We start from the raw sequence: 70290 nt of genomic DNA, 5'->3' as shown, positions 1-70290 counted from the left end.
TTTCTTTTTTTTTTTTCAGTAGAATTTCTAAAGTCACAGGAAAAGAAGACTTTTCTGTTAATCCTTGAGAAAAATTCAATAATATACATAGAGCTTTTCAATGCTAAATATTTTTAATTTTGTGATCTCCATTTTTCTTGAGACCCTCAATCAACTAATCTTAAGTTTCTTACATCATGAAGCAGAGCTTGCCCCAGCAAAAGTCATAAAAGAATGTTTTGCTTGCTTTTTCTAGAACTTCTCTCTCAGGTGCCTACTGCTCAGAGTTAGTTTTATCTTCTTACACAATAGAAGATGATTGCTCTGAGTTTTTGTTTTGCTATTAAGGTGGAGCCTAAAAGACTAGGACTCTTATTATGCAATGGCTGTTGAGTTTTCTCTTTGAATGTGTGGCAATCATTAAAGGCATTCATATTCATAGTGTTGAACAATCTCTTATCAAGCAGAAGGAAGGGGATGTCATCTGAAATATATGTTCCTTAAAACCTTTGTGGATTTTGATTTTTCAGTATTTATCACGTGTGTTTCAGAACCAAAGATGTGGCTTTTTGGCTGTAAAATGTGTTAAGTATGTAATATAAGCATGTTTCTACTATATTGTTAGCTTTCTGATCATCCACCACACACTCACCTATGGACTCAAGTTCTTAGAAAATTTCTAAGAGAAGAGCGATTTTGATAAATAAAATAATTAATAATTAACCTTTTGAAGAGCAACTTAATGTTTTGACAGCTGTGCTTTGATATCTCTGCTTTGGACTATTTAATGGTAAAGGCGAGGAAGGCTGGATAATTGAGGGATAAAAGGTAGCAGCATCAGATGCGTTTTCTGCTTAGTTTTCTTGTAGTCCAAATATTAGGAATGTGTGATTTCCATATTTTTAAATTATAGTGGGGACTAAGGTAAAAAAAAATGCTATAGGGTCATAGAATACGAACTTTATAATTAATTAGTAAGCCTGGTTCCTCCACTTGGTAGCAGATTTCTTTGGGATTTTATTTCCTTAAGTGTAAAGTGAGATTGTATCAGCCTTGCTTATTTCACAATGTTTTGTGAAGGTAAAATCAGATAATCGATCTGAAAATGATCTGTAAAAGCATGACACTCTCCAAATACAAAGTTTGGTAGTTTTTTTTTTTTTTTTTACCTTGTTTGAGTTATAATATTTATTAGCTCAATTTTCACATATCAATTTAAACATGATTCACCTCTCGTTTGTACCAGAAGTGGCCTCCTCACATTTTTCATGATTTCTAGTGAGGGAAAACTGCTGCAGCATCTCCAGAGATATTCCATTCTCTGCTAGATTTCTTCCAGCAGCTGTGACTCCACTGGAGAAAGATTGTTTTGTAGTAATGACAGAATGTGGACAAAGGGAAATAATGCCTGGGGCAAAATAGTAAAAAAAATACCTACTTTTCTGAGCTAAAACTGCAGATTGGTGAAATTATTTGGGATGGTACTGGTATATAATTCTTGCAAATAAGTGCTAGAATGTACCCTGTCACACAAACAACCAACTTATTTCTGTTTTAGAATTTGTGTTGCAGTGGTTTAAAGACCAAATGGCTGGAGATTCAGATCCTTGGGCAAGTTTCTTAATTTCTCCAAGAATAATTTTTCTCTTCTAAAATGTGAAATAGTCGCTAACTCGGGTGTGTGATGGAGGTTAAATGAGAATTCCTGATAGGCACTCATTAGATGTGGCTTGGGTGTTGTTAATGTTCATCAAGTAACTTACAGGGTTTATTTGCACACTTTTTAATGTTGAAAATTTAGAAGACTCTTCTTTTGAGGAAGTAGAATCTCCTGTAGTAGAAGTCAGCTCCATTCACTGTTTCCAGGAAAAGCCATGACTAATGTTTCTTTTTCTTGGTCATGCTTTTTTGCTCCTGACTGGCAAAACTTCATAGTTTGGCATTAATTTGAATTTTAAACACAAGATTCCAATGCAGAGTTGTTGTAGAGTTTAGATTTTCAGAAAAGAGTCTATTTTGTTAAAAATTAAAGAGAATTTTAAGAACTTGAGGGATTTTAATGATGTATTTTATTCAGGACAGAGCTTTATAAAGCTTATCTCAAAGCTTCATTCCCTTTCATTCCACACTGTTTAAATGAAGGTTTTTAGAAGGTCTGTGTTTTTGCATTTTTTAAAAAATTGGGTTTCAAGAAGACATGTTTCTGATGAAGCTCACTTCCCGTTTCTTTATAGTAATTTTAGAAATTCATTGAAAAACAATGTTTGGAGTCTTTTAAATGAGAACAATAAGGAAGGTTTTCCTAAAAGTGATAGAAAATGCCACAAAAGGAATCTTTCTAATAATTATAAGGGAAATGAGTGATCCTCTTACGTTCTCATTCATTCAGGTATCTATTTTTCAACTTGTGATATGCAAGTTGAAAAAAACAAACAAAAATACCTCAATCAGGTTGGGGGCCTCTGTTGAGACCATTATGGTTACTGATCATTTGTAACACGGTGGAGGAATTGTGTTTGTAAATTTTAAAGCCCCTTGAGTGGACAGACTGGTTATAAAATGGTTTCCTCATTCTTGGGAGTTCATATTTGTGCCAGGAATCTCTGTCCAAGTTCATTTGAAGACCTCAAATCAAGCAAGTGAAAAAATTCCTAATTGCTTAACAGCTTCATATAAATTGTTTCAGACTTTGTAATAATTTTCTTCTAAAATTTATGTCATGTATTTTTTAACTGTTTTGATTATGAAACTTAGTGAATTCTGAAGATTTCTGTTTGAGTTCCCTTGTCCTAAACGTTCCTTTTTTTTTTTCCCCTTTGGTGCTGGGGATTGAACCCAGGGACTTGAGCATGCGAGGCAAGCAAGCTGCCAACTGAGCTATATTCCCAGCTCTCTAAATGTTCTTTTTTATACCTAATCTCTTTTGCTAGGAAGAATGACTATCTTCTTTCTAAAAATGAAGGATATGGGTAATACCTTACAGAGTAACAGTTTATTTTTAGGGAATACTTGGCTGTGAATTATCAGTCTCCAACCTGGTAGTAATATTTGACTTTTTTTTTTTTTTTTAAGATTACTTATCTTAATTGACCCCTAGCATTTTATCCCATTGCTCATTATCTGTTTCTCAGGCTCTTTTCAATATTTTTTATGATTTTACTTTACGGAATACATTTTCTTGCTTTTGTGAATTTTGTTGCTTCTGCTTTAGGTTAAGATTCCTTTTCCTTCCTGACCTACTTAGTTAAGTGCCACCTCCTCTATAAAGCTTTTCCTTTTCTCTCTAAGATAGGAACTTTATTATTCTGTTTTTGCTGTGCTCCCAGGAATCCTCTGCAAGCCTCAGTTAGTACCCTTATCTCAGAACCTTATCTCATCACATTGAAATTCCCCTCCCTGCATGAAAACTCAACTTCTAAAGGCAGGCAGCCTCTGTACCTGTTTTTGTATGGGATGCTTAGAACAGTGGCTCAGCCAGTAAGATTCAAAATATTTTTGATGAGGGTATATTATGAAAAATAGTAAGGCATATTTTACAAATTCATTTTGTTAAAAAAATTGTGTAGCTGTTCAGTGTTCCATATTATAATAGATGGAATAAAGTAGAAGTTTTTTTGGTAGTAATAGAGAAGGTAATTTAGGCTCTTGTGCTCTTGACTAAAGTTGACTCTTCTGTGTTTCTTTTCAGCATACAAGACAGTTTCAGGAGTCAATGGTCCACTGGTGATCTTAGATCAAGTTAAGGTAATCCACTGTCTGTTATGATCAAGTCATTTATGTATTTAAAAGTGTGGTGTTAAGTACTATTCCATATACTTTAGATTTTGTTATGATTTTAAAGCTATCCTGTGGTTTGAATGTCAGTATTATATAGGAAACAAATTAGAGACCAAAAGTCAGAACACTGGATTTCAGTACTAGTTAGTATAGGTTCTGTTTGTTTCTGTGAGTTCATCATCTGCAAATTGCGGGGAGGAATCCCCAATCCTACTCAATAGTTTTATTAGATAGAAAGAAAACCAGCAATAGTATTTATGAGTATGTTTTATAACCTTTAGGATATTATACAGTTACATGGTATCTTATATTTTATAGTTATTTTAATAATATTTATCTTATTTCTACTAAATTTTAAGCTGTTGAGTAAGCTTTGCTACTTTTAGAGCCTGATATTGGTTTTGAAGTAATGAATATATAAGAACAGATTACTCAATAGTGACTATAACCTAAAACAAAGAATAGGGTATACTTATTCAGTTTGTTGTAAAAATCTTTGGGTATGTTGGATTTTTACCTATAAGTAAAAATTATAAACACTGTTAGCTTAGAAAGTGAGGCATAGACTACAGTTTAGTTGGATGTCTCAGGCTATGCTTCCTGCCTGACCTCTGTGATCAGAATGTTCTCAGAAAGTAATTTATATACCTGTTGTTTAGAAGAGTAATTCTACATTAGTTGTTCTTGGGGTGGGTCAGGGGAGAACACATGATTACCACTTTATTGACAGGCTAATGATGGTTGTATGTTTGGCCTGTGGTCCCCATGGAAGCAGAAAATAAAGTGAGAAGCATTTCTTATAAAAAAGGGCAAAGTTTGTGGTTTCTTAAGCTTATCATTAAAATAATATTTTTGTGTATGGCAAGATATCTTTACAAATAAATCTTGAAATTAACCCTAGCAAGTTCACCTTCTGGCCACGGTTTCATACTAGTCTACAAATTAGGCAAAGTCTCGACATATTGATCTCAGGATGTATAAGACTTACAAGTGCCTGTTAATGTTTTATTTAAAAAAAAATAAGAGATTACACTTTCATTTTTGAGGAAAACATTAAGAAGCTTTATTTCTGTATCTCTTTTCGTACATTATTTGCTAAATAAATTTTGGCTAATATTTTTAATATATGCATTTTTATATTAGTTTATTATTGAAAAGCAGCTCATCAAATATTTAGGTTTCAATTGTGTTAAGATCTGAGCTCAGCCTTCCCCTGGTGGAAAATAAGAATAGTGTAGAAGAGAAGCAGATGTAGCAGAAATACTAAGAGTGTGTTGGTAAGTGCTGTCAAGGGTGATTGAGGAGGATGTGAGAATCAGTAATAGAAAGGACTTAGAAAACATCTCTGTGAAGTAATTTTAAGAGAACTAAAAAGTTTGTTACTCTGAAGTATAGCTCTTATTGAGGAAAAACTGGTAAAGAAATTTTTTTGTTTTAAAAGATAGTTCCATACCATAAAATTTGGAATGATTTTTTTTTTCCTCTTGATTTGGTTTGGTTTTTAGTTTTTGGCTTTAATTGCATACACATATGCTTAAGGAGCAGATAATTATATGGATTCTGTCTGGATAGAAGATGGAGAGCTACTCTCCAATTTATTGTAGCATATATTAAATTCTAAAACCAGAGAATGGGTAGTGTTAGCACAGATTCCAGAATTCTTGATAAAATGTACTCCTGTCAGATAGTAGCAAAAATACCTATGTTAAAAAAGCAGTAAAATTATGACAAAGTAGTGTTGATCCCAGTAAACCAGGTTGATTTCATATTAGAAAATATATCAGTTTAAAAGCAAACATTTGACAAAACTAGAAAAAAGTTATATTCTTCAATAAATACAGAAAAAGTATCTGGTAAAGTTAACTCATTTTATTATAAAAGGAAGCCTCTTAATAAGGAATAGAACAAATTAGCCTCTTTCCAGGTATCCACCACCTAGCAGACAGCATCCTTAAGGAGACTCTAGAAACATTGCCAGTTAAATCAGTGAAAGGAACTCTACTCTAACCCTGTTCTCGGTACTTCACTTCTGACACCAAATGTGTGGGTTTTTACCCCACAACAGTTCATGTCAGTTTTCCAACGACACCTACTGGGTGTCCTATAATTTAACTCAGTTCTGACTCTAACTGCAGACCCACAAGTTAAGGGCTTAGTTTTATAAGACTGCCTCTCTTCAGATGCCAGTCACAAATATTGGGTACCTAGATTATCCACAGCTACCTTCTGATTTGACTGTAAATTAGAGGTTCTCTTGTCACATCTCAAAACAGTTTACTGTTACTGAGCTATACAAAGGATACAAATGAACAACCAGATGAAGAGATACATAGGGTGAGGTCCCGAAGGGTCCTGAGCACAAGAACTTCTGTCCCTATGAAGCCGGGGTTGCCACCCTCTCGGCACATACATGCATTCTCCACCAACTCTGTGAAGCTCTTTAAACCCCTTCAGTTAGGATTTTTGTGGAGACTATTACATAGTGTGATTAATTGCATGGTGATTACATCAGTCTCCAGTCTCTCTCCCCTGCTCAAAGGACAGAGGATGAGGTGAAAGTTAAAATCCTCTAATGATGAGCTTGGTTCTCCTGACAACCACCTCATCCCCTCATCCTTAGGGGCTTTCCAAAAGTCTTCACCCTAAGGTGCACTTGGGTATGATTGAAAGAGGTGCCTTATGCCTTCCTCATAGAAATAGAAAAAGCAGTCATGAAATTCATCTGGAAAAATATGAGACCCAGAATAGCTAAAGCAGTCATTAGCAGGAAGAGTGAAGCAGGTGGCATCACAATACCAGACCTTAAACTATCCTACAGAGCAATAGTAACAAAAACAGCATGGTATTGGCACCAAAACAGACTGCTAGACCAATGGTACAAAATAAAGGACACAAACACTAACCCACAAAATTACAATTATCTTATATTAGACAAAGGTGCCAAAAACATGCATTGGAGAAAAGATAGCCTTTTCAATAAATGGTGCTGGGAAAACTGGAAATCCATGTGCAACAAAATGAAATTAAACCACTATCTCTCACCATGACAAAACTCAACTCAAAGTGGATCAAAGACCTAGGAATTAAACTGATAGAAGAAAAAAAGTAGACCCTAATCTTCATCATGTGGGATTAGGGCCCAATTTCCTTAATAAGAATGGGATGGATTCAAACTAAAAAGTTAAAACAAAAGAAACAATCTGTGAGGTGAACAGAGAGCCTACATCTTGGGAGCAAATTTTTACCCCTCACACATCAGATAGAGCACTAATCTCTAGGGTATATAAAGAACTCAAAAAGCTAAGCACCGAAAAAACAAATAACCCAATCAACAAATGGGCCAAGGACCTGAACAGACACTTAACAGAAGAGGATATACAGTCAATCAACAAATATATGAAAAAACGCTCATCATCTCTAGCAATCGGAGAAATGCAAATCAGAACTACACTAAGATATCATCTCACTCCAGTCAGAATGGCAGCTATTATGAAGACAAACAACAATAAGTGTTGGCAAAGATATGGGGAAAAAGGTACACTCATACATTGTTGGTGGGACTGCAAATTGGTGTAGCCAATATGGAAAGCAGTATGGAGATTCTTTGGAAATCTGGGAATGGAACCACCATTTGACCCAGCTATCCCTCTCCTTGGTCTATACCCAAAGGACTTAAAAACAGGATAGTACAGGAACACAGCCACATCAATGTTTATAGAAGCACATTTCACAATAGCTAAACTGTGGTGCCAAACTAGATTCCCTTCAGTAGATGAATGGATAAAAACAAATGTGGCATATATACACAATGGAATATTACTCAGCAATAAAAGAGAATAAAATCATGGCATTTGCAGGTAAATGGATGGAGTTGGAGAAGATAATGCTAAGTGGAGTTAGCCAATCCCAAAAGAACAAATGCTGAATGTTTTCTCTGATATAAGGAGGCTGACTCATAGTGGGGTAGGGAGAGGGATCATGGGAGGAAAAGACGAACTCTAGATAGGGCAGAGGGGTGGGAGGGGAAGGGATGGGGCAGGGGATTAGCAATGATGGTGGAATGTGATGGACATCATTATCCAAAGTACATGTATGAAGACATGAATTGATGTGAACATACTTTATATACAAACAAAGATATGAAAAATTGTGTTCTGTATGTGTAATAAGAATTGTGATGCATTCCACTGTCATATATTTAAAAAAAGTAAAAGCAATTATAAAGGGGGGTGCCAAATGAAAGATGCTCCTTTTACCTTTATTGCTCCTATCACTTAGGAAATTACAAGGGTTTTAGTAGCTCTGGCCAGGAATAGTACTAAGACCATACATATATTTCTTTTTATATCACAATATCAGAGTCAGGAGCTAGGTGAGGATGCATTGTCTCTATCACCATCCATCTTTTGTGCTTGACACTTAGTAATGCTGCAGGGCAGAGAAATTAGAATATAATAGGATTGGAAAGGCAACAACTATAGCTATTTCTTGAAGTGATTAAACAGAAACCCCAAGTCATTAAGTGGCAAATGATTAGAAATGATGGTATAGAATAGCTTTTGGGTTCAGGAGCAGTCTTCACAAGTCTGTAGTGTCCTGTAACTAATTATTTAGAGAAAATTATAAAGCAGTTGAAAGACCATGAAAGTATGCAGAATGGAATATTACTCATCCTTAAAGAAGAATGAAATTATGGCATTTGCAGGTAAATGGATGAAGCTGGAGAAAATTATGCTAAGCAAAATAAGCCAAACCCCAAAAAACAAAAGGTTGAATATTTTCTCAGATAAGCGGATGCTGATCCATGATGAGGGCTGGGGGTGCGAAGGAACTTTGGATTGTGCAGAGGGGAATGAGAGGAGGGGAGGATGTGTGGGGATGGAAGGATGATGGAGTGAGATGGACATATTCACCCTATGTAAATATACCAGTGTGACTCCACACCATGTTCAACCAGAGGAAGGAGAAATTGTGCTCCCATTTGTGTACCATGTGTCAAAATGCATTCAACTGTCGTGTATAACTAACTAGAACAAATTAAAAAAATGGGGGGGGGAAAGAACTCAGAATGCAAAGATGATGTTTTCTCTGTCCAACAACTGTAAGTTTTGAGGATTTCCTAAGGGGGAAGGGAGACCAGGAAAGAAATTAATATTCTGCTTATTTTGAATGATTCCATGTATTTTGAGTGAATGAACTCAAAATACTAAAGGTGTTGATGCTACCCAGGTTGCACAATCAGAAGTAAACTATTGAGTGTAGGATTTGAAACAGGTATAAGCAATCAGTGGGGGAAAAATAAAGAGCCCCCAAACCAGCTGTCTTCACAGCTGAGATGTCAGCTTGGTAGCTGAGACGTTGAGAAGCCATGGGAGACAACTTGTGCTAGTTATAATATTGTTGAAACATTCATTTCCCATATGAAAAATAAGAAAAATAAAGTAAAAATTGATGCCGAAAATAAACCTGGATCAATTAAAGGCATAAAAATGAAACAAGCCTATTAGAAGACAACATTGAGGCTGGGGATGTGGCTCAAGTGGTAGCATGCCCACCTAGCAGGCGTGAGGAACTGGGTTCGATTCTCAGCACCACATAAAAATAAAATGAAGACATTGTGACTACCTAAAACTAAAAAATAAATATTTTTAAAAAATCTTTAAAAAAAAAAAAGATAACATTGAGGACCTTTTTTTTTTTTAATAGTTGTAGATGGACAGCATGCCTTTCTATACTCTCAAACATGTGTACAGAAGAAAAGCAATACATTTAACTTGCATGTTTTCATGGGTATAAAACTGTTCTTTACCCTAAATTGTATTTGCTGGCATTTTTCAATGGTGTGTGTTATAAGGACTTAAACTCTGGAGGATGCTATGAATTCTTACAAAGCTAAGTGTTGGAGGATGGAAGGGTTGCACATGCTATGGTAGAGATGACATACAGAGTTATTTAGGGAGCTTTTAAAATGTTGGTTATTGGTCCTTTGTTTATTCCCATTTAGTTTCCCAGATATGCTGAGATTGTCCACTTGACATTACCCGATGGCACGAAGAGAAGTGGGCAGGTTCTAGAAGTTAGTGGTTCCAAAGCAGTGGTTCAGGTAAGCATCCTAATCAAAAACACATAGGGGTCAGGGGTGGATGTGCATGCCTGTAATCATAGCAGTTTGGGAGGCTGAGGTAGGAGGATAGTAAGTTCTAGATCAACCTCAACGATTTAGCAAAACTCTGTCTCAAAAAGAGCTCTGGGGTGTAGTTCCGCATTAGAGTGCCCCTGGTTTAGTCTCCAGTACCAAAAACAGAAAACACAAAGGAAATACAACTTGTTTTTTTCTTCAGAGAGTATCTTTAGAGATTGATTACTGGCGGCTGCAGGAGAAGAATATTCATGTTTTATTGATTTTTAAATGGAAAAAATAAAAATCGTCACACCAAAGGAGAGAAAAAGTAGGATTCACTGATGATGATATGAAATCAAATGATGTCTGAGTCAGTTTTAAATTATCTCTAGTTTTAGTATTATCTGATAATAAAGATAAACAGTTTTCTCAAATAAAATACTCCCCTAAAATATGTAGGGGTTGGCAAAATTTCTGTAAGGAGTACAGAGAAATTTTTTGAGGCTTTATGGACACCGGAAGTTCTTTAATTTTCTTTCTTTTGTTCTTTTATTCCTTCTTTCAATAATTCTTTTTTTTTTTTTTAATGTTACAAATAAACAAACAATACTAGCTTGCTTGTGGCATTTGATTTGCAAGACTCTTGGTCTAGTAAGTACCCGTGATCCAAATTGCTTTTACCCTTCTGATTAATTCTCTTTCTTGATAGGTATTTGAAGGGACTTCAGGTATAGATGCCAAGAAAACGTCCTGTGAGTTTACTGGAGATATTCTCCGAACACCAGTGTCTGAGGATATGCTTGGTAAATGGACATCGTTATTCATTCTGAGCAGAGATCTGTTTCTCTGAAAAATATTTCCTAAAACTCTTAAAAAATACTATTTGGAAGTCAAGGTGTTCTCTGCATTGCCTCACTATGTTTTACAGGCCGGGTGTTCAATGGGTCAGGAAAACCCATCGACAGAGGTCCTTCTGTACTGGCTGAAGACTTCCTCGACATCATGGGTAGGGGCACTAAATGGATTTCTTGTTTGGGGGAAATAACCTCTGTCTGTCTGGTACCTGAGAGTGGTTTTGGTGTATTTTGAGGGAGTAACCAATGTTGTAAATTATGCAGATATTTTATTTATTAATAAATTGATTTTTCCTAGAAATTGTCTTCAAATTTTTAATGTAGTATCAGTATCATAAGATATTATAAAAATCTTATTAGGGCAGGTCTGAATGTTCATAATAAAATCATGGCTGTGAAATTAGGACTTCTCTCTTGTTTGCTATACTTTTATTTCACTTTAGGAACCTCACTATTGCTGTATGTTTTGTGAGTGTCTACAGAGGACTAAAGGAAAAAAAATATTTCAGATTTCAAAAATAACATTGTTTTAAGAGTAGGAGTAAATGTTTTCTGGGTTTTTTGAGCTTTTTATTTTAGTTCAATTTGATATATGCTTCCATTTATGAATAATTTGTAGACATACTAAAATTTCCCCTTTTGGAATACATTAGGTCAGCCCATCAATCCTCAGTGTCGAATCTACCCAGAAGAGATGATTCAGACTGGTATTTCTGCCATAGATGGCATGAACAGTATAGCTCGGGGCCAGAAAATTCCAATCTTCTCTGCTGCTGGGTTACCACACAATGAGGTGAGAATTAGGGTCTGTTTGGTGTGAAATTTATAGGGAAGAATTTCCAAATGTATCATTTATTGAGAAACCTAATAAATACACAATACTGTTGTTTATGTAGTCCATTTACATCAACTGATCCACTTGTGGATCTTTGCAACAATTACAAAATAGTTTTGTTGAGTAAAGCCACTAAAATATTTCCAGTTTCATTAATAACACAGTTGTTAGGATAATAATTATTTTGCTGTAGAAATTTTATTTTAGAATTCAACTTGGTTCTTTTAATCTTCATCAGATTGCAGCTCAAATCTGTCGCCAGGCTGGTTTGGTAAAGAAATCCAAAGATGTGGTGGATTACTGTGAGGAAAATTTTGCCATTGTATTTGCTGCTATGGGTGTAAGTATGAAGTTTTTCTGCGTTAGTATAATATGTGGAGTTAACTGCTTGTGTTGCTAGATCAATGTTGTAAACTACACATAAAGCTGACTTTATCTCTGAGTAGAGAACTTAAACAGCTTGTCACTGTGACCAAATTGAGAATTAAAGTTTAGTATTTGACTTGAAACTTAAAAGACTATTTTTCCTGCACAAAGCTGCTCTTGGTTGACTTTTGGGAAAATTTTTTGGGTACCTTAAATTTCAAGAGAAGAAACAATTCAGATCTATAGCTTGGCCTTCATCAGTAATAAATGTTGAGAGTGTTTATCTTCCCAGCACTGATGAAGTCATTGCTATTTAGGTAAACATGGAAACTGCCCGGTTCTTCAAATCTGACTTTGAAGAAAATGGCTCAATGGACAATGTCTGCCTCTTTTTGAACTTGGCTAATGACCCAACGTAAGTAAATGGAGCTATTTCTTTCTGTTTGCCCAGACTGAGGGTCAGAATGTTACCAGGAAAGCCTATGAATATAGGAATGAAGTAACCCTATATTCAGATACCAGCCCTGCTTCTTGGGAGTTATTTGGCTTTGGGCAAATTACCTAGACTCTGAAGTTCATAAAAATGTGATAAATAATACTACTCTCACAGTGTGTACATGTTAAATGGGGTCATATTTTTTTATATTATCTAGCACATAATTGATACTCAAGTGACTTGTTCTTGGGAAATTTGTCTTCCATTTTTTTCCTTTGTTTCTTTTCTTACCACTCCCTCTTAATTTTGAGAATCCATGTAGCTCTGAGAAATTATGGGGCATTTATAAAATGATCAACTTAACTTTGTAGCACTAAGTAGTTCTTATATTTTAAATACACAGAACAGCCTTAATAATTTTTAAAGTCACAATTGCTTTATTGCCCTTGATTTATTGAACACTTTAGAAGGGAAACATACTGTTGTCTAGAATTGTTTTGGTTTTTCTGGCCTTTTATTTTGAGTGACCTGTGGATTATTTTTCCTTTTAGTATTGAACGAATAATCACTCCTCGCCTGGCCCTGACCACAGCTGAGTTCCTGGCGTACCAGTGTGAGAAGCATGTGTTGGTTATCCTTACAGACATGAGCTCTTATGCCGAGGCCCTTCGAGAGGTAACTTTTTCTTTTTCTTCTTATTTCCTCTATTAAACAAAATGGTGAATTTTCAGGGTTGTCTTAACTATAGGCTTCTGTAGATTAATTTTCTTAATCATATTTTAAGCTAATTGCTTATTTATTAATAGAATAAAGTACTTAGGAAAATACAACTTCTTTTCTGTCAGTGTGGTAGAAATGTTAGAGGGCGAGATTAAATTATTAGCCTGCTTAACACACTGTCATCTCTGTGAGCTAAGAACTGTCTGTAAAACAGTAAATAAGCTCTTCATTCAGTTACTCTCCCGGAAGTTCCATTTATCTACACGTTAGCTCTTTTCAGAATTCTATTTTTAATGATGGTAGTATTTATTTAAATAAGTAGTTTAGCAACACTTTCTTTGGAACTTTTTCCCTTTAGAAAATCAAATGCCGAGCATGGTGGCACACACCTGTAATCCCAGCAGCTCGGGAGGCTGAGGCAAGAGGATCGATAGGGTTCAAAGCCAGCCTCGGCAAAAGTGAGGGCTAAGCAATTCTGTGAGACCCTGTCTCTAAATAAAATACAAAAATAGGGCTGGGGATGTGGTTCAGTGGTCAAGTGCCTCTGAGTTCAGTCCCAGGGTACCAAAAATGTTTAATTTGGAATGATATTAAGATTCTTATCACCCAGAAATTTTGGGGTATCCTAATACAAGTTACTGAAATTTTTGGTAAGCATTCTTGTTGCAGAATAATTTGATTGATGATCTTAGTAGATTTTTCCAGCTCATCACTTTAAGAGATAGTATTTAAAATAAATAGGATGAGATTTTTGAATTTTAATTTGGCATATTCAAACAAACATGTTCTAACCAAGCTTTGCTTTTTATATTCTGGTATGTGATATTTTCCTTAACTGCCTGTCAGGTTTCAGCAGCCAGGGAAGAGGTCCCTGGTCGACGAGGTTTCCCAGGCTACATGTACACAGATTTAGCCACAATATATGAGCGCGCTGGTCGAGTGGAAGGTCGAAATGGCTCTATTACTCAAATCCCTATTCTTACCATGCCCAATGATGGTGAGTTCTTGGTCTTTGGGTCACAGCAGACCTAATTGTTACAAGGACTTTGATTCTAAACCAGAAGACCATCTACCTTGTTGAGTTGGAATTCTTTTGTGAGTTTATCCTCTCAGAGTTTGCCATAACTAGTTAGTTATTTGAACCGAATTACTCACGATCATCATTATTTTTGTGGAAGAAAAGCTTCTTTGTAATTTGAATTTTAAGGTTTTATTAGTTATAGTTTGCCGGGGCACTGTTTTAGATGTAAGGAATTTAAGAATTTCTGGTTTCTGCTAAATGTAAATACTCAGTCTAGTTGGGGATGTTTCTTATGTATATGTGCTCGAGTAATGTAAGGTAGTTTATGTTAAATACCACATAAAGAGCACAGATGTAAAGACTACAAGACTCGAGACAGAACTTTTTCAACCAAGGGCTGATGGGCAGTGGCTTTTTTGCACTGTGCCTGTGAAAGCATCCAGGGCAGCACCTGCCCAAGTGTATGCTCAGGGTGACCCCTAGGTTGACATTGTTGAGAATTCCCCTCTGTTGTCTTTTTTGAGATATTTTCAGAAATAATAATAGCTCACTATAATTGAGCACTGTTCTGGATCTTTTAAAATATTCATTCATTGGGTTATCATAGCAACTTAGAAGCAGATCTGAGGCACAGAGAGGTAATTTGTCATGGATAAGAAGTAGAACATTTACAATCTAGACAGTCTAAATTCATAATTCACGCCAATTGATACACTGTACTTCCTCTGACATGAAAATAATTTTTCCAAAGTAGTAACTAGGGCTGGGGATGTTAGGGCTCAGTTGTTAGAGTGCTTGCCTCACATGCACAAGGTCCTGGGTTCAATCCCCAGTACCACCAAAAAAAAAAAAAAAAAAAAAAGCCAAAGGAGTAACTAAAAATGGCTTTATTTGGTTCAGCAGATTTAGAAGTGTATGGCTCTGTGTGACCATTTCAGCACTGCCTGAGAAGCACTGCCTCCTCATCTAGTACCCTCTTGTTTGTGTAGCCAAATGCCACATGTCTGTCTAAGGTAGCTTATGGACTAAGAGTATTCTGTCAGTATACATAAAGTTGCCACATTTCTGAATGATAACTTGGTGTTTAAAATGGAATTTTATTTATACATTGAGGGGAAAGCACATAACTAGAAGAGAGAGTACTTTTTTTTATGAGGTCAGCCCGTTTACCTTGTAGTGCCAACACAGCTGAACTATTGTAACCAAACAAATTAAATGGTATAATATGTAGCCCCTAGACACATTTGGCTCTATTTAGGCTAATAAAAAATAAATACAATTTGAAGTTAAGCTCTTCAGTTTCATTAGCTGCACTCTGGGTGTTCAGGATCACATTTGGCTAGTGGATATAATACTAACACAGGTACAGAACATTCCATCATAGAAAGTTGGTCGGTGTGGCATTCCTGGGTGATGCGGATTAGCTTCCTGTGGTCTGGTGATATGAGGTCGCCACATGCTTAACACTATGTATGTCTTCCTCTGACAGATATCACTCACCCCATCCCTGACCTGACGGGGTATATTACAGAGGGGCAGATCTATGTGGATAGACAGCTGCACAACAGACAGGTATCTGACACTTAAAAGTTCTGTGATGCTTATGGAGCCACTCACTTGCAGTGATTTAGATTTTGTTATTAAGAACTATTTTACTTAGCAAGTGTCAACTTGAATTGCTTTTAACATGGCCATAAAGTTGTCATTTCTGGAACTACAGTTCTGGTGTGGGCAAAGTACCAGAATTAAGAATTGCCATCTTTCTTTATTATACCTTAAAATGGAGTCAGTTGCCTCAAAGAACTTTAGGGGGTATTATATTCCATTAAGGTATAAGATCTGCCAATCTTGTTATTAATAGGAAAATAATAGTTGATAATTCTGTAGTAATACTGGCTTCTAAAGTCCTTTTAGGTAGAACTATTGTTAAACTTTTAATTTTGGATTTTTTGGGTTTTTTTTTTTGAGTCAGTTTGGAAGACTGTTTAGACTTGATGTGGTAGTGCCAAGCATATATTGAAAATTTAGTTTTTCAAAACAGTCTTGTACTGTTTTAAATTTTTCAAGTTTTTGGACTTAAGTATTAGGCCAGAAAGTGTTTCTTGCCAGGTGTGGTGGCAAACACCTGTAATCCCAGTGGCTCGGGAGGCTGAGGCAGGAGCATCATAAGGTCAAAGCCAGCCTCAGCAAAAGTGAGGCACTAAGCAACTCAGTGAGACCCTGTCTCTGAATAAAATACAAAATAGCTCTGGGGATGTGGCTCATTGGTTGAGTTTCCCTGAGATCAATCCCTAGTACCCCGAGTACCCCCAAAACAAGTGTTTTTTTACTACCATTTCTTTCCAGGAAGATATTAGAACCCATCTTATAAACAAATGCAGCAGTTTTTGTAATTTTGGGATAATAGTTTCACATTCTTCTTTACTTTACCATAGAACTTGAATTTCATACTTAAATATTTAGTTATTTTTTTCCTCCCGTTCTACCCAAGATTTACCCACCTATTAATGTACTGCCCTCGCTCTCACGGTTAATGAAGTCTGCTATTGGAGAAGGTATGACCAGAAAGGATCACGCCGACGTATCTAACCAGCTGGTACGTATGTTCTGAGGATGGTGTTTAAAAGAAACAAGTGCCTTTCTCAGTCCATTCCTTTCGGCTGTTCTATTCCTCTTCTTTCTCTCATCACTTTTCTTCTTCTTGTCCAAGTAGGATTTTTAGTACTAAACTTTCATAAAGTATGTAATCATTAATTTGAACCCAAATGATATTTTTCTCATAAAGATAGATGTTAATAATCAATATTAAAACCACCAAGCTTGAAATCCATGTCCAGTGCTATAAAAGTAATTAAAAAAAAAAAAAAACACAAGCACATGGTCATTTTAATTTTTAATACTAGAGTATCCCTGAAAGGATACTTTATCATGTTTCTAGCTTAGCATGGTAAGCACCAGACCACTGAGGGGTACAGTGTGGTATACTCTTGGAAGTCCTTCGTTTCAAAAGTCACATGAGTTTATTAAAGTAGAAATGATAAGCCTTTGATGTTACAAATGTTTTTCTTGAATGAAACTTGGAGATGGATTTCTCTGTATTTTAACTGAGTTCTTTTTCAGATGCTATATAAAAAGGGCATTGGCATACTGAGGAAGTATATTTTTGTAGAGTATAGTAGTATCTGTGCATTGCATGCCTGAAGGCTTCTTTGAGAGAATATAATGAAGTCCTTTTGATACTTTCACATGAGCTTCATGTGAATTGTGTGTGCAATCCTGTGTGTCCTTGTGAGAGAGCTGCAGCAGTACACATGTGCATGCCATGTCTGTTCACACGAGCTCTCTCCTCAGTACGCCTGCTACGCTATTGGGAAGGATGTGCAAGCCATGAAAGCTGTGGTGGGAGAGGAAGCCCTTACCTCAGATGATCTTCTTTACTTGGAATTTCTGCAGAAGTTTGAGAGAAACTTTATTACTCAGGGTAAGATTACTGTTTTCTTAAAAACATAAAAGACCTTTTGTAGTTTTTAAGACCCATTCTCAGAGAATTTACACTGGTCTCTACACAATTTTCCCTCTTATTAGAGAAATTCTTCCAAGGACCTGCGTATCTTTCTTTGCCTTAACCTTCTGGCTCCTTCTCCTCTGCCATCTAAATATCTTGAGAGGATCTTAACTTGTTTATCCAGTTATTTATTTTTTCTTTATTCATTTTTTTAATCTTCTGCTTCTTGGTTGCTAATACTTGAAAAAACTCAGGTTACTTTTCTGTGTTTTTTTCCTCCCCCTTAAGCATAGACTTTTCACTCTGCTGTGGCTTCTGAATTGCTGTGTATGATCCTTACCCACTTTTTATTTAGGAATGCCATTGTTGTCATGGCACCATCCCCTCAAGCCCAGTAGGACCAGAGTCAAAGGTTTTCCTGAGTGACCTCCTGTGTGTCCTCCTCCTGGTGCCATGCCTGCTATTCCACGCTCAGTAACTGGCCGTTCTTCTTAACCTTCCTTGGCTCTCCAGGAATTGAATATTTGCTAACTTGTCTTGTTCTCTCTTTAAACATCAGATCCATTTCTGTTTTCATTCCCATTACAATATCTTAGTCTGGTATTTCTCAAACTTTGATTTGCTTTTGAAGCAACTGGGAATCTTGTGAAAATGCAGATTCTGATTCAGTAGTTGTGGGTGAGGCTAGAGTGACGTCCTGGGTGACGTTGAAGCTGCATGTTTCTGGCTAGCCACCCTGACACCAAGGCCCTAGACCAAAGTTTTGACCATATCCTTGGGCATTCTCCCTGACTCAAAGGTAAATCTATTGGTTGTCCCACTACTAAAAAACCTATAGTGAGTTTTCTTATTTAATGTATGGGTTTTTAGGCTGTTTACCTGGTCCCTCCCCTGTTCCTGGTAATGCTAGAAATACTCCGTTTTTGGTAATTACAGTAGGTGTATTACTGTTGAAATAATGCCTCAAAGGATACATGTGGGATTTGTGCCCTCTTCTCCTTAAACATTATTCATATTAAAATTCCCAAACATAAATAATCATTGAGAGTTTTATTTCCTTAATGCGGAACCTTGATAACTGAGAAGATCTCTAGAGACAGGAATCCAGAACCCTAGCCACTCTTGATTTTTTGGTTGAAGAATGAGATTTATTTGGGGGATAGGGGTGATTCTGCTATTAAAAATAACAACTCTGAAATCCACTGACCTGTTTGAGTATTTGGGTGCTTGATTGCCATTTTTAGTGTCTGTATTCGTCTTGCTCAAATTCAACCATTTCTCCTGTGTTCTGACTCTTTTCTGACTCATCTCTGGACACAGCACTGGATCTGGTTTCCATTTTTCAAGCATTCTACCCAAATGTTCAAGGTTTAGCTCAAATTGCTGTCCCCAGACACACACACTAGGCTTCCCATTGTCTCTCACCAATGGTCCCCCCTCTTCCCCGTGGTACTTTGTGCTCTTGTCTCCACACTTACTCTCATTCAGTCTTGAGAGTCCTGACCTGTTTCCTTTCCTGTATTATGCCCACATGGCCTGCTAGTCATTTAACAGAATAAGTATTGGATAGCACTAATGAATTGGAAGTAGGAAGGATCTTGCCATTAATTCAGTGTCAATTTTTTCAGGTCCTTATGAAAACCGCACAGTTTATGAGACTTTGGACATTGGCTGGCAGCTGCTCCGAATCTTCCCCAAAGAAATGCTGAAGCGAATCCCCCAGAGCACCCTGAGCGAATTTTACCCTCGAGACTCTGCAAAGCACTAGCTGCTGCTGCTCTTGCTACTGTGGTGTGAACCTCTTGTGAAGTACTGGCTCCGTCTTCTTGATTCCTTTCGCACTCCTCCATCTCCACCTCTGTGTGGGAGTTTACCTGTTACCCTGTAATTAAAAGCAAAGAATAGGTAACATTGTGCCAGTGTTGCAATGTCTTAAACTGCTAACAGACTTCAAAATATCCCTGTTCAGAAAACCTGATCTTCAGTGCTTTGTTTAAAGTAGCTGCAGGGATGGAGGTGAAGTTTCTTATTGATGTATGTATTTGTACATAGTGGTGTAGTTGCCTAATAATGTTCTCATTGTGTGGGTCTCTCAGACCTGACCCCTCAGCCCCCTCAAGAGAATCCCTATCTGGAGCTAAATGCTTTGGTCTCAGAATTAGTAGCAAGATCAGGTCTGGAAGAAGTCTCCTTTCAAAAGAGTCATTTTCTTCTGGGTCATTGGTGTGCCTGTGGGTCTGTGCTCTGCTCTAAGCAGATGGCTTTTACTGTCCACCTGCTCTTTCCTGTGTAATGAAAAGATCAACAAAAGGCGTATCCTTTTCTCTCAGCACCTCTGAGTTCGGATTCCCTTTGAGTAACACGCAGAATCATGCCCCTTTGCACAGCGGCATTCATCTGGTTGTGGTGAGATGCCTTCCTTGGGGATCCCTACTGGGTTTCTATGCAAAGAAAATCACATAATTAAAACCACTAGTGGAGTTGTTGTTTGGAAAGAGCTGGGGTACAATAAAAGAGGAAGAAATAAAGAGCCGTAGCCCTTCTGCATGCTGACATGCCAATAGGGGTTTAAGTTTCTGTAGAGTTTAGCAGATACTAAGACAAGGTGGGGTGGGGAGCTCTCAGGTTTGTGGATATTACAGACTGTTTGGGAGCAGCCTTTGTTCCCCTGTTGGCCCTGCTTTCTGACCCAGCTCTGCCTTTTCAGGATGGTCTTGTGGCACAGGTGGTGGAGTTTCGTGCACTCCTGCTCTTTCCTGGGTGAGCCCTGAGCTTGCTTTTGTGCCATGTCTGCTGTTTGTTCGTGTTCTGTGTTACCCAGGTGCAGTAGTGACTTCCTACTCTATGCATTCCATCTTTCCAGTTGTGTAAAGGTCTTCACTTTTTTCTCTGAGGGGTGGGGGTGGGGAGACTGAGCATGATTATATTTTAATGTAGAAAATGTGACATCTGGATATAAAATGAAAATAAATGTTAAATTAAATGGATGTTACCTACAGTGACTCTGTATCTTCTCACCAGCAAAGTAATGGCAATAAGCAAATAGATGATGCGTCTCTTCAGTTCACAATTCTAATCACCATAACCCCCTGTGTTACAGGGACATGATCCATGTTTTATACCCTTGTGTCTTGCTGGCTGCCCTTTCGCACCTCTCTGGTGATCGCTCCCACAGCAACTGTAGTGTGATTCCTGGTTGAGTTTCCACAGTTACAATGTCTTTGTTTCAGACATTTTCTAGACTCTACATGCCATGAATGAAGTGGGGGGGGGGTGTGGGGGAGTGATAAGTAGAAAGTGAAGTACATCTTGAATCAAGCCAGAACCGCTTCACGTAAAACCTTAGATGGGTGTCCAGTGTAAGAGACAACCACTGGTTAAAACATAAGGATGTAGCATGGTGGGGGCTCCCTGCCCTTATTCTTCCTCTTCTCTGAAGTCAGCTTCAGAGGTCGTGTAGAGGGGAAAGCTTAGTCAGGACAAAAAAGGAGCACCTGAGTTCTCTGCGCCACCTCTAACAGCAGGGCCTGCCTTACTCATGTAAGAAATATAAGTCTGCTCATGTGCCTTTGAGGGTTATCACGAGACCCAGAGATTTTGTGTATAAAACCCTGGAACAGATCCTGTCCGTGGCAGGCAGGCACAGTAGGCTTCTTTTTATTAACAGAACTTTATTAAAACAGGTTTGCTTTATTACTCTCCCATAATACTCCACACTTATTGGGTAAGCAGCTCTCTTGCTAGTTTGTTACTTATTTCTTAATGAAAACATTTTCTTAGGGAGCCTTTGTATACCAGTTGCCAGCCTTCAATAAAAGACCAGTTAAAAAGACAAGGATCTTCAAAGGTGGGGTAACTAAATGACTCATGGAACATTTATTGCTTGCAGTTGACTGTCACTTCAGTGTGTGAGATTTCATGTAAGTGAAAAAATGTCTGCAGACTCCTGTCATAAATACCTCACTGAGATGTTGCTTTTCAGAATGAGTGGGTGGTGAGGTCAACAAAGCACTGTCAGCCTTTGAAGTTTGCTAACCAAGACTGTAGTGAGGGAAAGTGAGCTAAATCCAGTATTAGTTCCCAGACTTAAGTGAAACCATCACTTCTACAGCAAGAATAACCTAGGAAGGCAGTCTATGGAAGAGATTTTCCTTTTTGAGAAAACATAAGTACAAGAAAATGGGTTTTTAAAATGAAACATGTTCCTTATTCAGCTGCAAACCAGTTTTATTACAAATCATTTTTCCAGTTTTCAGTTGAACATCTCCCTGGGGCTTCAGCCGGCCATGTGGTATCCTTAGCTGCCCCTCCTCCAGGGAGCAGGTGACCGATGTTTAGACTCAGTGAGAAATCCCCATCACTCATCATCACAGAGCTTTGTATCCCCACAAGAGTGGCAAAACTCCTGCCCAGAAACCTTGGCAAATGTTTGCAGACACAAACAGGATTCCCTATCCAAACTCCTAGAGCATTTTATAAATGACAGTCCCTCCCTGATCAATCTGCTGCCGTTCCTATCTCAGGGAACAGCAAAGCTTCTGACTGTGGCTATCCCTGAGGCCAGAGGCCCAGATGAACAAGATTGGGGTTGGCTAGTCTGCAGGAGCCTGGGGGTCACTAGCCTAGAATAGCACATATAGCTCTGAGCTGGGGTGAGCAGCTGTAAGTCATGCACACGTGACTCGCCACTTTTCTCCAAAGGATTTCCTCTCCAAACTGCTAGAGCATTTTATAAATGTAATAGATTTGTAGTATTTCAAGTGGTCATGGCCTTGTAGCCCCTTACCAACAGATTTTTTTTTTCTTTTTATGAGTAGATCACACAGAATGATCAAACATGAATTTACACCTGGTCCAACACCCTTTCCTTAGCACTGCATTGACTTTGAAAGGTCACTCACTGTTCACAGAAGTAGAGTCTACAAATCTCCACCACTGTATAGAAACCCAGGCTTTGTATTGTGGCTGAAGATGAGGATCTTGGGAGACAAAATGATGCCTGGGGCTGGGGTCAAGAACTTTGTGGCCCACACCAAAACGTTATGCTTGTAGGGGGAGGTAAGACCAGAAGTGGAGGGCAGACAGAGAAAACATCCAAGTACTTTTCTAAGCAGCTGAATTCTTCATTTCCACAAGAGGGCAGTCACTGACTGGCCAACCACTGAGCTCCAAGAGGGCCACAGAGATGCAGCTGGTAGTTGCATCTGGGGAATCAGTGGTTCACTAAATCAAGGGTTACTTTTTGTGGAGTTACATGTTGGCCTAAGGACTATGGGCGATTGTCCTAATAAAAATAAACCCAAATGAACCAAAGTGGGTGCAGAGAGTGCTGGTCCTTAGAACCAAGAGATCTGGGTTGGAGAGGTGGTGAGCCTAGGAGGTTCAGCTCTTCTGATAAGTGAAGGGCTTTTTAAGTGTATGAAATGGCGAGATCCAGCTTCTGGTGAAGGTAGAACTGTTTTGAAGAGGAAGATCCCTCCTGCGTAGACATCTCTGGTAAGGTTGGAATGCTCTTCCTGAGTCAGGTGAGACTTGCCTCCTCCCCATAACTTCCCACAGTGGTGTCCTTAGACTGTCCCCAGGACTTTCTCCCCAGTGGTATTCTCCCACAACTTTGGAGATAGTTGCCACTTCTTCTGTCTTTGGTCTAAGTTCTACTTCTCCTAACCCATTACGTTTTGTAGTCCCGGATGTGGAACATCTATAAAATTGTAAAATAGCATATAAGTATAAAATTAAAATAACATAGAATTATATATTATAATTAATATGAATGATTATAATCATAAAGATCATATTAATATAGTTTATTAATTATATAGCTGTTATATGTTAAATATCATGCTAATTATATGTAGCTCTATAGATTATGATTTTCAACCTCCTTTCATACACAGTGTTAATTTTGTTGAAATAGTCAGAATTGGAAACTTGGGACTCAACAGTTTAACCACCCCTCACAGTAAAAGAGTTACTTCTTCAGTCAGTGAATGGGATTTGAACCCAGACCTAGTTTTGTATAGGGATTTTTGTACATCTGTTCTTGGCTTTATGCCATCCAAAGAAGATGGTTTCCAGGATGGAGAAGCTTCACCTATGAGAACCAGGCTCTCGAAAGCCCATGATTGGAATTGGAGGCACACAGCCCTCGAACCTGGTCTTGGGACTGACTTCCCCTTGAAGCCAGGACGCTGACCCACGCTCGGGTTATTGGAAACCTCAGTGTGCTCTGAGCTAAGATATTCTGTTCTTTGATTGTTATTTGCTTTTCCCCAGGATCTGCTCTGCAGATGGTCGTTTCATCAGTGGTTTACTTTATAGATATTCATTGTAGACACAAAATTTGAAAAGTACAGAGAAATACAAAGAAAAGAATCCCACACCCCAAACTCAGAGGAAATTGTTAACACTTATCAGCTAGACTCTTGATGATCATAATTTTACCCTTCTCTCTCTCACAGCCCGTGTGTATGAGATGATGGCAATCATATTGGGAAGAGATGTGTTTAAACTATAAACTATCAATACATATATTTATGAAGCAGTGAGCCGTGTGGTCTAATCTGAGTGGTGTCAAAAAACAACATAGCTTATGTAACCAAAAACAGTCTCAAAGAATAACTTTTAGAAGCTACTTTTGTAAACAATTAAGAATTGTGATTCCCCAGCAGTACTTCTTAAAAGCCCCTTTCTTCCTGTGGGTCCACCATTCTGTGTCCTTCAGCCACTCTGACTTGTTCAAGCCTCAGGGTTGATTTCTGGAAACTGAGTAAACCCAACCTCCGCTGTGCTGCTTTCTGAGCCACCCTCCCCCCCTTTGTACCACCGTGAGACCTTGGGGACAGTGGCAAGACTGGATTTGATGAGAGGATGGGGAAGGAGACCAGGCTGAAGTGCGAGCCTGGCTCGAGAGGGGCAAGGTAAGGGCTAGAAAGTCTGTCCACTCGTTTCTGGGCCATCAGAAGAGACATGGCGCCCAGGCAGAGCTCACCCCCAAGTGCTTTAACAATCTGTGAAAATATCAGGGAGTTACCCAGGGGTTTTGCCAAGGAAGCAAGAAATGAAAGACATGCTTGAAGCCAGTTAGGGTTGGCATGAGACACTGAACAGAGACTTGGGCTTCTATGTCCACACCAGGATCTGCTGTCATCAATCATGATGGAGCACGGAATGTGCCCTGAAGCACTAACAGAATACAGGACAAGAGACACCGCCGTGTGTGTGTTTGATACCAGCTTTTGTAAGGTGTAGTGCACATGCCATACCAGTCACCCAATCGAAGTGCCTCATGGTTTAATGTAGTCAAAGAGTTTTGCAGCCATTGCTACAACTAGCTTTATAACATTTGCATATTCCTCCCCTAAATCTGTACCCATTAGAAGCATTAAAAGCCCTCCCCGCAGACTCATGTCCCCCCACCTTACCTGTCCTGGGCAGCCAGGAATCTTCTTGCCTCTGTGGACTTTCCTGTTCTGAATGTCAAACACTGAATCTTCATTCCTTAGTGTATGGCCTCTTCCACTTAGTAACATGATTCAGGGTTCATCCATGTTGAAGCATAGATCATGAGTAATAGTCCATTACGTAAATACTACATTTTATCTAGCCATTTTCTGCTTGGTGGGCATTTGGGTTGTTTCCACACCAGGACAACTGTGAACAATGTTGCAATGAACTTTCAGGTTCACCTTTTCCTTTCTCTTGGTCTGTACCTAGGAGTGGAGCTGCTCGTCATGTGGTAACTCTGTTGAACCCTGTGAAGAACTTCCAGACTCTTCCCCGAGGTGGCTGCACCACTTTACATTCCCACAGGCAGTGTGGGTAGGGAGGGGTTAATGCCAAAGAATTTTGTTTGTTTGGGAAGCAAGTAACGTCTAATACTCTTATTTATTGGGCTTTTAAAGACATAGTTAATGTCATTTTTGTTTTTAAAGAGCCAGACTTATTTACTATGACACTCAAAGTGCTTTAATACAATTGAGACAAAGACACATAAATTTTGATTTCCCTTTTACTTAATTGCATTGAAAAACTGCACTTATTAAGTATTCAAACAGCTTAATGACTATATAATGCTTTATCATAAATATATGTAAAGTGTGTTTTCTCTATTGTTTAACATTTAGGATTTTTTCAACTTTTCACTTTGGCTGTAATGAATTTGTTGGTACGTAAATATTTATATTCTGGAATATTAAAAGAGGCTTGGTATAGGACAAAGATATGAACACTGAGAAATCTCTCAAGTTATATCAGCAGACTGCTCTTTAAAATATGTATGAAAGGGGCTGGGGATGTGGCTCAGGCGGTAGTGCGCTCGCCTGGCATGCGTGCGGCCCGGGTTCAATCCTCAGCACCACATACCAACAAAGATGTTGTGTGCGCCAAAAACTAAAAAATAAATATTAAAATTCTCTCTCTCTCTCCCTCTCTCTCTCTCTCACTCTATCTTTAAAAAAAAATGTATGAAATCTATAATCACACTTCACTGTGTGAACACTAATTTGTGTACCTTTTTTTTTTTTTTTTAAGTACTGGGGTTTAAACCCATGGGTGCTTAATCCTAAGCCACACACTCAACCCATTGTTTGAGACAGTGTCTGGCCAAGTTGCTTAGGACCTCCCTAAGTTGCTAAGGCTGGCCTCCAACTTGTGATTCTCCTGCCTCAGCCTCCCAAGTCTCTGGGATCACAGGTGTGCACAACTGAATCCAGCTGGATATTCCTTTTATTTATTTATTTATTTATTTATGTATTTATTTATTTATTTATTTATTTATTTTGTACCAGGAATTGAACTCTGGGGCACTTGACCCCAGCCCTATTTTGTATTTTATTTAGAGACAGGGTCTCACTGAGTTGCTTAATGCCTCTCTTTTGCTAAGGCTGGCTTTGAACTCACGATCTTCCTGCTTCAGCCTCCCGAGCCACTGGGATTACAGATGTGCGCCACCATGCCCTACTTGGGTATTCCTTTTTTAAAAAACAAAAATACCTCAATTTAAAGAGAAAAATTTTCTAGAAAACAGGGTTGCATATATATAGAAAACTGTATTAATTTTTCATGTGATATCTTGATCTATTTTCCTGATGTGAACACACTTGTATAACCAGACTCAAATCACTAGAAAGGACATTTCCATCCCACCGTGTGACCAACCATCCCTGTTTTTTCCTCCTTGGGGAATCCACTATTCTGACTTATAAAACCAAAAGGAGGAAAAAAATTTTTTTGCTAGTTCAGTGCATTATATTAAAGTAAACCAAGCGACTGCAAAAATTCCCTTTCAGCCGATTGTATTTCTTCTGAAAATCCACAGTCCATACTTTGCAGATAGGTGTCTATCTATATCAAGGCCCCTGGGATTTCTAAATCCTGGGATTTCAGATTTGTGCTGGGGCTAGTGTGCCAGGCTGTGCCAGAATCCCTCTGCCTGGTGAACCCAGGGGCACATCTCTCATCTTCCTGCCCAAGTAACTATGGGGGACAGGGTTCTTCCTGCCCCTGGTGCACCATCAAACCCAGCCTGGACTGTGCGGGCAGCTGCACTTACTCCCCTGGAGGGAAGCCTGGAATGGGTGGGGAGCCTTTAGCTCAGCTCTGGGAGGGCCGGACAGTGTACTCAACCAGTCTCTGGGCTTCCCTCCCACCCCCAGGGCTGCCTGTCTCTGCTCTCTGGTCTTCCCCTTACCCTAGAGCCCGGGAAATGCCCACATAGAGGAAGCGACATGACCACGGACTCAGGTGACCTGAGCTCTCTGAGGAGGCACTTAGTTCTCTTGCTGCCACACGAAAAGAACTAACGAAAGGGATTTCCCTCAAGGTCTTCCGGAAGGTTCCAGCTGTATTGCTCTCCTCAACACTATCCCCTCCCTCCAGGGCTGGGATGTAGCTTAGTGGCAAAGCACTTGCCTCAAATTCATAAAGCCCTGGGTTCCATCCCTAATTCCAAAAAAGAAAAAAAATCAAAAGAGGAATGCCACCAAAAATAATAATAAGTTTAAGAACCAAAACACTATCCCCTCCCTTTGCCCCCACCCACTACCCAGTAATACTGTTCTTTACAACCATGCGAAGATGCAGAGTGGACACTACTGCCCTTTACCTGAGACTCAGGGGACTTCAGGGACTGGCCCAGATTTAGTGGTAGCAATGGGCTTGCCCTCAGAGATCCAAATTCTGCTTGAGTGCCCTGCTGTCATTCTGTGTCCCTGCTGTCATTCTGTGTCCCTGCTGTGGGTAGAAGTCCTCAGATGGTTTGTTGCAGCCTAGTGGAAAACCATAGGCTTTGAGAAACAGCAGATCCAAAATGGAATCTATGCTCCACCCTCAAATTATGAGAACATAAGCAAGTTACTTACCATCCCTAACCCAGTTTGCCATGTAAATGGTGACAGTACCTACTCTGATTGCCGAGACTAATTTTTTCATCTCTGGGTCTTCACTTCTATGCCTGTAACAGTATATGTTTTATTTAAATTTTTTAAAAAAGCCTTGCTTCTCTGATGATGAAATGGATTCTCAGCTATTGTGACATTAGTGCCCACACCTCTATGAGTAAGTCATTTAACTTGATTTCTTCATCTATAGAATAATCTGAGTAGCGATCACCCCCCATTGTCAAGTGGTTCCAGAGATCTAAAGTAGATGAACACTATTTTATACTGCACGATCTCAAAGCAAAGTGGAAATAATAAGACTCCGTGTCTCATAGAAGAAAACTTGTGATCCTAAGTTGCCCTAAGTGTCCCTAAGAAACTGGGTGTTAGCCAGGCTCGGGGGTGCACACCTGTAATCCCAGCAGGTCAGGAGGCTGAGGCAGGAGGATCATGGGTTCAAAGCCAGCTTCAGCAATTTAGCGAGGCCCTCAGGAACAGTGAGACCCTGGCTCTGAATTAAAATACAAAAGAGGGATGGGGATGGGGCTCAGTGGTTAAGAGCCTCTGGGTTCAATTCCCAGTACCAAAAAAAGGAGGAGGAGGAGGAGGAGGAAGAGGAAGAAGAAGGAAGGAAGGAAGGAAGGAAGGAAGGAAGGAAGGAAGGAAGGAAGGAAGGAAACTGTACATTACTGTGTACAAAACAGGACCCTGTGTTTCCTGGGTTGGGGGGGGGGAGCAGGAAGGCACAGGGCAGGTGCCAGCTCGAGGAGGCTCTTCCCTGCTCTCCAGAGTCCTGTTGGCACATCTCTGTCCCCTCCAAGAAAGGGGCCCTCTCCCCAAGAAGGGACTGTGGCAAAAGCAGCTCTGGCATCACCCCAGGCAGCAGCGGAGAGGAGGAGCCCAGCTCCCCAGCTCCAGGGAGGCTATCCTTAGGCCCCGGCCCAGCCACTGCTGCTCAAGGCGCAGCAGTTGTTGACAATGACGATGATGATGGAAATGTTTTGGAACTCAGTGCCCAGAAAGAGCAGGGGGGCTGGAACCTTGATTCCTAGACGGGTGGCTGGCAGTGTCGTGTACCCCAGGGAGTACTCACTAGTTCAGGAAATTCTACAAAGGGCCAGGAATGTCCATCTCAAGCGGTCCTCTCTTCTTTTCCTCTGTCTCCCCTTCCCATCTGTCCCCTGCCCCCAAATCCTCATAGTCAGGATCCCAAGCAAACCTACAGACCCTCACTGCAGTCTTTTAGGATTGACTAATCAGGCCCAGATTTCCTTAGCTAGTTGGAGGGCATGGGGTGAGGAAGGCAGCTGTAAAATTCTGCTCTAGATGTGTTTTAAGGGCACGGAGAGAACTGGTTCTTTTTTTTTTTAGGTTGGGAGGTACCAGGGATTGAACTCAGGGGCACTCAACCACTAAGCCACACCCTAAGCCCTATTTTGTATTTTATTTAGAGACAAGGTCTCACTGAGTTGCTTAGAGCCTTGTTTTTTTTTTTTTTTTTTTTCTGAGCCTGGCTTTGAACTTGTGATCCTCCTGCCTCAGCCTCCCGAGCCTCTGGGATTACAGGCATGTTCCACCGCACTAGGTAAGAACTGTTTCTTTTTTAACTCTGCTCTGGGGCTGTACTGGTTAGGGAGAAGAGGCTCCACAGCAGCACCACCATGGACCTGACTTAACACCCTGGGAGGTTTGAAGTTCATGTCAGTCATCTAATCCTTTGGGGAAACCTAGACTAGTCATAGGAAGGGGTAGGTGTACTTTTCCTCCTGAGTCCTAAAATTGTGTTTAGAAAATAATTGTAACTCCTGCTGCACTTCCACTTTTCACCACAAGGTGGCAGTGGACTGCGAAGGAAGAGCGGCTGTCGGCTGGACTCCGCCTACACAGCTCCTCTGCTGTCTTCCCCTGGAGCCCCCTTGGAAACATCCTCTTAAAAGCCTCCTATGTCTCCCCCTGCCCTCTTTCCACTCCAGGTCTGTCTGTGGTCCCAACATTGCCTCACCTGGAGATTTCATCACAGCATCCCTCCCCTAGGGCTGGAGTGCAAAGGCCAGGATTTCTGCATTTATCATGCGCCAGGCAGCGATCTAAAGTTTTGTACAATCACTGGGCTTAATTCTCCAAACAACTCTATGAGGCAGGCACCAAGAGTTACCCAGGTGGCAGATGGCATGAGGGGGTTGGGAGCAGCTCTGTGGACATAGGGACTCTTCCCGAGAAAACTTTACCCAGAGGCCGAGGCATGGACATGACATTAAGCCACCTCTCTTTCCATGTCATGAGAAATCTCTGGGCTTTAAGTCAACTCACAGGAAACCTTTTCCCTACTCACATGGGACAAAGCCTCGAGGCGGTCCTTCTGACTCTCCCCAAGTGGCAGACAGACAGGCAGATGCCAGGTGGTGAGTACCCTGGAGGGCGGCCTTTCTCCAGCCTCAGCCCCTGGGTGCCAGGCACACCCCTTTCTTTGCCTTCTCCCAAGTACGTCACTTCTGAAATCACTCTTGTCTTGCTTGGTCTGGGTTCCATGTCGGGGGTGTTCCTTTTCTGGTCCTATTCTATCCTCAAGGGCAGGGTTAAAGGATGCCCCCCGCCCCATGTAGCCCTAGCCCCCAGGGCCCAGAAGTGGGGTTTTGCAGGTGTAGTTAGTTTAGAGGAGGTCACACAGGAGCAGGGTTGGCCCCTACCTAGTCCAATAAGACTTACAAATGGCCACATGAAGACAGAGGCTGGGAGAACCCACGTGAAGACTGGAGTAACGCAGCTGCAGACCTGAGTACGTAGAACACTGGCAAGCTACCCGTCCGGGTAGTGAACCATACTGTCCCTCAGCCCTCAGAAGGAACTGACACCCTGAAACCTTGATCCTGAGTAAGGAACTGACACCCTGAAACCTTGATCTTGAGTTTGATATTGAGACTTTGACCTTCAGCCTCCACAACTGTGAGACGTCGATTTCTGCAACTTAAGCCACGCAACAGCCCCATCAAGCTGATAGAGTCCTAATTCCTATAACCCTTCTTCAAGCCCTGGGGGCTTCTACTGTGGCCCATGTCCCTAAGAGATCAAGGAAGGCACAGGACGCTAGTGGCCCCAGAGTGGCCAAGGCTGCAAGGGGCAGACAAAGAGGGTGGAGGGAGGAAGAAGGAAGGAAGTCCTTCTGATTGAACTAGGTCCCAGCTCCAGGACTGCCATGAGTGTACAAAGGTCCCTCCTTGTTTGGGAGAGGAACAGAGCAAGACCCCCCAGGGGTCCCCACACAAGGATAACACCAGACCCCGCTCTTTCCTCGTTAGGTCAAGGACTGTCACCCTTTTGCTTGAAGGAAGTGCTGAAGACCTCCTTAGGTGCCTACAAATCGCCAGCATCACTACTTTCGTAGTTGGGGGCCATGATTATGTAAAATAAGTGTCACTGGGACCCAAGCACTGTGGCACCGTGACTCATGACAGATGATCTGAAAGCCCAGACAGCCACTAAGTGTCTTCTGGCGAGTAGTACACAGAATGTGGGCATTCTGGACAAATGGGTGGCACACACGTCCCGGGGGGCATAGAGCAGGATGGTGTGGGAGATTTTGTTATGCTACTCCGAGTGGGCACATGATTTAACCCTGATGAATAGCTTACTTCTGGAAGTTTCCATTTAATGTTTTTGAGCCATAGCTGACCTTGGGTAATTGACCCCAGGCCTACTCTGCTCCCTGATATTTTCCTCTCACCTGACTTAGCCCATCCCCCAGGGGTGGGTGCCGGGACCTGAGTCTTCCCAGAGGCTCTGTGGTCCTGGTGGGGGAAGAATGTGCTGAATTCCATTGTCAGGGGTCTTTCCTGCACTCTCTTGTGCCTGCCCTTGGAACAACCATTCAGTGGTCCTTTTTTTTCCCTGTTTTTCAGATGAGGAAACTGAGGCTTGTGCCTGCTGGCCGGACTCAGCCCCCCGGAGCACTGAGTAGACCGGGGAGCAGCTCCCTGGGTCCCGATGCCCTGGCTTTTGGAGCAGAACCCTGCGTCTTGTCCGGGTGCTGGGTTCCGTCTTTCCTGGAGGAGAGCACTACAGAAGCCAGCTGGCCCCCTCTGCCACCGGGGAGCCTGGGAGCCTGGTCACCAAGTTCACTGCATGAAAACCACCAAATGTCCCGTGATGAGGCCCCGGGGCTCCTGGAAGTGAGCGGCTCTTAAACAAAGGGCCACGTGCCACCCTGCCCCCACTGCCAAGGCCCAGTGGGACAGCAGGTACTTAAGCAAATGGGGAAAGGAGACCACAGCTGCCATCAGCACAGGACACTCTTGTTTTCGTAATTCCCGTCCTCGCTAAATGGTGATTACCAGGGCCTGCCTGGGGCTGATCCTTCCAGCCACCTGACTGCAGCCAGTGGGACACCCAGAGAACAGAGCAGCTGGTGGGGCGCACTTCCGGCAGGGGCAGAGCGGGCAGCAGATGTGAGGCACTGATTATTCTGGGAGGGCTGCACCAGGGGCCGCATTTGCACTTCAAAGGGGACACAGGCCCCGGTCCCCACCCTGGGACCAGAGTCTGTTCTGAGGAAAATCAAGTTGCTCCGAGTGAGTGACCCCCGAGCCCCACCCCCTTCCTAACAGGGGGCGGTTTTAAACAACCCCCAGGAGTTAACAGGCCCTCGCTAGACACTCCCAGGGACCCTCCCCTGTCTACCAGTTCTCCTCTCAGTGGGTCTCTTTCCGTCTGGTCTGGGCTGAGGGACTGGGCACTCTGTAATTACACCTTTTGTGTGGACCCTGGACACCCCAGTTGTTATGGGTTGAATCGAAACCCGCCCCACCCCCCAGATATGGTGACATCCCAACTCCCAGCCCCTCAGAATCTGTCCACCTTTGCAAGTAGTGTCCTAGAAGATGTGATCAGTTAAGGTGAGCCAGCCCCTGATCCCACATGGCTGGTGCCTCCTGCGGGCAGAGGACCAGAGAGGAAACACCATGGGGAGACAGGGGCAGAGAAACAAGCCAGGAATCAGCTGGGAGAGACAGGGACGGACCCTGCCCTTGTGCCTCCCTAGCGGGTGCAGGGCCTCCAGAACTGTGAGAGAGCACGTTTCTGCTCTTTGGAGCCGCCCAGTGTGTGGGGCTAATGATGGTGGCCCAGGCAAGGAATGGGCCCCAAGGGTAGGTAGGACTCTCCTTCTTTAAGGAGGACACTGAGGTTCAGAGAGGCTGCCTGACGTCCCCAGGGTCAGAAAGCTAGAAGTCATGGGCCCCGCTGCTGTGCTCACAAACCATACTTCACGGGGACCTGGCCTGAAGCAGGATCTGGGATTGGCATGACCAGGCCTAGTCCTCCCTCCCCGCGGCTCCCCCTCCCCCTCCCCCACTCCACTCCCCATTCCCCTGGTCGTGAGGCCCCTCAGTCATGCAGGTGTGCCCAGGGCCCTGACGCCACATCACTAAATGGAAAGAAAGTTGAGCTTGAAGCACAGAAAGCGCCCCCTCCGCCCACGTAAACTTCTTTCCTGGGCCAGGAAATTATGCCAGGGCCATAATTTCATGTTTGTGTCTTCTCAACCAGACAGTGAGCTCTGAGGGCAGAACCCTGGAGTTCATCCCCGCCCTCCCTGCACCCACTCCCTGCACAACAGTAGACCCTGATTTAATCAGTAGCCACTGTGCTGGGCAGGGTTTGGGGATTCAGAAGGAGTTAGCACCCTTACTGCTCTTAGAGTGCAAGGAGTGTCGCTTCACCTCCAGGCCCAGGGGAGAGCAGCCTGTCCTCCAGGGAGACAGCAGGAGTTCTGGGCTCTGGTCTGGCCCAGAGGACAGGCCCTGGGATCATTAGTCTCCCCTGCTGAAAAGCAGCTCTGCTTGTGGGCCTCTGTGAGTGGGGTCCTCCAGCCCCCTCAGCCTCAGCCGGGAGGATCTTCACTGGAATGCTGTGGACCAGCCAGGGAACTAGTGGTCAGCAGAGGGCTGCTGGGTCCCAGGGTAGGTTCATGTGCCCCTGCCCCAGGCCCTGCAGTCCTGACTGAACAGCCTCCTGGAGCTTTCCGGGCCCTCCCCTCTCAGAGATGCTGGCTGTCCTTCCAGGTAATGGAGCCGCTCCTGGGTCATCAGAGCCCCTGAGCCCCTCCCTGCAGGGCTGGCGGATGCGCCTGGTACCTGGGAGGAGCAGGAGGCGGGGGTGCTGGATGAAGTCCTACTGAGGGGTACAGCATGTCTCCCCGTCCTTGCCTGAACCTCCTACCTGCAGAGCAGGGTGACGTGGAGAGAGAAAGGGCTGTGCCCATGGGCCCTGTCCCTGGGGGGGACCCTTGGCCAGGCTCCCGGTTCTTCAGGGCACCTGTGAAATGGGATGACACTGCCCGGGTGCATCCTGAGGTGCCTGCAGGGCACAGGCCTGAAGCCACTTGGGTGATCCCAAGTGTCATCAGAGTCTGCATGCTTTCCCTGGAGCCCGCAGGGGTGGTCCCCTGCCTCTGAGAACGCAGGGCCGGTTACTGTGCCTATGAGGGGTGCGCAGAGCAGGGGATCCCTTCCTGGGGCCCAAGTGGCTCTAAGGATCTGCACTTGGTTCGTCAGACTCTGAAACGGAGCTCTCCCTGCCCTCCCCCTCCCAGGCCGCCCCCCATTGTCCTGGCCTTTTCTCTGTCCTCTCTGGAGGCACAATAGCCTGGAAATGGCCACTTCCTCCTCATTCAAGCCCAGGCGCCCCACCAGGCAGCCCTAAGTGAGCTCTGAGGGCAGAAACCCTGGAGTTCATCCCCACCCACACTCCCTGCCCAGTAGCCGCCTGTGCTGGGCAGGGTGGGGGATTCAGAAGGAGTCAGCACCCTGACGGCTCTTAGAGTGCAAGGCGTGTGGCTTCACCTCCAGGCCCTGGGGACAGCAGCCTGTCCTCCTGGGAGACAGGGGGCGTTCCGGGCTCTGGTCTGGCCTAGAGCACAGGCCTTGGGGGTCCTAAGGGATCAGAGTCTTGCTTGCCGCGTCCTTCCCATCACGGTGGCCCTGTGGCTAGAGGGAGCTGGGCCCTCAGAGGTCCAGGAGGTGCTCAAGTCAAGGAGCTCCGTGGGAAGCCTGTTCCCCCATCCAGCCCTTTCTGCCTGGTGCTGAGCCCTGCCTGGCTCTGCTGAGCAGCTGCTGGGCGGGCAGCCTCTGGGCTGGATGCTATCGTCTGGGTGGGAGCTGTCCCAAGGCTTGGTGGCGCCATTGGGAGGTGATGGGGCCTTCAGGAGGTGGGGTCTAGTGGAAGGTCTTTAGGTCCTTGGCGGGGTGGGGTGGGGTGGAGTGTCCTTGAAGGGAATTGTGGGACCCCAGCCCCTTCCTCACTCTCTTTCATCTCTTGGCCACAAGATGTACAGGTTTGCTCTGAAATGAGCTGCCACTGGGATGTGCCACCTTGCCACAGCCCCAGAGCCATGGGGCCAGCAGCTCATGGCTGAGACCTCTAAACCCACATTCCCACACATCCACACCCCTCCACATATGTTCACACACACACACACACACACACACACACACCCTTACCAAAATAAAATAAAACCAAAACAGACCTTTCCTCTGTTTAAATTAATTATCTCAGGTATTTGTTACAGTAACTGAAAACTGACAAACACCAGGGATAAGTTGGGGCCACATTTCACTGGTCACCTGCAACTGAATTAGCTCTCAGTAAGGACACTGGCTCTTAACCCATAAAGCAACCACCTTGGCTCACCTGAAATGGAGGCCAGCCTCCTATGGACTGAGACCCCTGAAACGGTGAGCCCTTGAGAACACTTTTCCTCCTCCACAGTTGGCTCTGGTCGGGTCCTAGTCCTGGAGGACCCCTGGTGGTGCTGGAGGTGGGCCACGAATGTCCTCCCCTCCTGTGGTTCTCCGGAGTCCACGGCCCCTCCAGTTTGAGGTGCTCGTCCACCCTGCCTGCTGCTCGGAGGATGGTGGCTGCCGCTCAGCTGTGTCCCTTTCCAAGGGCCATGCCTTCCCAGGGTGGGGAGGACACAGGAATGGCTGGGTTGTGGGGACAGAGCGAGTGTAGGGTACAAAGGCCCAGCCTCTCACCCCAACCGGCTGAGGGCCACCCGAGTCCTCGGTGCTGACGGTCGTGGGGGCTCCTCCCTCTGCCCCATCCCACTGGCTCCCTTTCCCCAGGGTGTGGTCAGAGAGCTGCCCCCAAGTGGACTGGGTGCAGGTCACCCTCACCTGTGCCCATGCCTTGGACGGGGCCCGACCCCATGAGGGAGGGGCTAGAGGGAAGGTGGAGGAGGAGGTGAGGTGCCTTCCCCTCGTGGAAGCGCCCTCCAGCCCTACCACACTTGCACACCCACCCACACCCACCCAACACACCCATGCACACACTCACACACACCCATACAAACACCCACCCATGGCCACACTGACGTCCACGCTCACAGATACACAGATCCGAGCACTCCCACATCCACTCACACCCACACACATACGCAGCACACGTCCACACCACACATACACACGTTCACACGCAGGCACCTACACGAATACACACCTCTCAAGCCTCATCTTCAATGCCAACCTTTTAAGGCTTCTAGAAACTAGGGAAAGTAGGCTATTTACTGTTTCGTGTGTGTGTGTGTGTGTGTGTGTGTGTGTGTGTGTGTGTGGAATGTGAGTGAGTTCAACAGGCTTCTCCCCTTTCTGTCCAGCTGTGCCCTTCGGGATCTCTGAGTAGGAAAGGTGTCCACCCCACGGACTCCAGGATGGCAGAGGGAGTGAGCCTGGCGGGGGCCCTGGGTTGGGGGACTCCATCAGCTTTCCTGCAGCTCGCATCTTCCCGTGAGGCCAGCTTGGGCTCGGAGCTGGCCAGCTGGCATCGTTGCAGCCCTCCTGCTTTCTAAGTGCAGTCTTGAGGCCCGGCCAGACGGGAGCTGGAGCCAGCATCTCCCTGGAAAGCGTGCACTGTCACAGGGCAGGGCTGGGAAGCTGGCGGGGTGCTGGCTGGGCTGAGGGGGGCAGGAGTGCTCGGGAGCCCTCGCCTCCCCTCCCAGGGTGCCTCCCCTCCTTGTCTGTGAGTGAAGGGCTTGAGTGAATGTCCCCTGGGGTCCCTGTGATGACCTGTGGTGGAAGCCCTCTATCCAGGACGGCAGCCATCGGAGCCCAGTAGGGCAGACCAGCCCCGCTGCTCAGCCATGTGACGAGCAGTAGGGGAGGAAAACAAGGTGACCTTGATTGTGGTTGGACAGTTGGGCGTTTACCTCCTCCTCGGGCCTCCCTCACTGTCCCCTAAGCCAGCAGAGGAGCCTGGCCATCTCACAGATACCGTTGACTATTTGAGGAAGTGCTTTTCAACAGCCACCACTTTGGGAGGATGGGGTGGTGCCCACCTGTAATTCTAGCAGCTCCGAAGGCTGAAGCACAGGGATCACAAGTTCAAAGCCAGCCTCAGCCACTTAACAAGGCCCTAAGCAACTTAGCAAGACCCTGTTTTTAAATAAAATATAAAAACGTGCTGGGGATGTAGCTCAGTGGTTAAGGACAACCAGGTTCAATCCCAGGTACCAAAAAAAAAAAAAAAAAGAGGTACCACTTCTTCCTGCTGCAGACTTCCTTTTGAAAACTCAAGCCAAAGATGCATTTCTAAGGGTGGATTTTTAAGGCTCTGTGATCAGAAGGGGACAGATTGAGGGGAGACTGGCCTCTCTGTTGGTGTCCAAAGGGGACCTTGCAGGAGGAAGACAGGAGGAGTCGGAGCAGAATGTCACCTTTGTGGGAGGTTAGGGTGACTGGGCATGGGCGCTGCTGTGGGCACCCGGGTCCCAGAGCAGGAGCTGTCTTGGGCCATAGTCAGGACTAGAGCTGCCACCCAGGCACCGGGGACTAGATCCATGTCAACAGGACCTTTGTGCGCTGTGGCTTCCTTACGTGAGCACATGAGGATGCTGCGAGGGTTAAATGCCAAGACAGGTTTGAGAAGTCACCCAGCCCTGGCCCAGGACACCAGCAGGCTCTTCTCCACTCCTCAGTGTGAGTAGCCCTGTGAGTCTCTCTCCAGAAGAACCATCTCAGTATGGGGGAAACCTGGGCCTCAGAACCCCGGGCTATGTGCACCCCACTCCCTGTGCAGCCCGAGAGGCGGCCAGCTGAGTGTAGGCCAAGCGTCCTGTTATTTTTGGAGTGTGGATTTAATTAGCCTCACCTGTCACTGATTACGAAGGCTGTCGTAAGCCTCCTTAGCTCTCAATTAGCTGGGATTGAGGCAGTGGGGCGGACGGGGGTGGGGACCAGAAGGGGGGACGCAGTGGGCTGTGTCTGCGTGTGCACATGTGTAGGCTCGGGCCAGTGTGGGGGAGACTGAAGGTTTCTAACGGCCCCTCTTGGGCCAGGGTTTGGTGTCAGCAGGCGTCTCCGACACACCCCCAGCTAATCCCTCTTTGTTTCTTTCTTCCCCAGCTGCGCCCTCTGTCCCAGGGGCTTTCTCCCTCCACCAACCAGCCTCCTGCAGTTGAAAGCCAAGGAGAAAAGATGGCAGACTGCTGGAGAGACAGCTGATCAGGGTAAGATCAGCTGTTCGCACAGGGTGGAGCCCAGCCAGGCCAGAGAGCCTGGGCGCCTGCTGTAGCTCCTCATGGCCAGAAGCCGGGACTTTACCCCAGCAAACCAGAATAAATATAGTTACAATGCATTGCAGTCACAGTAATAATAATAGCAGTAGTACTTTAGCTAGCTTTTATTGGGTATTATCCCATTAAATTATAAAAACAACCCTCTGGCCAGGCGTGGTGGTGCACACCTGTCATCCCAGTGGCTTGGAAGGCTGAGGCAGGAGGATTGTGAATTCAGAGTCAGCCTCAGCAATTTAGTGAGGCTGTGAGCAACTTAACAAGACCCTGTCTCAAAATTCAAAAATTAAAAAGGGCTGGGCTGGGGATGTGGCTCTGAAGTAGCACCCCCTTTCTCCTCCAGAAAAGTCTTAAGTGGGCTTCTCCGGAAATCTTCACCATGGCTGATTTTAGGACTGTCAGCAAAAGAGTCTTTGCAAAAGAGTTCAATGTAGATAAACTTCCTATTTTCGTGTTGCCCTGTTTTACTTGGCTACTGGCCGGGAAGAAATCAGCACTCCAGGTGTTGGACACCCCCTTACTAGTTTCTCACAAACATGTAACCAGTATAGTAGTTTGTAAAAATGTGTAAACAAGGCCTCTGGCCTTGAGCTGGGGCTTCACAGAGATGTCTACATTTCTAAGATAAGAGAAGTTACCGACTGGGCTCCATGGTAACAGCTGGCAGGAGGAGGAAAGAAAGGGGAGAAGAAGCTCTCCCCTTCTCAGATGTTGTCCTTGAAGGGTTAACTTGCCCAGAACAGAGAAAGAAAAAGCTGCTTTTATGTGAACTTCTGCAGACTGTGAACTTCTGAGCCCCTCCCCTTACTTGCTGGGTATAAAACTCTGAAACTCCCTGAATTCAAGATTCAGGGATTGACTGATTACAGCAAAAGCTATACCCTCTGAACCTGGCTGCAGCCAAATAAAACTGTTTCCTGCTATCTTCGGTGCCTTACCTCATCTGTCCCTACAGTAGCCCATGATTAAATGCTCCTAGGTTCAATCCCTCATACCCAAAAGAAAAACAAAACACCAAAAAACAGTCCTCTGCAGAGCAGAGAGATTAAGCCGATTCTCTAAGGTCACCCAGCTCAGCAGCTGGGGAGTCTGTAGGTGACCTCTGCCAATTCTGGGCTGGATGGCAGAGTGGGGTCTGACCCAGGAATTCCACTTGGTGCACGGGACTTGTGGTGACGGTAAATGGGATGTTTTTGAGAACTCTCTGGTCTCTGTGGTTAGATTCAGGTTTGCCATGAGAGGTATTAGAACCATAAAATGGAGAGACCTGCGAGCCAGTTGGGAGGGCTGGACTTCACTCTGCGATGAGTGGGGAGCCGGCGAAGGTTTGGAGCAGAAAGGGGGCTTCCTGGAAGATGCACTGGGCATAACCCATCGGAGGGTTCAGTGGACCAGAGTGGGAGTCAAGAAACCCGTGGGGTTACTAGAGCTGTCAAGGTGACCCGCTGTCACATTGGGAATGCCCTCTCTTCTTTCTGGGCCCTGCTGTTGGGAATCCGAGGCAGTTGGCATTTGAAGGCATCGAAGAGGTCTTGGATGTCCTGCAATTCTTTGGCTGACCCCAGCTGGGCCAATAGATGCAGGAGGAAAAGGGAGTGGTGAGGAGGCTTTCAAGAGTGGGTTATTGCCAGGCATGGTGGTGCGCACCTGTAATCCTGATGGTTCAGGAGGCTGAGGCAGGAGGATGGCAAGTTCAAAGCCAGCCTCAGCAAAAGTGAAGGTACTAAGCAACTCAGTGAGAACCTGTCTCTAAATAAAATACTAAATAGGGCTGGGGATGTGGCTCAGTGGTTGAGTGCCCCTGAGTTCAATTCCCGATACCTCCCCCCAAAAGAAAAAGAGTGGGTTATTTTACAGGACCCAGGTCTGAGTGAATAGAGAGGATGATGGTGGGGTAGAAATCAACCTCTTTCCAAAGTGGCAGGAGAGATCCATGGAATGCAGATGGCCAGGACAAGGTCTCAGTGTGCCCAGGGGCTCCTCCCCAAACAACAGCAGCAACCCACAGGCCTGGATGAGATCCTTGAAGCTGAGTGTTTCTTAACCTCGAAAGAAACTCTTTGGATTTCAGCGGCCCTCTAAGGACTGGGGCCTTTCACAAAATTCCACCTTTCCTTTTTGGGTGTGGAAGAGCGATGATGTTTAATGCTTAAGGCTTCGAAAAGGAGTGGGAGGAGCTTGTTTTAGGTGGGAGGAAGGCAAGGTCACAGGTGGCCCAGGAAGAGATGTGTGTGTGTGTGTGTATGTGTGTGTGTGTGTGTGTGTGTGTGGTGGAGGACAATGTCTGGAAAGGAATCTGGTAAGGTGTCTACCGAGGCCCTCAGAAGAGAGGAGAATTCCAAGCACAGAAGTTAAGAAAGGTCAGTGGCTGGCAGTCTCTCAAAATGTTAAAATCCAGGGGCACCTGTAGCTCTCCAACTTTCCCCAGGTACCAGAGGCCTGAGGAGACCACCCTGCCTACGTCCTCGGTGACACTCACTATGACGACACACTCCCGTTTTCCTGTTTCCTTCCAGAGTGTGAACACCCTAAGGAGAAAGGACCTTGACTGCTGTAGCTAGCCCTGTGTTCCTGGCATCTGGAACAAGGTTTGGCATACAGTCGGAGGCGAAGAAGTGTTTACTGAATGGATTTATGCGTGCATGATCGAGTGGGTGGGGGAGAAGCTTGGGGGCAGCATGACCTTCATGAAATAACCGAGAAGACACCTGTGCTGCGGCTGCTGAGAGGGCGGCCGCTGTCCCTCCGCTTGTGCACTGAGTCTCAGGCTGGATAAAAATACCCAGAGCCGCGCCTCGGCTGCCAGCGGAAGCTGGGGACCGAGCTGCTTCTTGTCAGGGGAAGGAGCCTGTCTCCTTTTCTGTCTCTCTTATTTTTGTTTTCTCTAGAATCAGGAGCTAGGGATTCTCTAGGACCAGGCTTGGGTTTGCTGCCCCTCCTGCTGGGACAGCCTTGGCCCTGGCCCTGCCCAGCCAGGCAGGGGCTTGCTTTTATGTTATTCCTAGTCCTTGGGATGGGCAGAAGCCGGTGGGGTGGCCGGTAGGAGGTTGCTGGAGGGTGCTTTTCATCTATTTCTAGACCTTGTGATGGACCAACCTTGACTTTAGCTACTTAAAAATGCTGCCGTTGAATGTGCAGGGCAAGGGGTGGGGGCAGGATTCAGGCAGGTAGTGTGGGGAGCCAGGCTCTGCTCCATGTGGCCTGTCCGGCAGCACTGAACTCAGGATCCCCAAGAGTATAACAGGGGGAGGGGCCAGGCCTCCTACACTGGGTTGAAATCGGCCCCTGCTGGGTCTCACTGGCTCTAGTGGGTACCCAGTGGCTACCCAGTGTGTGGTGGTGGGAGGCACATCCCCCAGTGGGCAAGGTTACCCAGAGGTCATCCTAGGCCTGTCATGACCCCTTTGCCCCAAGGCTGCAGCTCTTGGAACTAGAGGGAGTCTCTTGTCCTGATTCTGCCTCTTTGGGGGGGCCACTGCACCCCACCTTTCTGCCTGTCCAGAACCCACAGCTCTTGCCTCCTGGGCTGGCAGCAGGGAGCCCTCTGCTCTCCATGCCAACACCATCCTGGAGATCCATGTCTCCCCTTCTCCTTCCCACTCTCTGCTCCTCTATGTCCCACCCCCAACCAAGGTCATCCCCTGCCTGCCATCCTCCCTGGTCACCAGACCCTATTGACCTTCCCAGCTCAGGGGCATTGCCCTGTGACCCATGTGCTCTGTTGTAGCCTTGAACTTTCAATTCCCTCTGAAAATGTCCTCTGCACCTGATTGACAGAGGACATTGTCTCCTGCACCTGAGTGACAGCCCCTTGGGCCCAGAGTCTAACTAAGCCTAGAACAGTAGGGAATGCTTGTCAAGGTGAACTGGTACCAGGCAGGCGGGACAGATGGCCACTGTGGTGACAGTACCTTCCAACTAGGGCCTGGGGTGGTGGCAACAATAACCACCCTGGTCTCTTGCCAAGAGGCCATATGCACCCGAGCAAGGAGCTGGCTGGTGACGGGAGCAGCTGGTGGGAGACAAGAGGGGTGCGTGGCTGGGGCTGGGTTGTCTTGGAGAGAGCCCTGTGACTCTGCAAGGCACTTGTCCCCTGGTCCTTCCTGGCCTTTTTTGGGGGTGGGCCAGGACCACATTGCAGATGAGGTCAGTGGGCTGGTAAGGGGCAGGGCCAGCTGAAGGCGTCTGACCCCAGGGCCCTGCCTCATGTCCCTGGGCCGCCTTCTCCAAGCTTCCTCCCCTCCCTGGCTCCCGAGAAGGAACGTGGCCATGCCTGTCCGAGGGAGCAGTCTCAAGGAGTGGCCACACCGCAGTGAAGTGGGGGGCGGGGGACATAAGTGGCTGTGGAGGGCGTGAGAAATGGCATTCTTTATTCATAAATAAAAACATAAAATTACCAGAAGTAGTTTACATGGCCAAAAAGTGACATCAAAAACAAAATAAAACGAAGCTGTCAAAAGCAAAGCAAACCAGAAACGACAAAGAAAAAGAACTATGTACACAGCCTTCCAAGTACCATTCCATCAAGGCCAGCTTCTGCCCCCAGAGGCAGCACGAAGAGCCGCTGAACAGAGGGGGCAGCGGGGCCCTCATGGCCAGGGGTGCTGAGACTCCCCCAGGCCTGCCTGGCTGCCCTTGAGAGATGGCCCAGGCCAGGGCCAGGGACAAGAGCTCAGCAAAGGCCTCTCAGGGCAAAGCTGCCAAGCCTCCAGTCCCCCGCTGAGCTCAGGGCCCTGGGGCTACCAAGAATATACTGTGAGGCGTCCCTGGGCATCCCTCCTTGGTGGGTGGTGTGGAATGACCTCTCTCTGCAGAGAGCTGGATCATCTTCAAGCCAGGCAGCTTTGGGGGAGCAGAGCAGGTCTGAGTGAGCAAGCTGGCCCGCCTGTCGGCCCTGAGCCTGCACTCCCCAGTTCCTGTTCAACCTTGCTGTTCAGAACCTCCCTCTGAGAGGCTGGGCGGGGCGGGGCCCAAGAGTGGCAAAGGTGCCTTTCCACAGGGAAGGGAAGAAACCCACTGGAAGGCCCGGTTGCTAGGTTACAGTTCACTTGTGTCAGGTGCAACCTTAGGCCGCCCTGGGGCCTTGGGCTAGTGGCAGCCCAGGAACAGCTTCTGCCATCTTGGATGCTGGGCAAGGCCTGGGTGGATGTGTCTGGGATGGGATAGGGCAGGGACATGGGGAAGATGGACGTCCCTGTGAGTGGGGGCACACACACTGAGGTGGAAAGCAGACTTTGTTCCCAAGGGCCTGTCCTGGGGACATCACCTCTTCATCCTCATCACCTCATCATCATCACCTCTGCTCAGGCCAGGTCTTGAGGGCAGAGCACTAGGCTTCTGGCTGCTGGGGTCGGGGGTGGGGGCAACCAGTCTCCTTCTCTCTCTCTCTCTCTCTGGTGCATTCTCACTGGGAGAAAGGACTCAAGGCACAGGCTGGTGGAAATGGAGGAACCAACGGCCATGGGACCAAGCATGGGGCGTCTTTAACCAGGTCTAAACTGTGCCCGTGGAGGGTACTGCCCTCAGGGAGGGAGGCGGTTCTGGGCATGTCCATCCCAGCTTCAAGTCCAGTCTGTGGCTAAGAGCAATGGTTTGACATTCCAGAGGACCGCCCCTGTCAGGCGAGGACACAGGACAGGCACAGTTACCCAGGGAACGGAAGGCAGCGCTAGCTAGCCACAGGGATGGTGCCCTGCCCCCAGCCCACCCCTAGTGCTAGATGTGGTGCAAGGAAGCAGCCCCCACTCCCACCCCAGACCTCTCAGGCCAGCGTCCAGGAAGCGGCACTGGGGGATTGCTCCCAGACTGTCAAGAACCCAGACTCTCCCAACCTGGCCTCTCCTACACCGAGGCCCCTCTCAGCAGACAGGCAGAGTCACGGGCACCCAGCAAGGGCTGGCTTCCCTACCAACAGCAGCTGTGGTTAGGAGCAAAAATAGACGGAGCAGCCTGGCCGGCTGCTAGATCTGGCTTGTTTCTGAAAAGACAAGAAAGGGGGAGGAAAAAAAAAAGAAGAAGAAGAAAGAAAGAAAATTCCCTGAACCAAGCAACTGCTCTCTTCACCCACCTCTGGACATCTTCAAAAGACAAACCCCGGCTGCCCACAGTGCCCCTGAGGAAGGCTGCAGACTCGTTACAGCCTGAGGCTCCTGTGAGGCTCCAGGAGGTTGGGGGGGGGGCAGCAGGTGGCCTGAGGCTGTTTGTTCAGAAGGCTGTGTGTGTCCCCTGTCCTATGTCCTCGCTATCCTCCCTGCTGGGGCTCCGGCCTGCCAGCACTCTGGGGACCATTCCAACCTGTGAAGACTCAGAACTTAGCACCACAGATGCTAAGAGGGAAGAGATGCCCCTGAATGGGGCTAATGGGCAGAAAAGGGAGATGCCCAGATTGCAGGTGTACCATCTGAGTAGATGGGTTATATTTGGATCCAAGCAAAATTTGATGCTTGGGAAGGAAAATCCTTGCAGAGGGGCCACCGGCCAACTCTGACCCAGTCAGGGACTTCTCAGTCTCAGTTTCAACTGGAAAGATCGGGAGGTACTCCTGGTATAGCCGAAAGCCAAACCCTCAGTGTCCCTTTCCCAACACCCATCCCAGAGTCTCAGTGTCTATGGCTTTAGGAAGAGTGTCACTGAGGTCAAAGGCCACCAGCTGTTCAAAGGCTGTGTAACTCCAGTTGGACGCTGCACCCCATTATCTGCCACTGGTTCTCGATGTTCAGCTTCCCAGACCCCAGACCTCTGCAGGTCTCACGGAGGCTCCACACAGCCAGGGTGCCCAGCATCTGCTCCCTTCCGCGGCTTGATGGGCTGTGGGTTCTCCACCCCCCACCCCAACCCCTGCACCTCAGGGGCCAGAGAAGAGCAGCTCAGCTGATGAGATTCCAAGGCTTCTGGTCATACATGGCTTCTTTCTATTCCCGAGGCCTCCTGATGTGTCCAGGGGATTAAACAGGCTTGGGGATAAGAATTGGAAGGGAGCTTCTGTCCCTGGAGTGGCCACTGGGGCTTCCCAGCAGTCACCCACTTCACTCTTTTAAACAAAGGCCAAGGTTTAGGGAGCCCTGAACCAGTGCGTGGGGATCCCTGTACCCATCACTGGGAGAGCTGGGGGTCACTGATCAGAGCTTGAGGTGGTGGTTGGTGAGGCTGGAACAGGGAGGAGAAGGGGAAGAAGTCTCATCCTGACCCCTGCCCACCACCTGTGGCTCCTGGACCTGTGTCTAGGAGGTGGCTTCTCTCAGAGAGGCCCGAGTTGCTGAGCAACTGAAAAGGGAGGGGGGCCCTCCTTGAACAGGGGGGCCTTGCCTCCGGGTACCAGGTCCCCAGCTCTGTCTCCCCAGGCTGGTCCCTCAGATCTCAGTGGCTATGATGTCCTCGTAGGGGATGTCAGCTCCTTCCAGGTCAATCTCAAGGGGCTCCCCGGCCCCGTCCCCGCGAGCCAGCTGCTGCAGGGCCTTCTCCAGGCGCTGGTTGCGCTGGTACATGGCCAGGTAGCTCTGCTGCAGTTGCTTCTGGTACTGGATCACCTTCTCCTTCTCCTCCTTCCACACCTGCCGCTCCTGCTGGAAGCCCGAGGACATCTGGTCGTGGCCTTGCCTCTCCTCCTTCAGCTCTGCCCGCAGCCGCTCCAGCTCCCGCTGCAGGGCGGGGATGTCCTCCGAGAAGGTGGGCGTGACCGCCGGGCCCAGGGCGGCGCTCTCCCGCTGCAGGGCCGCCTGTGCGCGCAGCTCCAGCAGCTCCTGCTCCAGCAGGTTCACCTTCTCGCGAAGCAGCTCCGACTCGTTCTTCTTGCGCTGCAGCTCGTTCTCGCAGACCTCCAGCTCCAGGCCCTTGGTGCGCAGGGCGCTCTCCAGGTCCTGGGTCTTCAGCTCCATGCCCTCCAGCCGGCCCCGCGCGTCCTTCAGCTGCGCCTTCAGACTGAGGATCTCGCTGGCCTTGGTGTTCACCTCCGTCTGCGACTCCTTGAGCTGCTGTTTGAGAAGGGAGATCTCACCTGACTTCTGGCACACCTGCCGGGGTTGGGGGTGGAGAGAGAGTGCCAGACATCAGTGTCCTTGCCCCAGGGACATCTCAACTGCCTGAAGGGATCAAGCTGCTCCAGGCAGGGGCTGCTTGGAGATGCTGGTCCCAAGTCCGTTGCCTGGGCAACCTGGGATGGCTGAGCCCTGTTGAACGATCTTTTTGTTCTCCTGTGCATCTTGATTTCCCCAGGGACCGACTCACCCTTAATTCCGAGTTCAGACAACAGTCTTTGCCCAAAGCCATGGCAATTGGCAACTCAAAGATCAGTGGTCTACTCTGCCTACTGCGGCCAACCCCATCACTCACCTTTGACACCAGTGGTGCTGGCTTCTCTGCCAAACCCTCTGACCTCACCCCTGCACGTACCCGGCCCCCTTCTCTCCTCTCCTGCTGCCCTGATGTACAACCTGTCGTGCTGCCAGAGCACGAGCTACAGGCTTTCCCTGCTTTACTCCTCCTCCACTGCCACACCTACAGCTCATCAGAGTTTGGCCAAATGCAGTGATGATTGGGAGGCTGAGGCAGAAGGATTGCAAGTTCAAAGCCAGCCTCAGCAGTTTAGATAGGCCCTAACTTAGTGAGACCTGTCTCTTCAAAAAAAGCAATGATGAAAACCCAAGTCATGTGTTTCTGTCCAGCTGACTGTGTCTCTAGAATGAATAGAGGCCAGGGCCTGGACTCAGCAGAATGGACTCTTGGAACTCGTCTGGAGATCACCTTCATATTTTCTCACTTCCCCCTCCCAGAAGAAGCTCCTCCTTGCTCCCGAGGAAACACTGCTCAGTCTACAGGAGACTCACCCACCTGTCATGCATGGCTGAGGCCAAGAATCTCTTCCCAAGGCCAAGTGCTATGGGCTGGATCTTGAATGTCACCCCAAGGTGCCTGGTCCCCAGGGTGGTGCTACTGAGAGGTGGTGGAAGCTTTAAGAAGTGTCTTTAGATCATGTAGGGTGTGCCCTAGAAGAGGATTGTGGAGCCCTAGCCTCTTCCCCGCTCTCTCTCTTTGGGTCCCTGGTTTTGAGGTGATTTTGCTCCATTACACACTCCTGCCATGATGTGCAGCCTCTCCGTAGGCCCAAAGCAAAAGGGGCCAATTGATCTGGGACCTCCAAAACTGTGAGCCAAACACAACTTTTATTTTTATAAGCTGATTATCTCAGGTATTTTGCTACAGTGACAGAAAGCTAACTAACACGCCAAGCCGGCATTTGTTTCCTGGAGGGAGCAGCACAGAATCATGGTGAAATCATGGGCTGGCTTTGAACCTGACTCAGTGGCTTATGATATGGGTGATCCTGGACACATTAACATGGTGGAAATATGGTATGGCTATTGAAAATGTGAACTCTGGATCCATACCATTAGGATCAAATCCTGACTCTGACCTTAATAGGTATCAGACCTTGGTCAGGTTACTTAACTAGCTGTTTGCTATTATAGACTCTCTGAGCCTCAGTTTTCTTAATAATAAATTGAGGAATAGTTACAATACCTACTGCAGAGAGTAACTGCAAGGATTAGAAGAGAGAACTTGGCACATAATAAGCTCTGTAAGTTAGAATAAGTAGGTTTAGAATGATGTCATCATCATAGCATATTATTAAGTCATTTTTATTATCATTTATTTTTTGCAGTACTGAGGATTAAACCCAGAGGTGCTCTACCAATGAACTATGTCCCCAGCCCTTACTAAGGCGGGCCTTGAAGTTGTGATGTTCCCAAGTACTTGGGTTATAGGTGTGTCTGTCCACCTATAACCCATGCCCAGCCTATATTCTTTATTTAATTTTATTGTTTTAACAAGTACCCTGACTGGACAAGCGGGGAACAAGATCACAGCCATGTCCACCTAGTTGCTGACTGGACAAGGATGGAGACCGAGGGCCAGTACTCACTACACATCTCTGCGAAGTTCCAAAGTGGCTGAGAACAAGGGCTGGGGCGGGTCTGCTGTGGCCACACAGATGGGAAGAGGACAGGTGTAGCTGGAGAGAAGAGACCCTCCCTTCTCACCTGGCCAGATCCCCTCCCATCTCTCCCATGGGGAGGATCCCTTCACTTCTCCTCCTGAGAACCCTGTCACCTCACTGTCCAGGACCAGGGCAGGAAGCTCTGAGGCGATCAGATTCTGCTGAGGGTGGGCCACCCCACCTTGGCCTGCTGCTGGTCTAGACACAGGGCCCTCATCTTCCCCAGGCAGGGTGCTTTAGGGCCAAGGACATCGCTGCTGAGTGCACAACCCACCTGCCCTCCCACTCCCTGGGACTGTTCAGAGGAGAGAGGCTGCATCCCGACCAGGAGGGTGCCGTGCCCCAGCGTCTCCATCGCTGGTCCAGGTGGTCTGGAGTGTGTGTGTGTGCACACGTGTGCATGCAGGTGTGCTCTTTTCCCTGCTCTGCTGTGTGCCCCTCTCAACTCACCAACCCCGGGCTCCACTCACACTTCTGCCAGGAGGGGCTCCTTCCATTGCTGAGACCTGGCACTACCTGGCCACTCTTATGGGTGGGTGGGGTCCTTTTCCTTAAGTCCAGCCAACAACTCCCACTCTCTCTTGGGTCCTGGGACCTGATGAACCAGGTGTCCTTTTGAACTTCCGGTAAGCAGATGAAATGAGTTCTGCCCTCAGACAGCCTGGCTAGGCCTCTGGGTCTGGGTTCCCCAGTGACTCAGCGGGTAAACTCAGTTTCAGGGGCCACAGGGTTGATGGTGGAGACAGAGGAGGGAAACGGGAGCTGAGTGCGTCCCCATCACAGTTAACCAGGGAGCCCCTTTCCTGGGTCACAAAGCTGGCCCTTTAGTGTGTGCGGACAGGTGCAGCCTCACCTCCCACTGGGTCTCCTCCAGTGCTGGGGCCAAGTTGGTCTTCTCGCGCTCGTAGGACCTGAGCTTGGTCTCCAGCAGGTCCTGCTCCTTCATGAGGCTCTCGAGCTCCTGCCGCAGCTGCCACTTCTCCTGCTGCAGCTGCAGCACCTGCAGGTGCAGCACTTGCTGCGTACGCTGGTTCTTCTGCGAGGCCTGCTTCAGCTTGCTGCTGCTCTTGGGCTCGGGGCCCTCCGGATCGTCCCTGCTGCCGTCCCTGCTGCGCCGGGCGCGCTCCTCCGAGGCCGGGCCCGAGGCGAACTCCTTCTCCTCAAAGCTGCGCTGCAGCTTCTGCAGCGCGCCCTCCCTCTGCCGCAGCTTCTGCTCCAGCTCCTGGACCGTGCACTCGTCCGTGGAGATGGGGGAGCGCACGCACGAGGAGCTCTTGTCTCCCTTGGCCGGGTGGGCCAGCTTGCTGCCCCCGTCGGAGAACGACAGAGCCTTCAGGCTCATCATGTTGCTGTCCTGCAGGATGATGCCCTGCGTGATGTTGTGCGCCGAGCCCCCGAAACGGCTGGTGGGCCCCACGGGCATGACCAGCGGGTCCAGCTGGTAGCTGCTGCTGGTGCTGTGCGTGGGCAGGCTGGACATGGAGTTCCGGCCCGAGTCGGACAGCGCCCCGGAGCACAGGCCCGGCTTCAGCTCCTGTTCCTTGGGCTTGTCCGGAGGGGCCAGGTGCAGCTGGTGGTTGGCACTCTCGGGGGAGGAGTGGAGGACGGTTCCCGAACGCGGCAGCACGGGTTTGAAGGCCGTGGGCCTCACTGCCCCCTTGTCTGAGCCCTGGGGAGGCAAAGAACCATATTGACCTCTAGTATTTCCTCTGGCTTTGCCCTCCTCTTCCTCCCCATGGGGTCTGTGTGCCGACCTCCCAAGGCACAGGAGCTCAGAGCCCAGGCAGTACCCTTCTTGGTCAACAGCCTTGCTGACCTATTGCCGTGACTGTCTGCAAGGGAGGAAATCTTCAGTACCTGGGGAATGTCCTTAACAGTTGTCCTTTACACTAACTTAACAGGCACTGTTCTATGACACAGCAACCTGCCGACAGCCTGTCCCAGCCCCTTTGAGAAGACAAATGCCATTTATGTTCACTGACTAAGATGTCAGCTGCTGCTCTGGGTGTCTGTATATGAGGTCAGGGCCCTGGGCTGGACAAGCAGGGGTCCATGTGTGTTGGTCAATCCCTCTTGCCCTTTGTGGCCACTTCTGGTCATCCTGCAGCAAGAATGCTAACACATCCTCTGCTCAGCTGGGAGGATCACTGGGAACAATAGCCCTCTTTTAAACTTGTGATTTCCATAGGTAGAGTCCTTTCACATTGTTTAACAGGCTTCAAGATTTATGCAAACATAACAGGCCCTTTCCTAGTACAGGTTGAACTGAATCAGAATATCCCAAATCCAAGATGCTACAGATTCAGAAACTTTTTGAGACCTGACATGGGGCCCAAGTGGAACATTTCACATCATGAAATTTCATTTGTGCACAACTTATTAAAAATGCTGTGTAAAATCACCTTCAGGCTCTGTGCATAAGGTGTATACAAAACAAAAAAAATTCATGTTTTGACTTGGGCACCATCCCCAAGATAACTCATTATGTGTACATACATATTCCACCTCTGGTCCTCAGTATCTGGTCCTTGGATAAGGGATACTCAACCTGTATATCAAAGCCATGGATCTGTTCCTACAAGAAGGACAGGAACTGGATAGGAAAATTGTTTTCAGTATCTACTACGGGGACTTACGAGTGCTTGAGCTGGCATAAAGCCTAGACTTCTGAAATCCCAGGACTCTTTGCCTACATCATTGTTAAACAAAATCCCAGTCCTTATTGAGCTAAAGATGTCTCCAGGCCTGGCTTGATCAAGGAGCTACTGCACCTGGGCAGCAAATGAGAAGACACACCTCCAGGAGTCTGCAGGAGGGGGAAGATACTGACTCCTTCCAGCTGCTCTTGCAGATGACAACAGACCCCCCTCTCTTCTCTTTGCCTTTGAGAATGCAACTGGTTGTCCTACCTTGACAGTCCAGGCACATCTCTGAATAGCTCAGAGAGGCCTGAATTTCCCCTTGGCTCTTTGCTGAAGAGCTGACCCATGACTTTCAGCTCAGGGGGACCGACCAGCTTTCATTCCTTGTCCAACCTTTGATCTGGGATGAGGCTGAGCTTTCCCCCCTCACCCCTGCTGCTTCAGCCTCCTGGAGAGAGGTGACCACTGTACCTTTCTCTGCTTCTTCTCTTCCCACCCAACTCCCGTCCCCCCTCCCCCTACTCCTGAACCCCCTCCCTTGCCAGGGACCCCCACTTACCATTTCTAGCTGATTGGAGAAGGGCATGAGCTTGGGTGGAGTGGATGGGTCAAAGTCCACCCCAGCCTGGCCCCCGATGTCCCCACTGGACAGTGCCGTGTAATCTGGGCGGTGGGAGCCCCGGGCCTTCTGGCTGACCTTGATGTAGAAAAAGTCCTCGCTCTTGCCCATTTTGGAGCTGGACTTGCCGTGACTGGAGTCCTGGGAGAAGCCGAATCTCAGCAGCCCATCAGAGTACCGGTTGAGCTTCTTGAGGTGGGAGGACTTGCGCAGCTTGTACTGCGAGGCCCGGCAGTGCTTGCTGTGGAAGCTGTGGCCGGAGATGAGGCTGCTGACGCTGCCCATGGTGACCCGGGGCCAGGGACGGGCAGGGCGGGGCAGGGGCCTGGCGTGGTGGTGGCAGCGAGGGGTGACGCTGGCTCCGTGAGGGGACTGCAGTCATAGCAAAACTCTTGCAGAGCCTGGGAGAACCATGGACCTGGAAGGAGATGCAGACAGAGGTCAGCCTGGGCCGGGCCGGGCACTGGACACACAGTCTTTGACATTGATTTCAGGAGGGCAGCAGAGAAACGTGGGCAGATGCCAGCAGGAGCCCCCTTGGGGAGAGGTACTGTTCCACGCACTGGGGTGTCCATCAGAGCCCCAAACACTGAGCTCCTGCGACTTAGGCTCAGCGTGCAGTTGACAGGCCACACACAAGTCAATGATCTCAGAACCCGAGAGGAGCCAGGATGACAGAATTTAAGGACAGGCTTGTTCCACCAGTGGAGGGCTCTGGTGTCCCTGTATCCCCATACTGGGGGCTTAATCCCCAAAGTCATAGGGGATTAAGGGAAGTCGGAAGGGAGGCCTTGGGAGGCTATTGAGGGTGGGGCGTTTGTGGTTTTTAAAGAAGAGGAACAGAGACTGGCAAGGTCGCTGTCAGCACCACCTGGGGACCCTGCAGAGGCCCACCAGCAAGAACACTCCCATCTGTGTTCTTTATAAGTTACCCAGTTTGTGGTCTTCTGTTACAGCAACAGAAAACGGTCTCAGGGAGTGTGAGGGAAGTGTCTCCATCAGGGTAGCATTTAAGAACTCAAGAGAATGAAGGGCAAGCCATGTGGAAATCTGGGGGGAGAGAGCTCACCAAGAGGAACCCCACATACCGGGCCCTGAGGCTCTGCGGCAGATTGTGCCTGGCCACCTGAGATCAGCGGGGAGGCCAACCTGGCTGGAGAAGCAGCAGTCAGGGAGCCAGCAGGGGCCCTTGGCTGCAAGGACATTGTCTTGACTCTAAGTGGAGTCCCAAGGGGCTCTATGCAGCCAGCAATTTCATCTGACATGCTGGGAAGGTCACTGTCCACAGCTGGGTGGAGAAGAGGCGAGTGAGGGGCTGGGACAGAACTGGGGGGTCAAGAACGTGAGTGACTAGTGCAGCCATCTTGGGGTGGCAAATGTGCATTAAATTTTAGATATAATTTTAAAATTGAGCTGATAGAATTTGCAAAAGGATGGGGTATAAGGAAGTGAGAAAACAAGAAAGGAATCAAGAATGTTTTTAAAAACAGAAGAAAAAAAAACAATAAAAAATTTTTGAAAAGAATGACATAAAGAATGCCTAATGTTTTTATCCAAGCAGGCAGAAAGGCCACAGATGGAGCCAGTGTAGGGGGAAATAGAAATTTGGTTTAAAACAGTAAGTTTTCAGCCCATTTGGCATCCAAGGAGTGATGAGGTACATGGCACGAAGAAATGAGGGAGGAAGTGAGGGAGGAAGTGAGGGAGGAAGTGAGGGAGGAAGTGAGGGAGGAAGTGAGGGAGGAAGTGGGGGAGGAGTTGGAGCCACAGGCAGAAGATGGCAGGTGTGGGAGCCGCTGCAGAAAGACAGGAGGAGTCCGAGGACTGGAGCTCCAAGAGGTCAGGAGGCGAGAGAGGACGGAGGGAGAGCACTGAGGAGCCCTGGTGGGCAGGAGGACACCTGAGGCAGGATGAAGGAAGGAATTTCCCAAGGGATGGTGTCACCGGCTGGGTGACTAAGGGAGATGCCAGCTGGGAGTTGGTCAACGGATGTGGTCGGGTGGAGCTCACTGGTGATCTGACAAGAGCAGATTCGGTGGTGGGATGGAAGAAAAGCCACCTCAAGTGGTAGAGGGTCCATGAGAGACAGAGGGAAAGACACGGTGGCCTTGAAGGTTGAGAAGCTGGTGACAGACTTGACCTGGACTCCCAGTCACACCACGGCCAGCCACGACAGGGAGGTGAGCTACCTACCATTTTGCACCTGCAGTTTTGCAAACTCATTCTAAAACATAAAAGCTTGCAGAAAAGTTAGAGGGCCTCTCTCTCTCTCTCTGTCTCTTAATTTATTCTTTTACTTTTTTGGGGCTAGGGATGAACCCAGCGCTTTGCACATACTAGGCAAGGGCTCTGTCACCAAGCTACACCCCAGCCCTTCTTATTTTATTGTGAGATGGTGTCTCCCTAAGTTGCCCAGGTTGGCCTTGAACTTGAGATTCTCCTGCCTTAGCTGCCAGAGGAGTTGGGATGGCAGGTGTGTGCCATCCTGCCCCACCGAGGGCCACCTCTTCCAGTCAGTGCTTCACCATTCACAGCAACCTTGTCAGTCACTGGACAGAGGAATGAACCGGGATGTCAGTGCCTCCCGCGTGCAGGTTGACGAATCTCTAAGCACAGATCACGTGATTGTCAAGGCTAGGGAAGGCAGGGTGAGCCTCAGGCATGCGGAAGGAGAGTTTCTCAGGAGACAGATGAGCTATCAAGGGAAAAACAACCCCCACCCCCACCCCCGCTTAATAAAACCAGAGGTGCAGAAGGAATCCGTGTTCTTTGTTTTGCTCTAAATTATCCTGTCCATCTCAAAGGAGCCAGAGCAGCCCTGGTGGCCACGGGAGTTGCGTGTGCTGAGCTGAAAGAGTCAGAGGCTCAGACTGAGCATTAGCGCCTGCATCCAGACTTGGGTTGCTTCCCAGAGAACAAAGAGGCTGTGTGAGGAGTAAGGGTCTTCTATCTTCCAGGAGCAGGAGCAATAGCACAACACAACCAAACTTCATCCTGTGAGTTCAAGGCATGTTCTTACCCGAAGAGCTTTTGTTAACTTGACGGCCTCTTAGATTCATAGGATCACTGGGAAAATTTCATGAAATACCCTGAATAGATGAGCGCTCTGTGACATTTATTGAATGCTGAGTAGGTCCTAGGCGCTCTGCAGCGGCAGGCATTGTCATTGGTCTCTGTTATCTGTGTGATCAGCCTTCCCACCCCATCTCTCATCCCTGTGCTGTCCTCAGTATCCACACTGCTTTTTCTAGAACCAGTTTTATTTTCCAAAAAGCAACTTCCCTGCCTCCCATTCCCCCTCGGAGCTTCCTGGGAGTGCAGGGTTCTTCCAGTGACCTAACAGTTGACACTGAAAGATGTGATTTTTTCCCCCCTAAGTCATCCTTCTGTAGCTCAGCTCAGAACTCCAGGGCCAACTCTTCTATTGCAGCCCACACAGGGAAGCGACTCTATGCATCGTACCACTTGGGCAACTGGCTTCTTAATTTTCGTCACCCAAGAAACATTTATGAGCACTTCATACATAGTGTCTCAGAGGCCTGGCTGTTGGCGTCTCTGAGCCAAGCACAGTGGGGCATGCTAGTAAATCCAGCAACTTGGGAGGCTGAGGCAGGAGGATCACAAGTTCATGACCAGCCTCAGCAATTTAACTAGGCCCTAAGCAACTTAGTGAGTCCCTGTATCAAAATGAAAAATAAAAAGATGGGACTGGGGTTGTAGCTCACTGGCAGTGTGTTTGCCTAGCTTATGTGAGGCACAGGGTTTGATCCTCAGCACCACATAAAAAATAAATGAATAAAATAGAGATATTGTGTCCATCTAAAACTAAAAAAAAAAAAAAAAAAAAAAGAGCTGGGGATGTGGCTTGGTGGTTAGGCACCCCTGGGTTCAATACCTACTACCAAAAAAAAACCCAAAAAAACAAAAACCAAAAAACAAACAACAACCCAGAAACAAGACAAGATCAACCTTTCTGAGCTTTCTTCGTTATAAAATGGAAATCTGAACTCTTAAGCTTGCAACACAGACGGGGTAAAAAAGCAAAAATGCTAAATGAGCCAGGCATGGTAGCACTTGCTTGTAATCCCAGTGACTTTGGAGGCTGAGGCAGGAGGATCACAACTTCAAGGCCAGCCTCAGCAACTTAGCCTCTTCCCACCTAGAGCTTGGGCGCCTGCTGTTGTTCTGGCTTAGAACTCTCTCTTTGCTCTTCTGGCAGATCAGATGGCCCTTTCCCATCCTTCAGCTCTCAGCTCGAGCCTCGCCTCTGGAAGGAAGGTGTTTTTCTCTAGTTACCCGTGAAAAGGTCGGGCTCCTCCCCTGCTTTCTGTCATACCAATCTATTTATTTCCTGGGCAATACGTACTTAACCTATAATACTCTTATTCTAAAACCCAGCTGTTTGAGTACATCTTCATCAGACTCTGAGCTCTGTGACAAGAAAGACTTTGGAGAATTTAGAACAAAAATGAGAAGATAAGGTGCCAACTCAGAGAGGTGCCATGTCACAGCCCCAGTGGCTCAGCTGACCAGTGACCAACACGGGATTTGAACCTGCACCCAAATACCTCATTTGCCAGCCATAGCATGACAGTAGGCTCAAAGATGTTTGGGTTCCCATCCTAAAGAGCAAAGAGAGTCCCCAGGATTGGGGGGGAGCATGCCCACAGGAGAAATCACATTCTGCTGCCTCCGGCCAAAGCTTCATCTCCTCTGTGGACAAATGTCAATCAGATCTTAGGTGACTTGAGCTCCATCCACCCGAGCAGCACCCAGATGGCTTGAGGTGCACGGACTCTGTGCTGCGTGCTCAGGATCAGGAAGATGATGACAAATGATGTCAGAAGCAAAGGACAGGAGTGTCCAAAGGATGGTCCCCAAGAGACAGTTCCTGTCTCAGCCCAGGTACCCTGCCAGCAAGCCCCGTGTGCTGGCATGCAGAGTTACTGTGGGGTTCCAGTTACTCTGGGATCCACCTGAGGCTAAGCTAATCACCCCTAAGTACCTAGACTTGTTCCCCTGTCAAGTTGAAGAACACATTAGGGAAATCCTGGGTGTAGTCACGCCTCATTCCTAAACCCAAATCCCCTCACCACCCGCCTCAGTAAGGACAAGAATCTGAAGGTGCACATTTTAATTCCTGGGGGGGAAAAATCCCCCTTGGCCAGGGGTAAACGCAGCAATCACTTGGAGATTTGGTCAGGGGAAAGGGGAAGAGGGCAGAGAGGAGCACCTCACACTGAGTGTGGCTGAACCCCATCTTCTGCTTGAGCTCTTAGGGACTTCACAGAGGAATCCAGCTCAGAGCCGGCTTCCGGTCTGAAAAGAAGAGCCAAGGAGGAGAGGAACCCAAAGCAGCTGTTGGAGGAAGGCCTCCAGGGCTGTACTTCTCAATCCAGCCCCAGGGAATTGAGAACCTCACTCCAGCTTCACACCCTCCCCCCAGCCCAGGCTGCACGGAGCAGCCACAGCTCCCCTAGGACAGGAAACGGCCTGGAATCCTGGGAAGCCCTGCTTCTGAGCCGCTCCCACACATTTAGGTGGGAACACAAGTGGGATAATTTAGCTTTCCCTCCCACTCCACCCCGAACCCTCCTTCCCAGAGGAATCCGGGGCTCCAGCCAGTGGGACACATTTTTTTGATTACCTACTTCCGGAACGTGGAAGGGGAGGCCTGGAGTTAAAAAGGGATTCACAGAGAAAGGACATCACTCATCCTCGCTTCCCCAGCCAATGGCTTCCTTTCCCATGGGGTGAAGCAGCTGTGCCCTGAGCCACACCAGATCCAGGCTTCCAACTGAGGAGAGGAGAGAGGTCACTCTCCAAGCTCAGGGTGCTCAGCCTCCAGCCACCCTCCTCCTGCTCCCCCAGAGGTGAGGTGCTCCCTGCCTGCCTGCCTCTCCTGGCCTGTCTGTCCTCAGCAGGGGGAAAGGCGGCCTGGCTTCTCAGCAGGTGCTCACAGCCACACCCTGGGCCTCCCTACTGCCGACTGCAGGGAGCAGTAGGACCTGAGGTCCCATCCAGATGCACCACATCCAGTGTGCACCCCATTCCCTAACCCACCCCACTGTGGACTCCTCGGCAACTACCATGCTCAGTAGCCTGCTTCTAGGGCGGAGCCCTTGGGACTGCCGTGTGAGGGTTCATTTGGTCAATTCAACAAAAATTCACTCAGAGCTGTGTACATGTTTTGAATCCCAGCAGTTTGGAAGGCTGAGGCAGGAGGATCACAAGTTCAAAACCAGCCTTAGCAATGTATGGAGGCCCTGAGCAACTCAGCAAGACATGTCTCTAAATAATAAAATATTAAAAAGGGCCAGGATTTGGCTCAGTGGTTAAGCACCCCTGGGTTCAATCCCTGATACCAAAAAACAAAAAAAGAAAGAAAGAAAAAAATCACTCAGAATCTCACATGGGCCAATTACTGTGCAAAATGCAGAGGGGCCAGTGGGTACCAGGGTGGAAGAAGGAAGAGATGTGGAAAGGAGAAATAAAAAGCCAAAAATATGGGAGAGAAGAGTATGTGTGTGTGTATGTGTACACGTGTGCACACGTGTCTGTGCACATGTGTTGTATGTACATGGCTATATTCACAAGAGTGCATGTGTGTGGGCATGCATGTACATGTATCTGTGTCTCTTCTTGTGTGTGCATGTCTCTGTGTGTACCTGTGTGTGCATTTGCAAATGTGCACATGTAAGTGTAGGTGTGCATCTACTATGTTAGGGTAGACAGGGAAACCTCGAGAAAATAGCAATCAAGAAGAGCCAGCCGAATAGGAGTTTTTGTAACACGGTCCCCTTAGAGGGGATAACAACTGTGAAGGCCCAGGAAGGCACAGGCAGTGAAGCTCGAGCAGAGGTGGTTTGGCAATATTGGAATAAAACACCTTGTGTGTATGTGTGTATGGTAGTGGGGTGACCAAGGCCTCACGGAACTCTGTGGATTCCTGTACTCTACCACTGAGCCACATCCCCAGTCCTTTTTATTTTAAGACAGGGTCTCACCAAGTTGCCCAGGCTGGTCTTGAACTTGAGATTTTCCCACCTTAGCCTCTGAGTCGTTGTGATTGCAGGTGTGCACCACCGCGTCTGGCCTGACGAAGCACTTCTGACTTCTGTGACCAGGGTCTACTGGCACCCAGTGGTTCCTGAAATCCTACAGTGGTTAGCTGCATGCACAGCCCACCACAAAGAACCACCTGGCCCAAACTGTCAATAGTTCTGGGGTCACGAAACCTGGTTTTAGGGGAACAGAAAATTGAACTAGAAACCTCAGTTCTGTCGCTGATTTGGTGTGACTGGGATCAGGTGACTCCACCTCTCTGTGCCTCGGTTTCCCCACCTGTAATACGGAGGTAGGTAGGCATGCTCCCCTGCCACATGACTCCACTATGAACCTAGGAGACACAGGGAGAACTTAGAAAACGCTGTGGTGCTTGCTGGTCAGTGCTGTCCTTTCTTACCCTCCCTGGGCCAGTTCTGACACACTCGGTTTGTCTGCGAAGCACACAGGGCGGAAGTCCCATCGCTGTGCCAGTCTGACCACACGTCCCAGTGCCACTGGGCCACTTGTCCCATGACCTTCTGAACTTTGCAGTGGGCAGAAAGGGCACAGCGTGAGATGGGTGCAGAGCCTCAAGTCTTCTCTGGGCTCAATTTCCAACCACAACACGTGGCGGGATTCATCTCAGCTTTTGTGTTCTTGAGACTTTTTGAGAATTGAATGAGAACACTAGACTCCCCCCCTCCTCAGAAAAATGCACCCTTCCAACATTCCAGCTATGACTCCTGAGGGTCCCTGGGCTCCTGACATCCGCACCTTGCTTGGCCCCATTTAGACACATGAATATGTCCTACTACGGGGAACCCCACATCAACTTTGGGAGGGACAGAGAACTTGGTCTTGGATTACTGACAACTTCGATGGCTTCTGCTTCCCTTTGGGGACTAGAGAGATGGCAGCAAAGGTTGGGATCTGGGCAGCTGGTCCAAGAGTGTCAGTGTAGGAGGTATGAGGACTGAGGGCATACCTCTGTGTTCTAAGAAGTGGGCAAGTTTGAGACCACCCTCAGTGGGGGTCCCCCAGGGTCAGACTGGGGAGCTGCCTGGCGGGTGAGCAGGGCCCAGGGCTTGTGTTTAATTTTTATTTTAAATACTTAAAAAAATAAAATCACCCGAGCACCCAGTGCAGCACTGACATGGCTAAAATGTTGTGACTTCGATTTCAGAAATAAAATACCTGAGTTGAAATCCCCATTCCCTGGTCCTCCCCCCTCCCCCCACCAAACTCACTTCTCCCCACCCCTGCACATCCTTCCTGAATTTGGTGGGAACGTTTTTGTAACATAAACATATTTTAACATACTCTCTATGAATACTGCCTTTTTTTTTTAAACTTTATGCAAATGGTCTTATGTTGTACGGATCCTTCTGCCACCTGGATTGCCTGACTCAACCTCTTCCCATCTGTGGATCTACTGTGTGGACCGATGTGGAGCTTGATGCTCCGGCCTGGGTGTGGAACCAAGTGCTTCTACTCTCCTTGCTCAGATCTTGCCAAGTGCTGACCAAACTCTCCTGTATAGATTACTTTTGCACCTGTGTGGAGTTGTTCTGAGACTTGCGGGGGGGTCTTGGAAGCTGTCTAGTTTTTAAAGGTCCCTCCCTTAAATTAAAGACCCTCCCAGGAGAGCTAGAATCTCAGACCCTTATTCACCAAAATAGCACAGGAAGGCAGCGGGATTGAGAAGGGAGCCCCTGCATCCCACTTCACCACATCACCTGGGAAAAGGGAGGAGCAAGTAGCTGTTGTTACTCCCAAGAGGGGCCATTGGCAGGGTGGAGGGAGGGAGGGAGGAATTTATGGCCCTGCCTGGGTGGGGGGAAGGAGTTGGGCCCTGCAGAGAGGCTGGCCTGCTATGAGTGACCCACTTGAGGGGCTCCCTGCTCAGCAGCCGCCTGGACACGGAGGGCAGCGTCTCTCCCGTCGTGTATTGCATTACCCAGAGATCAGGCAAGACCTCCATACTTTGCCTGATCAACTCCTCCATGACATAGAGGCCAAGAGCAGAAAAGGACTTGCCCAGGTCTCAGCTCAAGTTCCAAGTTCACAATAAGCACACTTTCTAGTTGTTAACAGAAAAGGAGAACTGGGTTCTAACCCAGATGGGGAAGACGGAGAAGATGGTGCTACTTGTTGTGCCTGGGTCACATGTGGGAGTGGGGGTGTGTAGGAGGAGTGTGTGTATGTGTGTGTGTGTGTGTGTGCGCGCGTGCGCGCGCGTCTGATACAAATGGGATTCTGTCCTGCGGGGATCACAGTGCTGCTCCGATCAGAGATGATTATCCTGTGGGTCCCTGTGCCCTGGAAGGCAGTGGGCCCCAGCCAGCTCCCCAGCAGAGGTTTCTCTATGGCTAAATGGGGCACGTGCCCTGGGCTAATTGAGTCCCCCTGTCACAGGCAGTCCCAGACTGCCTCCAGGAGTGGTTGATGACGGCTGGGTGAAGACAGAGCACGCCCTCACTCCTTTTCTTCTAGGTGGCATCTCCAGCACAGGGTAGCTTCTGACCCTAGCCCTGGGAACCACAGCCTTGTCTTCTCAGGTTCAGGCCCATCTGTGACCCTGGGGGACCACACCCTCACCACATCCATGCACAAGTTCCCACAGGACAGATCATGGGGCAAGTATTGTGCCCAGGGCTGAGAAGAGGTGGGCAAGGCTCTCATGAAGAACTCAGAGCTTCCTTTCCAAAGGAAGAAGCAGCTGACCTGTTCCTAGTCTGAGCAGGTGACAGGAGAGCCGACTCTGGAGCCACAGAGCTCTCCCAGTGCTAAGCTCACGTGGCCTAGTCTTATCTAGCTTCTCAGGGGTCAAGTTTTGTCTCCCCAGTTATCTTTCAACCTCCTTGAAGGCAGGGATGGAGTTCAACCTTCTTTGTATCACACAGTGTTGTGCATAGTGCCAAGAACATAGTAGGTGCTTAGTAAATATTCCTAACCAGTGAGCTCACAGGGAAGCACAAGGATTATGCCCAGAGGGAAAGATGGGAAGGTGAGGCACAAAGAGGACTCGTGACTTAAACCAGGCTCTCGTGACACACACAGACTGGAGACACATCTATGAAGTTGAAATCCAAATCTGGTTTTCACCAAAATATTGTGACTTGGACATTGAACCAACTGATCAACCTGGGGAGAGATAAATGGACCCTTGCACCCAACACGTGTCCTTTTCAAGGATTTTGACCAAGACAAAGAAAACTAAGGCGGGGCCTTTATTTTCAAGGATCTGGTTGGGAGTGACAGGTACAGACACCTAAATAAAGAGAATTTAGAGAGCAGAAATAGTTTAGCTGCAGGTGCAGGGTGCTCAGGAGTGCTGGGTTAGTTCGGCCTTCCACATGTAAGTGGCCTCACATTTTTGTCTTTAGTATAGAAGGAGGAGAAAGTTCTCCTGTGTCTTCTGCTCCACCTCAAGACACCATGCTGTCTGCTCAGGTCACCTGTTCCTGGCACCGTCCTTCTATTCTTTCCTCAGCTTCTCTGCCTGCTTGGAGCTTGGAGCCCAGGCACAGACCTGCTGTCCTCTGTGGGGAACAGTGGGCAGAGGCTAGGCGAGGCCGGCGCCAGGAACCTGCGCTCTGCTGATTCTGCCTCACCCACTCTGCTCCTGGCCCTCGTTCCACATTCTGGACCCTTAGTGTCACTTGTGGCCACTTGTCAACAGTAGGATTGCAATAGATCCATAGGAGAGAACCATTAGGTGCCCTCATCTGGTTCTGCAAGGAATTGTTACGTTAGGCCCTGGACAACAGATCACAGATTGATGAACCTGTTCTGTCACCTGGCAATCTTTCAGGATCTCCATTTCTTTGTGTGTCAGACAAGCACGGCTGATACCGACTTGGCAGCCATTTGTGGGGATTAAATGAAATCACACGTATCCAAATGCTTGCCCAGGATAAGGGTGGCCCACGCAGCATGTCTACCAAACCTGCTGACATTACAGAGGACCGTGGAAAGATGCTAGGACTCCATCTCACATGTCTTCAAGTTCAAAGAGCAGGTTGCTCAGGAAGGATCCCTTAGGTCTCCCAGGGCTGAGTTCAGGGGGAACTTCCCCACAACCAGACCTGCCTCTTGGCCTCCAGCAAGAGGGCAGCTGCACCTTGCAGAGATGTGAGAACAGTTGCGAGGCATCTGCCAGCTGGGGCTGGGGGCTCTGGCTGCGCCAGGCTGGCGAGTGGGCCCCCAGCCAGCTCCCCAGCAGAGGTTTCTCTCCGGCTCAATGGGGCACGTGCCCCGGGCTAATTGAGTCCCCTTTTATGACTCCCCGCCTCAGCACACACTCCCTGGCTCAGCTTTCCTATCTGGCATTCCTCCCAGTGTTTGTGTTTCTTGTCCTTGACCCCTCCTCCTATTTGCTGCTCTGGATGGGGGAGGAGGGGGTCGAAGGGCCATGGCTGGGGCAGGGTGAGCCTTTGAGCTAGTTAATCATCTCAACCCAGCCTGCAAACCTCAGCGGCCGGGAGGGCTCCGTGTGCAAAACTGAATAAGTATTTTCCGAGTGAATGAAAAAGAGGCGAGAATGGAGGAGGAAGGGGGCGGAGGGGTAGAATGGAGAAGGAAGGGGGCGGAGGGGTGTGGGCAGCATGAGGAGAGGCTGAGGGGTGCTGAGGTGCTAAGAGGGAGCAGGTTGCTGGTGGGCCGGGAGCAGGGGCCCACGCAGCTCTCAATTAAGTGCACTTGGCTTCCCAGGAAAGGCGGAAAGTGAAAGGGCAATCGCTGGCAGGCTGAGTCATTCCATCCAGCGAACAATCGGAAGCAATTCTGCTTCCCACTGCTCCGGAGGAATCAAAAGCTACTCTGTGGCAGCCTTTTGTGAGCAGGTCCCCCCAGTGCTCAGCCTTCAGTGGCTGGAGGAGCCTCCCTCCATTCGGGTGGGCAGCTTGTGTCTTGGCAGCGTTGATTGACAGTTCTCCGCAGGAATAAGATTGCCCGCCAATCCTGACCTGCCCTTCCCCCTTCCAAAAATAAATCCCCAGTTGCATGCAAAGCTCATGCAAATTCAACCTGCTGCTGTCGCTGCTCCCCGTGAGAGAGCAGAAGGCAGGCTCCACATTCATGACTTGGTACCCCTGGGCAGCAGGGTCTTGCGATGAAGGGAGCCACTTCTAAAGAGCTGTGACTGGGATCTAAATGAGGGAGTAGGTGAGATCTCCAGAGGAGGGCTGGGTGTCTGGCTGGACTTCTTCCCCTCTCACCTGGACAGATAAGGAACCCAGGACTAATTAGGACCCTGGAGGCCAGAATGTCCAGGGTCCTGCTGCACATCCCTGAAGATGATCCAGCTGTGAACCTGGGTAAACAGAGCACCACAACGAACAGGTCTTGGACAGGGATGGAACACAGGTTCTGCCTATTTACCAACTTTGTGACTTCCTAAATTATTCTGAGGCAAGTTCAGGTTCCGTTGGGAAAAAAACTGGCAATGATGGCCATTGCTTTGGCGTGGGGGGTGGTCACATGCTGTTATTTCTGTGACATCCCTGGTCCAGGTACCAAAGTTGGGGACTGGTTGGCGTTTGGCAGATCAAACAACGCAGCGTCCCCACCTGGACAGGAGATGTCTCAAGTTCCCTTCAAGTTCTCTGACTCCGAGGAATGCTTTTATGGCTCCCTCGCTCTAAAATTCTGACCCTTCATTCACCCGTACACAGGTCCACATGACGATCCTCTGCACTCCAGCCCAGGCTCCTGGGACAGAGGAAAATATACCAGGTGAGAGCTAAGTCAGTCACATTCCATTTCACCCAAGAGTCGGAGGCAGGGAAGGGGCAAGGGAGCCCCTTGCTAATGGTGCCCTTGAAAGCAGAGGGCACTGGGACCCCTTCTGTGGCATCACAGGGGTAACCACCCCCTTGTATGACAGGTGCCCGAAGCCCACCCTGCCAGCACCATCAGGAGTCCCAGGCAGTCTGCATCGGGAGAAAGAACTTGCCCCCATCCCTGGCCCCCGTCACAGAATGACAGAAGTGAGAAAAGCTTGTAAGTCCTGCGATGCTCACCACTCCTCCATTAGAGGCCACAGACCCAAAGAGGGTCTGGGACTTGTCGGAGGCCACACAGCAAGCAGGAGCAGAGTGGGGGCTGCGCACGTGGCCTCTGGCTCCCTCCCCGGTGCTTCCCACTTTCTTTAACAGTGGAGCAGGGAGGAAGAAGGGCGGGTGGGGTATCATGCCATGCTGACAGGCTCTGATTTAAAAATACTCAGATCAGACGGGAGGGAGATGAAGCCAAGGCCCATCTGCATGCCAGCCACCTGGGACTCCCAGGGTCAATGCCAGCTGGGCCAGGTGATGACTTTCTATAAACAGTTGGAGCTCTTAAGCTTGGCTGGTGCTAGAGTGTGACAAGGGACAGAGGCAGAAAGGAGCAAAAGTCCTTTGTGGCCTACAAGACCCCAGGGAGGGCTTGGCTTTGGGTAGGGAATGGGGAGAAGTGGAGCAGGTGGACGGTGTGGGAGAGTCGGGAGCAGGATGCAAGCTGGGTCTCAACGAGGCTCTGCTTCTCCTCTTTGCCTTCGCCTCGCCCCAACCTGGCTCCCTGTTCACACCCACCTAGTGTGTCCTGTTGTGTGTGCATGTGTGCCTGTGTGCGTGTGTGTGCGTGTGTGTGTGTGTGTGGTGGGGCAGGGGGCTGGTGCCTGAGATTGTAGAACTCAAAAGGGACTGGAGTTGGGGAAGCCCTGGCAGAGGGCACCGCTGACTCCTAACTCTGAAAATGACCTAGGCTGGTCCCTCAGGGCAGGTGACTCTGGGTACTGGTGTTGTCCTGTACCTGAGTGTGTTTTGGTGTGCTACACAGCCTAGGCCTGTCTGTGCATAACCCAGGAAGCCGGTGGCCATTCCTGACAAGTCTCCACCGGTCGGTCGCGAGTCAAACCTCTCCAGGTGCCATTTGATGTGCTTGGCTGGGGAATGTGACTTCTGGGTCACCTCTTCCTCTCCCTGGGGGCTTAGTGATCCAGAGCCTCACATGCAGCAAAGGGGCCTGGGAGCCCCTGTGGAGCATCCAGTTGGCCTCCCTACACAGGCCACTCCTTTGTACGCCCAGAACCTGCCACCCCCACACCCCCGACGGTGAGGATCATTAACCTTTTCTCAGAACCCCAAGGTGCCAGCAGATGGGCCCCCAGCTGCCATCCAAGTATCTGATTCTGTCCCTTCCACCTCTGTGAACCCTCCTGCTCAGGGTTACAGCCGACAGGGACAGAGGTACATAAAGAGGCTGTGAGGAGCTGGGACACAGGGTCCCTTGGGCTTCACTCCAGGACCTCCTTGCACTTCGGCTGGCACGTCCCCAACATGCCACCTTCCCTCTCAGTAAGTTTCACAGGCCTTTCCCTCTGTGAGGCCGCTTCTCAGGTACAGGGGAAGGTGGAGAAGCCTCCCTCCCTGCCCCTCGCCTCCCTTGACTGTGACTGAAGAAAGCCACACGGGCCAAGAAATCCAGTCCAAGCCTACCGACCTCCAGGAACCACTGTTCTCACATTTTCTTTAGACCTCTGCCCCATGCCCGTCACAGCACTGCTGGAATTACCACTGCTGGCTCCTTGAGGACAGGGACTTGTCTTGCAGTCCCAGGAAATGGGTCAGCCTTGTGAACTGGACTCAGATGTGCATTTTAATTAGATGTCATGTGAATAGTTCCTCACCCCCCACTCACTCCCCGTCTTCGTCTTCTCTACCCTTCCGTCCACCCAGTCCCCAGGGGGAATCTTATCTGTCCTCAGTAGAAAAAGAAAACCCTTCCTTCCTTCTTCCCAGGTAGCCATTGGGGGCTCGTGGAACTAAAGGTGAGGATGTTTAGGGTCTCGTGGTGTGAGAGGAACTCCGGATGTATGTCAGGGCTTGGACGAGCGGAGTAGGGGGAGGGCATGTGTGAGATATCGATCCCTGCTCCAATGTCGCAAAGACTTCAAAAGCCTTCTAGGTGCTTCCTGGGTGGCGCTGTCCTCTCAAAATACAAAAACAGACTGAGGGAGTCTAGCCTGAACCCCCTTGCACACAGACTTCTTCAAGGACACCCTGAGTCCTTCATGGACTCCCTTTGATAGTCCCTTCCCGGGGGCACAGGCCTGTGGCAATAGAACTGGAAATGGAGGGTGACCGTGGCCAAAGAGACATACGTGCAGCAGAAGCACGGTGCTGAGCCAAAGCGCCAGACAGACCAGCTTCTCTCTGTACTCAGCCAAGGCCAGTGATTTGCAGCACAAGATTTCCAGGAACACAGAAGCATGGCGATCACTAGGGATATATACAATCCAGGTGTTCTCCCTCCCTCCCTCCCTCCCTCCCTCTCTCCCTCCCCCTCCCTCCCTCCCTCCTTTCTTCCTTCCTTCCTTCCTTCCTTCCTTCCTTCCTTCCTTCCTTCTAGATGTTTTTTAAGAGTAGAAGGGATGCTAGTGTTAATTACACTAGGACAACAGGCACAAGCTGGGATGTGAGGTCACTTCACCATGCGCATCCTGGATCAGCCATATTTCTCCCATGTGGGCTAGGCCAGGGGTATAAATGTAGGAGGAAGGTGGGGTGTCTCCTGCCCCTGGTCCCTTCCCACAACCTCTTAGCCCTCTTTCAACTCAAGAAGCCAAGAAGCAACTGGGTAGTCAGGCGCTCCAGCTAAATGGGCCTTTGGCCAGGTGCTTTACCTACAGTGACTCTTCACACTGGGCCCTCACCTCATCTTTCCTCATGATAACCCTGGGCAAGTATTAAAAGCTCCATTTGAGAGGGGCCACAGTTGGCAGAGCTGACTCTGGAACCCAGGACTTCTGACTCACAGGCCAGAGTTCCTCCTTCCCCACATGTACCCTCGTCATGGGGCAGGAAAGATGGCAGCTGGGGTTGTGGCTTGGATTGATGGGCGGGTACCCCACCTCTCAGTTGCCACCTCCCAGGACCTATGCCAGCAGTAGTTCTGATGGTAGAGAAATCTGTCACTGGAGGGGTGAATTTCTGGGAGCATCTGTGCATTGATAAAATATTCCAAGTATTCATTGAATATCTTACTTTGCACAGTCACCATCAGAGCCCTGAAGATATGGCAGCAAGCAGAGTCTGCCCTTAAAGGTGTGTAAAGTCATGTTAGAAAATGACAAATTTAGGGGGAAAGATGGTGGAAGGAGATGGACATTATTACCCCTCTGTATGGGTATGGTGTGACTCTACATCATGTACAACCAGAGAAATGAGAAGTTGTGCTCCATTTCTGTAAAAAATAAAATTAATTAAAAAAACGAAAAAGAAGAAAAAATGGCATATTTTGCTTGGCACTTAAGGTCCCATACAACTGAAGCCCAGTCTTTCTTCAAACCTCATCTCCCACGATTCTGAGCTCTACCAACTACGCCTGCCTCCCAACCCATGCACACAGTTTACAAGGTCACTGACGCTTGCTATCAGGTTGCATTGAACATCTGGTGTGACCTCCTGGCTGGCTGATTCTAGACCCTGACTGGCTGGTGTCTCTGACCACCCTCGGGGGCTGTGCCCTTTCCCTCCTCGTAATCTTTACTCCTGCAGCTTTCTCCCCTCTGGGGTCCACCTCCTCCTCCAGATCCAGCCCTGGCTGGTTTCTGAGGCTTTGTAGACTTCCTGGAGTTATGCAGGGTTTAGTCACCTAGTCTGGTTCACTATCAACCAGACAGTAAATTCTCTTGGACCCTAAATCCTGATGGGCATGGAAAAGCGTTGCGATCTCCTAGCTAGCAGATACTTCCACTGCTCCTTTCAGCCTTTCTCAAGTCCTGTGTGTCAAACCTCTGCTGTTCCGTAGGTCTCACCCACTGTGCTGCTTCTCTCCCTGCAGATGGCTTCATCTCTGCAATTCAGGGACAGGGAGAGTGGCTGCGAGGAAATTCATCTCACTCCCTCAACTCATAAACCTGCCACTCTGAAGTGCTTTCTGGCTCCCTTGTGTCTGTCACCATGAAACAGAAGTCTGTCTTCTTATCAGGCTAATCTTTCTAGCGTGGGAGGACTCCCTTCACCTCCAACCTTCTCAGGGGGCTTGCTCCAAGGATTTTGTGTTCTCTTCCTTGACTTTCTTCAAGTTCTTGCTTTCTGGTTAATAGGTACAAGTGCCCCCATTCCAAACAACAGGAGGGGCTGGCGATGTAGCTCAGTGGTAGAGCACTTGCCTGGCCAAGGGCAAGGCCCTGGGTTCAGTCCTCAGCACTGCAAAACCAAAACCAAATCCAAAACCTAAAAAGCAAGCCACAAGCTTCTGAGCTCCATTTTCCCCTCCAGGAACTGTCTTTCCTGTTCATGTCCAAGGTTCTGGAGAGAACAGGCTATATATACTCACATTGCTGCTTGCTCACATCCCTCCCCCTCTTCAATCCATAGCAGCCTGGCTTCTGTCACTATCTTTCACTGGAACTGCTTTCCAGGGCTGTGAAGTCCAATAGATCTTTTCAATCTAGATGGTCCCAACTTAGAATGGTTTGACTTAACTGTGGCTCAACTTACGAGTTTTTGACTTTACGATGGTGCAAAGTAATCGACATTTAGTAAAAAACATAGTTTGCCTTTTGCATTTTGATCTTTTCCCAGCCTAGCTACATGAAGTCCAATACTCTCCTGAGATGCTGGGCAGTGGCAGGAGGCCACACCTCCCAGGCAGCCACCATAGCAGAGGGAGACCACCAGCGTTAAATGCCTTCTTGACCTTCAACATCGTAACATATGATGGGCTTGTTGGGGAGGAACTCCACCCTGTGTTGAGGTGCATGTCTAGTTATCCAACTTGACCTCCCCGTCAATCCCAGTCAATCCTTTGTTTTCTTCACTCCAGCCATTTTGAAAGTTTCCTTGCTTCATGACACAGCTCGGGTCCCCCTGGCCTCTGCTTCCCTGTCTGCTTTACCTTTCTCGTCCCTTCAGTGTGGATGCTCTTCAGGGTTCCTTCGTGGACTCTGCCCCTGCTCCTGTTCTGCTGAAGCCCTTCCTGTGGTTTCTCCTCCTCCACATGGTGCTGATCTTCAGGTCTGAGTCTGCAACTCAAAGCCTGCTCCTGAGCTCCTGAGCTCCTGAGCCAAACATCCAACTGCTCTTCATGTGGGGGCACCACCCCGTCTCAAACCCAGCATGTCCACCACAGGATTCACCATTTGGAACCCAGGGCTTTGCATGTGCTAGGCAAGCACGCTGCCACTGAGCTATGCCGCAGCTGTGTTTAGTTTTTTTTTTTTTTTTCCCCAGACAGGGTTTCGTTCAGTCGCAGAGGCTAGCCTTAAACTTGCCATCCTCCTGCCTCCGCCTCCCGAGAAGCTGGGACTGTAGGTGGATGCCACCGTGCCTGGCAGAATTCGTCATTCTTTCTTTCTTGCCATAACCAATTGTATTAGTTAGGGTTCTTCAGAGGAACAGAACCAATAGAGTGTGTGTGTGTGTGTGTGTGTGTGTGTGTGTGG

General features: G+C 47.9%; 2 protein-coding genes across 2 annotated transcripts in view; one reads left to right on the top strand and one right to left on the bottom strand.

The window, feature by feature from the left end:
• Positions 1 to 20578, top strand: part of Atp6v1b2 (ATPase H+ transporting V1 subunit B2) — a 23143-nt gene extending 2565 nt beyond the window's left edge. Inside the window, exons 2-14 of the mRNA XM_026397530.2 lie at positions 3668 to 3723; positions 9761 to 9859; positions 10587 to 10680; positions 10806 to 10883; positions 11385 to 11524; positions 11805 to 11906; positions 12250 to 12347; positions 12920 to 13043; positions 13935 to 14085; positions 15599 to 15681; positions 16601 to 16705; positions 17461 to 17590; positions 19243 to 20578. Of these exons, the coding sequence (XP_026253315.1) occupies positions 3668 to 3723; positions 9761 to 9859; positions 10587 to 10680; positions 10806 to 10883; positions 11385 to 11524; positions 11805 to 11906; positions 12250 to 12347; positions 12920 to 13043; positions 13935 to 14085; positions 15599 to 15681; positions 16601 to 16705; positions 17461 to 17590; positions 19243 to 19382 (1400 nt within the window). The 3' untranslated portion in view covers positions 19383 to 20578. The remainder of the gene's footprint in view (positions 1 to 3667; positions 3724 to 9760; positions 9860 to 10586; positions 10681 to 10805; positions 10884 to 11384; positions 11525 to 11804; positions 11907 to 12249; positions 12348 to 12919; positions 13044 to 13934; positions 14086 to 15598; positions 15682 to 16600; positions 16706 to 17460; positions 17591 to 19242) is intronic.
• A 25318-nt stretch (positions 20579 to 45896) lies between these two features.
• Positions 45897 to 52109, bottom strand: Lzts1 (leucine zipper tumor suppressor 1). Its single transcript, XM_026397545.2, has 3 exons — positions 51750 to 52109; positions 49402 to 50217; positions 45897 to 46563 (listed from the first exon to the last, which is right to left on the bottom strand). Exons 1-3 carry the CDS (start codon positions 52092 to 52094, stop codon positions 45904 to 45906), a joined length of 1821 nt encoding a protein of 606 aa, XP_026253330.2. The 5' UTR covers positions 52095 to 52109; the 3' UTR covers positions 45897 to 45903.
• Positions 52110 to 70290: the final 18181 nt, after the last annotated feature.

The sequence above is a fragment of the Urocitellus parryii genome, chromosome 14 (assembly GCF_045843805.1).
Source record: "Urocitellus parryii isolate mUroPar1 chromosome 14, mUroPar1.hap1, whole genome shotgun sequence".
Lineage (NCBI taxonomy): Eukaryota > Metazoa > Chordata > Mammalia > Rodentia > Sciuridae > Urocitellus > Urocitellus parryii.
This window is presented reverse-complemented; position numbering and strand designations above follow the sequence as displayed.

Coding starts and splice junctions, on each gene's coding strand:
- Lzts1 (XM_026397545.2), bottom strand. CDS start 52,094: ATGGGCAGCGTCAGCAGCCTCATCTCCGGCCACAGCTTCCACAGCAAG. Junction 50,218..51,749: donor TCTCCAATCAGCTAGAAATG/GTAAGTGGGGGT, acceptor TTGCCTCCCCAG/GGCTCAGACAAGGGGGCAGT. Junction 46,564..49,401: donor TGGAGGAGACCCAGTGGGAG/GTGAGGCTGCAC, acceptor CAACCCCGGCAG/GTGTGCCAGAAGTCAGGTGA.